At 38.8% G+C, this 72089-nt stretch overlaps 4 protein-coding genes across 7 annotated transcripts; 2 read left to right on the plus strand and 2 right to left on the minus strand.

Moving 5' to 3' along the window:
* Positions 1-1544: 1544 nt before the first annotated feature.
* Positions 1545-11675, minus strand: LOC113092459 (gastrula zinc finger protein XlCGF8.2DB-like). 3 transcript variants are annotated; one of them, XM_026258061.1, is made up of 3 exons: positions 11610-11675; positions 11177-11304; positions 1550-3267 (listed from the first exon to the last, which is right to left on the minus strand). In XM_026258061.1, the coding sequence occupies exons 2-3, from the start codon at positions 11256-11258 to the stop codon at positions 2393-2395; spliced, it is 957 nt and encodes a 318-aa protein (XP_026113846.1). In that variant the 5' UTR covers positions 11259-11304; positions 11610-11675; the 3' UTR covers positions 1550-2392. The 3 variants fall into 3 exon arrangements, with proteins under 3 accessions (XP_026113847.1, XP_026113845.1, XP_026113846.1); XM_026258062.1 differs by lacking the exon at positions 11177-11304 and having other exon boundaries at positions 1545-3267; positions 11610-11660; XM_026258060.1 differs by lacking the exon at positions 11610-11675 and having other exon boundaries at positions 1549-3267; positions 11177-11562.
* Positions 11676-20100: 8425 nt separating this feature from the next.
* On the plus strand, positions 20101-23390 carry LOC113092460 (gastrula zinc finger protein XlCGF57.1-like). The gene is made up of 3 exons (XM_026258064.1): positions 20101-20536; positions 21118-21264; positions 21873-23390. The coding sequence occupies exons 2-3, from the start codon at positions 21180-21182 to the stop codon at positions 23138-23140; spliced, it is 1353 nt and encodes a 450-aa protein (XP_026113849.1). The 5' UTR covers positions 20101-20536; positions 21118-21179; the 3' UTR covers positions 23141-23390.
* Positions 23391-24982: 1592 nt separating this feature from the next.
* On the minus strand, positions 24983-36776 carry LOC113092456 (uncharacterized). The gene is made up of 6 exons (XM_026258056.1): positions 36718-36776; positions 35910-36057; positions 28651-29717; positions 28421-28576; positions 25920-26012; positions 24983-25834 (listed from the first exon to the last, which is right to left on the minus strand). The coding sequence occupies exons 2-6, from the start codon at positions 35992-35994 to the stop codon at positions 25544-25546; spliced, it is 1692 nt and encodes a 563-aa protein (XP_026113841.1). The 5' UTR covers positions 35995-36057; positions 36718-36776; the 3' UTR covers positions 24983-25543.
* A 4936-nt stretch (positions 36777-41712) lies between these two features.
* LOC113092457 (gastrula zinc finger protein XlCGF7.1-like) lies at positions 41713-47551 on the plus strand. 2 transcript variants are annotated; one of them, XM_026258057.1, is made up of 4 exons: positions 41713-41760; positions 41912-41948; positions 42454-42597; positions 45829-47551. In XM_026258057.1, the coding sequence occupies exons 3-4, from the start codon at positions 42513-42515 to the stop codon at positions 46677-46679; spliced, it is 936 nt and encodes a 311-aa protein (XP_026113842.1). In that variant the 5' UTR covers positions 41713-41760; positions 41912-41948; positions 42454-42512; the 3' UTR covers positions 46680-47551. The 2 variants fall into 2 exon arrangements, with proteins under 2 accessions (XP_026113842.1, XP_026113843.1); XM_026258058.1 differs by having other exon boundaries at positions 41723-41760; positions 42469-42597.
* The last annotated feature ends 24538 nt before the right edge of the window (positions 47552-72089 follow it).

The following is a 72089-nucleotide window of genomic DNA, read 5'->3' on the forward strand; positions in this document are numbered from 1 at the left end:
TTACGCTATCTCAAATGCTTTTGAAGAGTGTTTAAATCCAGAGAAATAAAAGTTTTATCTAGTTACACAGACCATGTCCATAGTCTCATTGTGTCACCTGCCAGTGACATCATAACCCTGTGAGTTCCAGTTTTGTTTTGTAGAAAACATGGAAACACCTAAGATGCTTGAATATGTTCTACATTTTAATAGAACGATGATGGCAGCACAGAGTTGCATTATAACAGAACTTTCAAACGTATCTAGTATGATAAAACAGCACTGCTTTTGTATGCCGGCAGCCATATCACCCTGGAGCCCAAGACCGGTTGCCTACTGAAGCTAAGCAGGGCTGAGCCTGGTCAGTACCTGGATGGGAGACCTCCTGAGAAAACTAGGTTGCTGCTGGAAGAGGTGCTAGTGAGGCCAGCAGGGGGTGCTCACCCTGTGGTCTGTGTGGGTCCTAGCGCCCCAGTGTAGTGATGGGGACACGATACTGTCAGCAAGCGCTGTCCTTCAGATTAGACGTTAAACTGAAGTCCTGACACTCTGTGGTCATTAAAAATCCCAGGATTCTTTTGAAAAGAGTAGAGGTGTGACCTCGGCATCCTGGCTAAATTCGCCCATTGGCCTCTGACCATCATGGCCTCCTAACAATCCCCAGATCCACTGATTGGCTTCATCACTCCGTCTCCTCTCCACCAGTAAGCTGGTGTGTGGTGGGCGTTCTGGCGCACTATGGCTGCCGTCGCATCATCCAGGTAGATGCTGCACACTGGTGGTGGATGAGGAGATACCCCCTGACTATGTAAGCGCTTTGAGTGCCTAGAAAAGCGCTATATAAATGTAAAGAAATTATTATTATTATGCAAACATTGATGCCTTGAATTTTATCTGAGCAGCTATTGGTAGCCAGTGTAAACTGATAAACAGAGGTGTGACGTGTATTCTTTTCGGTATTCACGTCTTTCAGGGAAGACCTTGCATTTTCCAACATGACAATGCCAGACCACTTACTGTATGCTGCGTAGAAGGAGGATCCGGGTACAGACATGGCCAGCCTGCAGTCCAGATCTTTCACCAATAGAAAACATTTAGAGGACAAAGAAGACCTAAGACAGTTGAGCAACTAGAAGCCTGTATTAGGCAAGAATGGGACAATGTTCCTATTCCTAAACTTGAGCAACTTGTCTCCTCAGTCCCCAGACGTTTGCAGACTGTTATAAAAAGAAGAGGGGATGCCACACAGTGGTAAACATGGCCTTGTTTCTTTTTTTTTTTAGATGTGTTGATGCCATGAAATTTAAAATCAACTTATTTTTCCCTTAAAATTATTAATTTCCCAGTTTAAACATTTGATATGTCATCTATGTTGTATTCTGAACAAAAAACTGAAAGTTGAAACTTCCACATCATTGCATTTTGTTTTTAATCACAACTAGTACAGTGTCCCAACTTTTTTGGAACCGGGTTTGTACGTACATAATACGTATATATAAATACACAAACATACATGTTTATATATTTTTTTTTAATATTTACGTCAATATCAATATCGTATATATATACACATATATACAATAAAAAAAAGCTTGCAGAACAGAATCTGTCACCCTAACATTTATAACACAACCTAGTTTATTTTTTCCCCACTGTTTAGGGCCTGTCAAATAAGTTTTAGACCGGATCAGCAGTGACTCACTTCTACAACCAGCTTCCAGTTTTCATCAGATGACCCCCAACAATAGCCATATTCAAGGCTAGATGAACCAAGATTTACCTGTGCCTTCTCTGACTAAAATCAAATAACAAGTGCAATGTCCATTATTTCATTCAGTTTAAATTTTTATTTATAACTTTACATTTACATTTGGTATATTTAATGCACAATTTTTTTTTTAAAAATCTTAATGAATCCAGTTTAATTTTATATTTTGAAAGTTCTGATTATGTTCCATACAATTCGATTCCCATTCATTTGTGTGTAATGGTCAGGCATGGCCACAAGTGTTCATATGCAAATAACAAAAGAAAATAAAAAGCTTAAACACTAAATTATAAAAAGGTGGTAAATAAAAGTCATGTTAAAGTAGACATATCACCCATTTAGAATGTATCTGATATTGGCCACATTTAAATATGTCATATACACAGCCTCATCCAAAAAGACCATATCTGAGCAGAAAATCTGATGGTGCATATTCAGCTGTAGTATGAACGCAACCTTGATTTCACATAGATGTATTCTCTTTTGCCATTTCCGAACCATTTAAAAGTACAAAAATAACATTGGTGTTTTAGGTGTATCTGTAAATGGAATAGAAAAATAAATTTATTAAACTGTTCATAATAAATCCACTTGTCAGGTGGAATCCGCAAGTTGTTTTTAAAAATTGGCCTTTTTATGAACCTCTTACCACACTGAGAAACACTGCAATATCTTTCCAGAATGAGTTTGCAAATGACGAATCAAGTCTTTTTGATGTATGAAACTCTCCTTACATCGAAAACATGTGTAAGGCTTCTCTCCAGTGTGAATCCTCATGTGACTTTTAAGGCCTCCTTTAAGTGTGAAACTCTTTCCACAGTGATGGCACAAGAACGGCTTCTCTCCAGTGTGAATTTTCATGTGATAGTTAAGATTTCCTTTTAGTGAGAAGCTCTTCCCACACAGTTCACAGGTGAAAGGGCTCTCTCCGGTATGACTTTTCAGGTGAGTCTTGAGACTGACTTTATGACTGAAGCTCTTTCCACACTGCTGGCATTTAAAAGGCTTCTCTCCAGTGTGAATTAGCATGTGAGTCTTCAGATTTCCTTTTTGTGAGAAGCCCTTCCCACATTGTTGGCAGGTGAAAGGTTTCTCTCCAGTATGAATGAGCATGTGGTAGTTAAGATTTCCTTGATGTGAGAAGCTTTTACCACACTGTTTGCAGGTGTAAGCGTCTTCTTCAGTGTGGATTTTCGTGTGTGTCTTTAAACTTATTTCATGACTGAAGCTCTTTCCACATTGCTGGCACTTGAAAGGCTTCTCTCCGGAGTGAATTATTTTGTGCCTGTCAAGGCGTTTCATGTTAAGAAAACTCCTTCCGCACTCTGGACATTTAAAACACTTCTCTTTTGGATTACCTGTAGTGTGAGAATTGAGGCTTCCTGTCTTTTCAGCTTTTTTTCTTGGGGAAGTCTTTTCAGTCTGTGAGAAGCTTAACGGTTTTTCTTCAGTTATGAAATCATGATCTTTCTCTTCCATTACATTTACTACTTCACTTTCCTCTTTCAGCACTCTCACGTCTGTGGATGAAAGAGACAAACAGAAGTTATTATATGATGATTATATGAAACTATTTATGTGAAAGGGGTTATATGATGCTATTTAAACGTTTTCTTTCTCTTTGAGTGTTACAAGCCCTTGCTGCATGAAGAAGATCTGTAAAGTTGCAAAGACTAAAGTGTCGAATCCAAAGAGATATTCTTTATCAAAGTTAAGACTCTGCCATGCCCCCCACCCCCAAATGGTTCATTGAAACACACCCCCACATGTCTACGTCACTAAGTGGAAATATTTGCATAATGCCGCCCAAATCTTTACACAAAGAAAGAAACCGTGGTTTCAGTAACCATAGTTAGTGTCGAGGCAGCCAAGAGGAGGAGATGCTGTGTATATAGGCGAAAGCACTTTATTTGGCCTTCTGAAAGTAGATGATTTTTAAGATGACTTACAACAGAACAGCAACGCATTTTATATGACCGTTTCATGAACCTAGGTGAGGAGGTAATTCTGACTTTGCTACGACAATCTGGCGCTGTCGAATCAACTGCTGTAAGTATGTTTTATTAGTTTAAGTTTTTATTATTGACTGCTCAAATGCGGAGTTTTGTGTGTCGTGTGTGTGCAGGCGTATGAGAGAGAGAGAGAGAGAGAGAGAGAGAGAGACAGGGCCACACAGTGGTGTTAGCTGTCTTAACCGTCCATAACTTGTGTACTACAAACACATATATGTTTCATCACTGTGTCTGTCACCACTCTGTTCCCCTTTACGACTTGAATTGATAGTAAAACTATGGACATTATTAACATCTTTACATTTATTTTGAAAGATGAAGCTTGCGATTATGGAAAAGGGCGTTACATTGCTGACGGTCAGTTGGCCAATCAGAGCAGACTGCGCTTGTCTGAAGGAGGGACTTTGTAGAAAATTACTCGTTTGAGAAAGGCGGGGTGTAGAGGACCACAATAATGTACAGTATTTAATAATGTTTTATTATCTCGCCTTTAAGAGTATTTCTCAAAGCACTTAACAACAAAAGCAAACACAACAATTAAGAGCAATATACAAAAATAATGAATAACAATCAGTTAAATGGGACGAATAAAAAAAATGTAAAGACTAGATTTGATTTGCTTCCCTGATGTCAGCCGGGAGAGAATTCCACAATTTGTGACAGGCTTAAGATGAAAATGCCTGATCACCCATAGAACGCAGATGCGTTTCAGGAACGCCTAAAAGACCACTTTGAGAAGATTGCAAATTACAACTAGGCACATAGGGAATTAAAAGCTCAGCCAAGTACTGAGGAGCCAGACCATGCAGTGCCTTGAATGTTAACATGAGAACTTAAAAATAAATATGAAATTTAAACGGGAGCCAGTGCAACAATTCCAAAACAAGGGTTGTATGATCAACATACCTGGCCCCTAAAAGATTTCTGCTGAATTTTGTAAATGTTGAAGTTTGTTAATAAAACATTTTCAGACTCCAATAAGAAGGGCATAGATGAGAAAAGATTAGTGATTTAACTAACCTTTCAGCGATAGAGAAAGACAGCACAGGTTGTAGCCGTGCATTCGATCTAAAATGAGAGTTTGAGGTCTTAACAGTGTTCAGCACGAAAGGCTCAAATGACAAACTGGGATCAAAAATAACACCCATATTTTTTTTATTTACTTTGTAACTCCAGAGCAACACCATCAACAGACAAAGCTTAAGATCCAGCATTACGCAGTTTATGGGGCGAGACAAGAAACATAACTTCTGTTTTGGAACTATTCAAACACAAGAAATTTTCAGACATCCACAACTTAATGTCAGATAGGCAGTGTGAGAGATGGGAAATATTCACATTTTGTCCTGTATTAGAGTCGATGTAAATCTGCATTTTGTCATATAAAAATGGTAGTTCAGTTCGAGAGATAACTGCCCAAGAGGAAACAAATAAATGAGGAAAAGCAAGGGACCAAGTAATGAGCCCTGAGGGACACCAGTACAAGACCGACCTCAGATCTGAGTCCATCCATAAAAACAAAATAACTATGATCAGTTAAATAGGATCTGAACCAATCCAGAGCAATCTCAATCACCCCAAAGACAAATTCAAGTTGACAAAGTAATACTTTATGGTCGATGATATCAAAAGCAGTACTTAGGTCAAGAAGGCTAAGAATTGACAGAGATCCAGCATCAGATGCTAATAACAAGTCATTAGTAACTTTGACCAAGGCTGTCTCAGGACTGTGTAGTCTCCGAAAACCCAGACTGGTATGGCTCAAAAAGGTTGTTAACAGCCAGATGATTGTATAATTGAGAAGCAACAACAACCTCTAAATTGTTTTGCCAAAAATTGAAGATTTTATATTGGACAAAATTGTTTAGATTGGTCTACTTAAGTATTTTCCTTTTTTTAGAACAGGGGTGAGAGCAGCAGGTTTAAATGCTGTTGGCACAACACCAGTTGACAAAGAATAATTTATAATTGAAAAGAACAGTAAAACAAAGAACTCCAAAACAAGATTTAAATAAACTAGTTGGGGATCAACAGGGGATCAAGTACGCAAGTGGTAGCTTTAATTCTAGAAACCTGCACACTGAGTGATTCAGGATGAACTGAAGAAAATCTGGACAGAGGAGTACCAGAAAAAACATTTTAAGAAATTGCGGACACAAGCCGTTTTCGCACTAAAATCTGTGAGAAAAACATTACAGAACTGAACTGATGCTGTCTGAGAGTTAGCTTCTTAACTTTAAGACAGTTATTATGGTGAAAGAGCTGTCTGGGATTATTTTGGTTATTTACAACAATCTGAGAAATGAAAGATGATCTTGCTTTTTCAAGTGCTACTTTATATTGACCCAGAGATGATTTCCAAGCCTGATGAAAAACACCCAAGCCAGATTAACACCGCTTATGCTCCAGTTTGCGGCAAGCAACTTTATTTGAACACAGATCATCACTATACCAAGGAGCCAAGTGTACAAAAGAGACCCAGATACATGAGGAGAAGATGATGTTGAATATCTGCGTCCTGTACTCCGGTGAATGTACCACTTCTGGCGCAGCAGTCCGGCATAGTCAAAGCAATCATAGATGTCTTTGGCCAAAGGATAGTTCAGTTTTAAAGATAAAAGCTGGTGTGCAGTGTAACGTTAAAGCATGTTCAGCGAAGCCGCGTCCACTGTGGCAGAAACCTCAGCATAGCATAAATCCTCAGCACATGGGAAAAGCCTCCAGGTCGACCAGAAGCAGAGAAAATCCAGCGAACATAAAAAAATGCCACCACATCACAATGTGAAATGCAAACAATTAAAACAGCAGAGATCATTTAAAACCCACCTGTGAAACGCGCCAGCATAGACATTGAACCGGAGGTTCTAATGTAAATGTAATACACAAAATAATGAAATTTGAAAAATAATGTGGTTATTTTACATTAAAGCATGTATTCTGTTGCACCCAATACACACAATAAAGATCTTTAAAAAAGCATCATATGACCCCATTAATAAAATAATGATCTTTTACACTAATGTGTTATCAATGTATGCTGTTTTATAATGTACTACAATACTCAGGTGCAAATATCTGAAAGAAGTTGCCCTCAGTGTTGCCAACTTTTCAGACCCCCATAGCGACTTTTTTTCAAAAAAGCGACTAGCGACAAATCTAGCAACTTTTTTGACAGACCTTGTTTAATCTCTGAGACTCTCCGGTACTGCTGCACAAGCATGAGCTCTTTCTCTCTCCAAGAGCATGCACACGCATCTGTTCAGTGGGCAGAGAAGAGCAGCACTTTCAGTTAAAAAAAGATATTATGTTGCTTCTAACTCTATTGTACATACAAGTATAGCCAAAATCACAGTACAACCATTGTCTTAATCTTATGTGTATGTGTTTTAATTAGACAATGTCGTGAATAGGATTTTAGTGCAGAAATTAACATCTTTGAGAGCTGTTATGTAGTCTTATTGTACCGCGTTTCAGTCATTATAATATTAATTCCGTTGTCGGACAACAGAAACATTAAAATACAATAATAAAAAAAAGTTTTAATGAGAATTTTGACTGCATTAAAATGCAGTACATGAGCACAGAAAGGGCAAGATAATTTGCTGCATTTACGTCATGAATATTCTAATTAGCATATGACGTCATATAGCGACTTTTCAGGCAGGGTTTAGCTACTTTCCACTGAAAGAAGTTGGTAACACTGGTTGCCCTGTGTATCATTACCTTAACAGAGGCCAGAAACTCTGAAGATGGATACACAGAAGAGAAAATACTGCAGCAGGCAGAGCACTTAAGCTCACTGTTCACTATGGTCGCAATTTAGAAAGCTAATATAAAAGTGGGAATATTTGCATAATGCCATCCAAACATTCACGCAAAGCTTATAACAAAGCAAAAGAACTGACATTCACCAAATTCAAATCACAAATACTACTGATGGGTGGAAAAACGGGTTGAATGTTAACTTTAATTTCCATATAACTATAAATTATGAAATAAATTCATCAGAATGCACTGATAAATAAATATTGTGACTAAATCATGTGCTAGTGCGACCAACTGAGAAAGTAAGTTGCAAAAGAGCGACCAGTGGGAAGAATGAGTCTGAAGCCCTGCACTGTTGATAAATTGTGGATTAATTGTTTTTTACTTAAAGATCCCCTTAAGTGCCTTGAAACAAGCAGCGTTATTCTATGTGGTGATGTAGTTACAAACTGAAACATATCGAGCAGCCCCACCCTTTATTAAAGTAGCCAATAGCTTTTATAATAACCTGCTCCTTAACACCAATAAGACCAAGGAGCTCATTGTGGACTTCAGGAAGAAGAATGGAAGCACGCATGACCCCATCCACATTAACGGGATGGTTGTTGAACGTGTCTCAAGCTTCAAGTTCCTGGGAACCACCATCTCGGAGGATCTGTCCTGGACTACAAACACCTCCAGCCTGGTCAAGAAGGCTCACCAGCGCCTTTTCTTCCTCAGGACACTGAAGAAGAACCAGCTTTCTTCAGCCATCCTAGTGAACTTCTACCTGTGTGCGATCGAGAGCATCCTGACCAGTTGCATCACAGTCTGGTATGGAAACTGCTCAGTGGCTGACCGCAAAGCACTGCAGAGGGTGGTGAAAACTGCCCAACGCATCACAGGGACACCACTTCCTGCTCTTGAGGACATCCAGAGGAAACGCTGTCTACGTCGAGCTCGCAGCATTCTCAAGGACTCCCCTCACCCTGACCATGAACTGTTTAACCTCCTCCCCTCCGGAAGGCGTTTCAGGAGCCTCCGGACAAGGACCAGAAGATTCAGGAACAGCTTTTTCCCAAAAGCTGTTTCCTTGCTGAACTCTGCCCTCTGACACCCCTCAACACCCCCCACACCACACACATAGACTCCTCCCCCTCTTCAACACTCTGATTTATTTATTTACTCACAACAAGCAAAAGTAACTTGTTATTACTTGCAATCCTGTCTGTTCATCCAGGAACACTGTATAATCCATTTGCACATTGAAATATTTTCTATGCACTTTACTGTCCATTGCAATACTGTAAATTATGTTCATAGTTCTGCCTATAGTGTACATACACTTTTACATAGCCCATCTGTATAGTATGTTCATAGTACACCTATCTGTATATTGTGCTTATAGTATTTAATATCTGTAAATTATGTCCATAATACTTACCTGTATAGTTATTGTACATATTATAGACCTTTATTCTGTACTTACTGCTTATTGCACTTCTGGTTAGATGCTAACTGCATTTCGTTGCCTTGTACCTACATGTGCAGTGACAATAAAGTTGAATCTAATCTAATCTAATCTTATATTATGTCTGCTCGGGTCAGAGACATTGAGCACGGTAAAGCCACATTTGACAGCCACAGTCTAATAGATTACCCGCTAGATTCAATATGAAGCTTGTAGTAAAACAAAATAGTGTTCATAACCATGCTGAGACTGTGTAGTTGCTAGGGATTAGGGCTGGGTTAAAAAAAAAATAGATTTTTCAATTAATCGTTTTTTTTAAATGTGGTCTATTCAAAATCGATTCTCAAAGGCCATGAATCGATTTTTTTCCATATTTATTTCCGAAGACATTGAACGCAATATTAGCGTTAATCTAATTACAAATCTTCTCCACTAAATGTCACCCTCTTATGTGCCTTGTGCAATGTTACCAACTAACCTGTCATTCATTCATTCAGTGCTTAAAGCAGTGGTTCTCAACACGCGGCCCGTCACAAATTCAAATGCGGCCCACCATAAGATGAACACACACACAAAACATGCAACTCACTTGAAGAAATTCAGGCTTTCAAAAAGCTGTCAATCAAAATGTACTTGTCGGGCTCAGGCCGAAACCTGTCGGGCTCGGGTCCTGTCGGGTTTTACTTTTAAGGCCCGATTACAGCTCTAACAAAAAATCGAATCGAGAATCAAAATCAAATCGATTTGAAAGCTTGTGAATCGAAATCGAATCGATCTGGAACATCTGAATCGATACCCGGCCCTACTAGGGATGCATGATAAATATTGCCTGATATTTAATGTGCATTTTGACTGACAAGCTGCGCCCAACCACAATCACATTTTGTGCATGTTTTGCACAGCTCGTCAGTGAACAATGGCTCTTTGTAGTAAATGCTGCTCCACATTAAATCACGCATGTGTAGAGATTTACCATTGATTACAGAATTGGCTTTACTGACAAAATGGGCATTAAATATCAGGCATGTTTATCGTGAAACCCTAGTAGTAGCAAAAGTTTTTAATAAATGCTGACTTCTCAAAACATTCCCAGAACGTTAGTTTTTGGTTCCCAGAATGTTATTTTTGATAGTTTGTTTATGGCTAGCCAGGAAAGTTTTCTTAACGTTCCCAGAACGTTAGTCTAACATTGTCATAACGTTATTCTAATGCTAATCTAACGTTCCCAGAATTATAATGTTCCCCTAACATTAGCTTTTGGTTCCCAGAACGTTTTTCTAATGTTTCCCTAACATTAGCTTTTTGTTCCCAGAATGGTTTAATAAACAATTTAAATTCTACGAGCACGCAACTCTCTGTGGAAGACGGGTGAAAACGTGTGCTGGAGACGCTAGTGCAGATCAGAACACTCTATGCTTAACCCTGGCTCAACACTATAATTTAAATTGCGTTTTGATTGATCTAATTTCTGTATTTTAATAAATGCTGCATTAAACGAACTTCAGGGCTCTGTATAGGCCATTACTCATTAACATCTGTGACGTTTTCATTGGAAAGATTGGAAGTTTTATTGGGTTATAAAAATAATCTGAGAATAATCATAAGTCAACGTTTTGTATAAGTAATTTTTATGTTATTTTAAAAAGAACCACCCAGCATATTTTATGTTTACAAAAGAATATAACCTAAAAAGAACATTTCCCTAATGTTTGTATTTTGTTCCCAAAATAAATAAATAAATAACCAAACAGGAACCAAAAACTAACGTTAGGGGAATGTTTTGTGTTTGCTGGATCTGTAGAGCAGTTTGTCTATTTAGGGCTACTGTAGAAACATGTTGACTACTTCCATGTAAGGGGACCCGCGATGTATGTAATTTCATTGGGACTTTAAGAAGAAAGTGGGTTTAACATAACTAAACATTTATCGTTTAAACAACTTCTGTACTATGTTAATAAATTATTCAATTGTGACATGTCATTATAACAGGTGTCCAACAAAAGGCAGCATTAGTGTTTGTCTGGTCGTGTGAACTCAATATCTCTGTCCACATAAGGCGACCTGATCCATGTCAAATAAAACCACTTTAAGACACAATTAAATGATATTCTTGAATAAAATATTGTTAGGCATAATTTATGTAGAAGTCAAAATTTTAATACGGATCAAATGACAGTTCAGTTCTGAGAATGAAAAACCAACCTATTTGTTCCTCGGTATCTTCTTGTTTCACATTGAATTCTTCAATCTTCACTTCTTCACTCTCCTCTTTAATTAATGCCATCTTTATAATTGTGTCTATAATCTCTGCTGCTTCACCGGGAGTTTTTCTGTGTTTGGACGATTTGTCATTTTTAAGATGAGAAAAATTAACAGAAAGAAAAAATAAATCCAAATTAAATCTCTGATTCACGATATAGGGAGCAAAATAAGAAGCACCTTTTCTGTTTACGTTACTCATGAGCGGATGCACATTACTCAAAAAAAAATTATAATATTGCTGAATGTTAAATAAAATGTTACAATGTTATATTGAATAAGAATTTGTACAGCTTTTTAAAACAACATAAATCGTTTGATGGGGTTGTACGGATTTAAAGACAAGTTTAAATGTTTATAAATTAAAAACACAAACCTTGCATCAACCGAATCACAGACGCTGATACAGGACACAGCCTTATGACGTCATATCGACACACCAAAATAAAAGTCAAGTTCATGCGCTATTGGCACATATGTTAAAATTACATGCATAAAAATGTAAATAATAAAAAAATACAAATGACAAACAAAAACAAACAAATCTAATTAAAATATCAATCTGTGCAGTTAGTAGCCAGAAGTTACTGTGAATCAGTTTCACCCACTTAAATAAATAATAATAAACCAGCACACACATATGTGCAAAATAACATGCAGAATGGATTAAAAGGACCAGCAAAGTAGCACTACTCCAAGAGTGGACTCATTCTCAGTGTGAAGAGTATTTTGATGAGGCTTGAAAACCTTGAGGCAATAAAATACAACAGTTCCTCCAATCTGATGAAAAAGGTGATGCTTAAATGTGAAACGCATTTTTTTTTTAAAAAAAAGTGCTTCCTCATGTATACGGAAAACTGAAGAAGAAAAAAAAATCTTTCCTGAGTGACTCCGATGACTCGATCCCACATGCAGAGAACATCAACAAACTCAGAATGAGAAATTGGTACTGAGCTGTCCATGTGAAACCAATCTTTACTATCATTGAAGAAAAAGAACTCATCCGAAATTGTCATCATCTGGTATTTCCTCTGTTCCCCTGGGTATTTCTCCTGTCTTCTCCTCATGTTCTCCTGGTGTCTGTTTTTGGTCACCATTTCTTCTTTTTTTTCAGAAAGGACTATTGTTTTGTACTTACTATCTGTCAATACAACAGCATGTGGTGGACCCTAGCACAGTATAATGACTTTGTTCTGCAGTTGTGTGGATCCCCCTTCATCATGGGTCAAACAGTCCTAAATGCATTCGTTTGTCTGTTAACAGCTGAGTTTGTCTAAGATATTGCATCGCATATAACTGCCACTGGGAATACTTATTTCTCGGAATAATCATGAAATGGATGTATTGTAGATTGCATCAGTTTAAAGGTTTGAAACATAGACTGTATAAAAACATGGACGTAGTGTCCATGATGTCACCTGTAGATTCCTGAAGTACAATGTGGGCGCCATCTTGGCAGCGTGTCAACGCAATTTTCTCCTGGATATTCGGAAATGGGCAAAGAGGCAGGAGCTGACTGCTGAAACCATGCCCATCTAGCTTGATGCCAGTGACAGCAGCGGCTATCCATCTGTCGCTCAAGTGGCCATCCTTCCAGAACTTTATGTCTTAATATAATTTATAAGGATGGGTTATTAAAAATTCAAAAAATTTTTGTTAATTAATTCACATTTATTTTTTTTACCAAGCTGTACAGGCATTTTAACATGGGGAGTCTATGGGGAGTCTAAGGACCCTTTTGGACCCAGCCTTTAGCGGCCATCAATGAATTGCAGTTTTAGTCACTTTCGTGTTAGTCTCAGGCATCACGCCCATGGACCATTGGCTAAATGTCTGATGCATATGGGACACAAAAGTAAAAGTCAACACAAAAGTCATCATTGGATTGTTTGAATTATACAGAATCTCCTGGAGATGTGTGTGTTGCATTCTTTAACGTTCCACCTGTAAACAAAGATGACGTGCCGCCAAACACCCTCACGAAAGAAGAAAACTGTCCGGTTTACAACTGTGACGATGAAAACTTATCAGGATCAACTAAACGCTGGGTTTTCAAAAGTAGGTGAAATATTTAAAGTTCATGGCATAGAATCTTTAAAATGCTTCTGAGAGTTCTATACACCTGTAATTGTGGCAACATTTACATACCCCGAAGCTGAACAAAACGAACTGTCTGAAGGTCTGGCTACACAAGACTACTTCTGTATGGGCTTCACAAAAGAGAGCGGCAGGTTATTGCTCGGTTTGAAATGAATGGAGTTGGAGGAATCTCTTTATGTTTTTTCCACAGCTGTTGCATCCAGAGGTCCTAAAGAATTTTTATGGCAGCCATAGGCCAATATTTTAGAAATTAGTCTCTTGGCAGGTGAAGGGCAAAAACTGGTCTGGTCGAACGGTTTAATCGCACATTAAAAGCCATGATCCTGAAATTCGTACATGAAGACGCGGAAAATTGGGACCGTTGGCTAGAACCCCTCTTATTTGCTGTGCGCGAAGTCCCCCAAGCCTCCACGGGGTTTTCCCCCTTCGAGCTTCTCTATGGACGTCAGCCCAGGGGGGTGCTAGACGTTCTGAGAGAAACTTGGGAGGATGGACACTCGGATAGCAAAAATGAAATTCAATATGTCCTGGACCTGCGCGCAAAACTCCATACACTGGGGCGGCTCTCTATGGAGAATTTGCTTCAGGCCCAGGGCAGACAAAGCCAGCTATATAACCGGGGAACTAAGCTACGAGAATTTGCACCGGGAGATAAAGTGCACGTTTTACTGCCAACCTCTAGCTCCAAATTGTTAGCCAAGTAGCAAGGACCATTTGAGGTCACACGGCGGATAGGAGATCTCAATTATGAGGTAGTACGGACAGATAGAGGCGACTCACGGCAAATCTACCATCTCAACCTCCTTAAAAAATGGAGCGGGGAGGAGTCAGTGTTGTTAGCGACGGTAGTGAGTGGGGAGGAGGATCTCGGGCCAGAGGCGATTATTAAAGGAAAACCCCTCGCACTGGCTCTAGGAGGGGACCACCTCTCGCCCTCGCAGCTCACTGACATCGCGCAGTTGCAGGTAGAATTTGCAGACGTGTTTTCGCCCCTACCCGGCCATACGGACCTGATTCAGCACCACATTGAGACAGAGCCGGGAGTCGTAATTCGCAGCCGGCCATATAGATTGCCTGAACACAAAAAAAAGGTAGTTCAGACCGAATTAGAGGCTATGCTGGGGATGGGAGTAATCGAGGAGTCACACAGCGATTGGGCGAGCCCGATAGTTTTGGTGCCCAAAACGGACGGCTCGGTACGGTTCTGTGTAGACTATCGCAGGGTGAATGCAATTTCCAAATTTGATGCTTATCCAATGCCGCGGATTGACGAGTTGCTCGATCGGTTAGGCACGGCTTGTTTTTATTCGACATTGGACTTAACCAAAGGTTATTGGCAGATCCCCTTATCTCCCATTTCCAAAGAAAAGACCGCCTTCACCACGCCGTTTGGATTACACCAATTTGTTACGCTTCCGTTCGGCTTGTTCGGGGCCCCGGCTACGTTTCAGCGCCTCATGGATCGAGTGCTGCGGCCCCATGCTGCATATGCCGCTGCCTACCTGGATGATATTATCATCTATAGTGGGGACTGGCAGCGGCATATGGAGCATGTGAGGGCGGTCCTCAGGGCGCTGAGACTGGCGGGGCTAACGGCTAACCCGAAGAAGTGCGCAGTTGGGCGGGTGGAGGTAAAGTATCTGGGCTTCCATTTGGGCCACGGGCAGGTGCGTCCCCAAATTGATAAGACGGCAGCAATTGCAACCTGTCCCAGGCCCAAGACCAAAAAGGAGGTGAGGCAGTTCTTGGGGCTGGCGGGATATTACAGGAGGTTTATTCCTCATTATTCGGACCTCACCAGCCCGTTGACTGACCTCACTAAAAAGGAGGTACCAGATACGGTCCAGTGGACGGAGCCGTGCCAACGGGCCTTTACCAGAGTTAAAGCGGCCCTGTGTGGCGGGCCGCTCCTGCACTCTCCTAACTTTGCTCTCCCCTTTTTTTTGCAGACCGACGTGTCGGACAGGGGGCTGGGCGCGGTCCTGTCCCAGGAGGTGGGGGGGGAAGACCGCCCGGTGCTGTACATTAGTCGGAAGCTCTCCAAGAGAGAGACTAAGTACAGCACCATAGAGAAGGAGTGTTTGGCCATCAGGTGGGCGGTTCTCACCCTTCGTTACTACCTCCTGGGATGGGAGTTCACCCTCTGCTCGGACCACGCGCCCCTCCAGTGGCTCCACCGCATGAAGGATACCAACGCGCGAATCACCCGTTGGTATCTAGCTTTACAGCCATTTAAGTTCAAGGTGATTCACAGGCCGGGGGCGCAGATGGCTGTGGCCGATTTCCTCTCCAGGAATGGGGGGGGGGGTAGGGGGGGGCTGCAGGCCAGATGGCTCCCCGGCCTGAGTCGGGCGGTAAGGGTATGTGGCGGAGGCGTGGTTTAGCGAAGTCTGCAACGGGAGAGCGAGTGAAGAGACGAGCGGCGATAAGTGGTTCAGGTGAGAAACAAGTAACACCTGGATCTCGTTTCAGTGATTGGCGTGGGGAACCCGCATTTAAGGAGCGCGACAGCCGGCGAAAGGAGAGAGAGACGGGGACTCGTGAGCGCAGGAAGCTGGAGAGCGATCGAGCAAGTCAGATGCAGTATTCGTGGCCGAAGTGCTGTTAGAGAGTGCGCGCACCTGCCGCGCTTGTTTGTTTATTTGTTTTGTTTTTGTTTTGGAATAAAGCCTCTCACGAGCCCCGTACGCCGACTCTGGTCTCCTTCCTCTACTCTGATTGAACTTTCATTACACAACCAACCAACGCTTTCACAGAACAGCTTTCAACATTTACACCACTAGAACAATTATTGACAATTTTTAATCCGCAGAAGAGACTGTCAAAGTTGTTGTTCGCAAGTGAAATGCAACGCTGGACATCACATGAAAAACCATGAGAGTACTACACAAGTTCCACTGACTTCCCCCACCTAGCAGAACCAGACTGAAATTACTAAAGGGGGGGTGGGACTTGTAACCTTTGGTCTCCACAGAATATTCCTATGTCATAGAATGACAAAGAAACTGTCTTTTGTACATATATATGGACCAAAATGAACTCCAAAATGACTTCTAAATGAATATCATTCCATCGCTTAACTCCATATTAATTTACATGTAACCCACACATTTGACTGTCATGTTATAATCACTTATTGTGTATGTCTTTTGATAACTATGGGAACTTAAGGCTACATAGTCATGCCTAGTATCTATGTAATTGAATCTGCTTGCTTGATATTGTCCTGACAATCAATTATTGGTCAAATCTATCATATTCGTGTTATAGGAATCATGTCCAAAATTAGACCCTGCAAGAGCGTTAAAATTCGGACCCCATGCTTGGTAAGATAAACATATGATTTATGATGCCCCCGAGCCAAGACAATATCTGATTGGTCAAGACAACATTTGAGGTGTGGCCAACAGGCCAGTTTAAATACTTCGGACACCATAAAATCTTGCTTTAGTTGTTAGCTTTGCTTTTGCTACTAGTCATACCTGCTTTTAGTTGTAGCCTTGCTTTTGCTATTAGTCATGCCAGCTTTTAGCTTTGCTTCTTAGCTTTTAGCCATGCTGTTTGTCATCACTGTTCTTTGAGCGCGGCTCTTGCGTGCTTCAGCCTGCACGCCTGCTGCTACTTAGCCACGATGAGAAGAAACACCACCTTGTCAAACTTAATTTCTTTTCTTTTCCGTTTGAGAGTTTCGTGTTCTGAGTTAAGTTTTGTAACGGGTGCCCCTTCAACTTCAAACAGCCACACAACTCCATCTTCAGCCAACGTCCAACCACGGGCTTCCCAAGACGTCACTTCAGCGACTGGACTTCCAGACAATCAGCGACAACAAAGGGACACTTTCAGGCAATGTACCTTCAGACATTTGTGCTGGTGTATCTAATATAATTTTAATCTCATTGAGGAACTCAATGCGAGGGTTAATTAAGTGATTGATGGCTGTTCATGTCTATGCAATTTAACAAATTGCTGTAAACTTAGGATTCCAGATTTCCATTCTCTTAAACTCATCTTTCCCTAACATTCGATCTTCCTGCAACTTGTGTGAATGTGTGACTGCGTGCGTTTGTGTTAGATTAGTTTATATGTCTTAGATTTATCTAAATAAAGCCTTATTCATATTGATGAGATATTAATATCCAGCACAGATTTGATGTTAAACGGCTCGTTCAGTGAATCGCAGGGCGTCTCCGTGACCAGCCGTGAAACAGTGATTCTGTTCAAATTCCATTTAAATTATTAAATTATTCACTTTGAGCTAAATTGACCTGTTTCCCTTACACTGTCAAGAGCGGAATCCAAATCTTCAATACTTCTATTGCTTGATCTGTCTGCTGCTTTTGACATGGTTAACCACCAGATCCTCCAATCAACCCTACTGGCAAAGGGCATCTCATGAACCACACTTCAGTTGTTTGAGACTTACTCATCAGATAGGTCCTTCAAAATATCTTTGATAGTTGAGGTGTCCAAGTCACAGTATCTAACAACTGGGGTGCCTCAGGGCTCAGTTCTTGGACCACTTCTCTTCTCTGTCTACATGGCATCATTAGGTTCTGTCATTAGGCTTTTCATACCACTGCTATGCTGATGACACTCAACTCTACCTCTCATTCCATCCTGATGATCCGACGGTAGCTTCTCGCATCCCAGCTTGTCTAACAGACATTTCTTGCTGGATGATGGACCATCACCTTCAACTCAACCTTGCTAAGACAGAACTGCTTGTGATCCCAGCAAACCCATCATTTCATCACAATTTCACCATCAAGTTAGGCACATCAACCATAACTCCTTCAAAAACAGTCAGAAGCCTTGGAGTTATGATTGATGATCAGCTGACTTTCTCAGATCACATTGCTAAAACTGTCTGGTCCTGCATCTATATCTATCTATCTATCTATCTATATTGCAGTGTGGGGAGCAAACTAGACATGGTGGGTGTGGTGTCAGGCCTTGGAAAGGCTTGGAGCAAGGCATCGAACCCCCAACTGCTCCCTGGGCGCTGCAGCATAAATGGCTGCCCACTGCTCCAGGTGTGTGTTCACAGTGTGTGTGTGTATTCACTGCTCTGTGTGTGTGCACTTTGGATGGGTTAAATGCAGAGCACAAATTCTGAGTATGGGTCACCATACTTGGCTGAATGTCACTTTCAATTTATTTAACAGAAAATCAAATATCAAACATTTCACAAAATGTCCAAAATGGGGAATAACGTGTCCAAATGTAAAGGAGCATTTAAAATAAGGGGGGCAACAGCGTCTTCACAGAACCTCATCTTCCCTGGCCCATGGCGCTTGAGGGAAAACAGCTTGGCATCCTGGTCCATCTACCTCTCTCACACACCCACTCCTGTCTGGAGCCTGGCTAAATATCCCACGACAGTTATCAAACTATGGAAAAGACAGAAAAAAGAGCAGTCCAAGATCACACCAGCACACTGTGAGAAACTAGTCATGTCCTGCGACCACAGATGTACTGAAGTCATTCAAATCAAGGGCCTCTGCACTTCCTACTAATTTCTGACAGCTGTAACCCTAAAAAATCTTAGCTACATTTTTGTAATCTTTTGTGCTACAGTGGTTATTGTTCTCTAATTGAAATTCCTTGGTTATTTTTGCAAACATGTCAGTGGATCAGTGGTATGCCTACAGTTAATATTACTTACAATTTTGATGATGAAGATTAGTGTCTCTCCCTTTCGCAACTCATACTCAGAAAAATTTATCTATTAACGTCTTTTCCATTACGGCACTTTTCAACTAAATGGTATGGATTGGCACGGTTCACTTTAGGTGGGTTTTTCACTGGGTACAGTACCTGGTACCTCATTAGTCCCAAGTGAATTGTAATATTACCAAAACTTGATGTTTAAACTTCGCTGATCACTGATTGGCCAGAGATAACCGAAATTGCAACACAAACACAACAGGACTACTAGATGTAAATCAGTAAATCAGCAAGTTTAATGAGAAAAATAAATGAGAATACAGTTAACTATGAATTAAGTCACGATATTAAATGCAAAATGAGATGCATCTTTTCTGATACTCATACATGGACATGCTTTACTCACAAAAATAACATTTATTATTGCTAGATAAAGCATCACAATGTTATAATTAATTTATTAATTTTACACAACTTGTAAACTCCATAAAATAGACTGAATGTTTTGTTTTGACACAAACACTTTAAAAGCTTAAAATCACTAGCTGAATAAAAGATGCAGGAAGCCGTGCGACATCACATCGCCAGACCAAAATAAAAGTCCTGCCATAATAGACTGAAATCAATATATAATGAAATACAAGACATAAAGTATATATCAATATATAAAAAATGTTTGTTATGCAAATACCAATAAGAATTATTATTGTTGTTATTGTTATTATACACCTCAGAAAAAAGACCATTAATGGGTCAGGCAGAATCAAGCAGAATCACTGAAGCAAAGAGGAACAGCACGAACAAGAAAAAAACAATTAATCTGGGACATGAACATGAAAAGCAACAAACAGCAACCTCAAAAGAAAACTCCCTGTCTGCTTCTTTGTGTCTTGTTGAAAAAATGAAAAAAGTGAAAACAATTAGCAATTTACCTGTACAAATATACAAACAATATCTCATGTCACTTTTCTTACCATTGTCATCTAAAGACTTCAGGTCATGATGCAAAAAGGTGATCACGATCTCTTTATTCATAAGTTATTATTAATTAATAATTTAATTTCAATATTATTTAACTGTGCGTCCTAATTTTGGCTGGACAGTAATGAACCATATGTTCACAAGTTATGAATCTTACCTATGTAAGTTAGCGAAAACTGTTTTGATTCAGATCCAAAAGTATGAATATTTATTAAATATTTACAACAAGCAATATTTGACAGATAAGGTTATAACCCCCTTTTTTTAAGATGTCACTTAAAAAAGTATGTTTGTAACTTTTCCACCCCTGTGGCCTTGCATACAAAAATGTCTCCTAAACAGCATCTCATATTCAGTACATGCTTAAGTATCTGTAATTCAAATATGAATACATCTGACGTGTTTTATTATGTACCTGTGTTTGTATGTGAATTCCTATGCACTTTTGTGTTTTCAGACATCAGCGTGTGGTAAAGACTTTTAATTTGGTCTGACAATGTCACGTCATAATGCTGGGTAGCGCTCCTGTGTTTGTTGTGTTCTGACTGAAGAAAGGTTTGTGCTGCGATTTGACAATTAAAAGAAATAAAAAAATAATCATAATGTAGTGCCTTTAAACATGTGGCTAAAACGTCTATTCAATTTCATAGCGTTTCAAAACTACGTATAATTAATTTATTATGTATAGCAGTGCAATGCTTATAAAGATACTTTTCTTTATTTGAGTAAAGAGCACCAGTATATAATAAATCGGTTAAAATGTGCGTCTCATTTCGCTTCCCATCTCGAAAATCGGTTTACAGTAAACACGAATTGCCACTGGCAAAGTAACGTTACTGATGAGAGAATTAAAGACGTCCGAATGAATCGATTCGCAAAATGATTCACTGATTCACAACAGCGCAAATGCAGAGAACACAAACCAAACACGAGTTAACTTTTTTTTCCACACAAACCAAATGCATATGCTTTTATAAAAATGTAATTAATAAGCATTGATATACACTAAAAGCTTACATACGAAATGTCGGTATAAACCGTTCTTAAATTAATGTGTAGCACTAGGTTTGAGTGTTGAGCTAATCAGAGATTGGATTTTTTTTTCCTGTTAATTATTCCCATCTTATACATAACAGTGTCCAATAAAAAAAACTCCCTGGTGAAGCAGATGAGATCCACGTGACACACTATTATAAAGATGGAGTTTATTAAAGAGGAGAGTGAAGATGTGAAGATTGAAGAAGCATTCAGAGCCAAACAAGAAGATACTGAGGAACAAACAGGTTGGTGTTCATTCTCAAAGTGGAAATCTACAGAAATGAATGATATTGTTGAAGTATGTCAGTGTAATTAGACTGTTCATTGCGTCACTTGATCATATGGTTCATTCAAATCTGCTTTCACACTTGACTGGTTCAGAGACGGACATGCTCAGTTATTATATTCACAACAGTTTAGGGTTTTCAACTAGTGTTCAATATTTGTAAAACTTGTTGGACATTGTTAACATATTTCAAATAAAGGAAAGTAAAACATACATCAGTCATACAGTAAATTCACCACATTGAGGCAAAGAACCAACCAGTTCTCAATATTAACGCTTGACCACTTGTTTAGGGCAAGGAGATTTTTGAAGGGCTGAGTGATAGAGAATATATATATATATATATATATATATATATATATATATATATATATATATATATATATATATATATAAGTGGTTTTATAACTGCCAGCAATGTTTAAAAATGAAAGAAAGCGAAAATTTAATATTGAGAATATGTTCTGAGATTACAGGAAACACTTTTTTGATACATTATGTTGGTTTTGATTTCTGTTGTTTTGTGCCTTTAAACTAGTGTTAACTTCTGACTTTTTTTAACTTTAGACATGATGGCCCTTAAAGAGGAGAGTCAACAACTGAATGAAATGGAAGAGAAATCTCAGATTGAGAAACCTTTTTTAATAACTGTAGAAAAATCCACACGGACTAAAAAGAGTTCTTCACGAAGAAAAGCGAAAAAGACCAAAGCTAAGAGTTATTTCAGTTGCCAACAGTGTGGAAAAAGCTTCAATCAAAAACAAAACCTTACGATCCACATGAGAGTTCACACTGGAGAGAAGCCTTACAGCTGCCAGCAGTGTGGGAAGTGTTTCAGTCAGAAACAAAACCTTACAGTCCATATGAGACTCCATACCGGAGAGAACTCGTTCATCTGCAAACAGTGTGGAAAACGTTTCACTAAAAGACAAAACCTTGATATCCACATGAGAATTCACACTGGAGAGAGCTCGTTCACCTGCCAACAGTGTGGGAGCAGTTTCACTCAAAAAGGAAACCTTAAAGTCCACATGAGGGTTCACACCGGAGAGAAACCTTACACCTGCTCTCAGTGTGGACAGAGATTTTCACATAAAAACACTCTTAATTCCCACACGAGAATTCACACGGGAGAGAAGCTGTTCACCTGTGATCAGTGTGAAAAGAGCTTCACAACAGAACTGAACCTTAGATATCACAAGAACGTTCACACTGGAGAGAAGCCGTTTGTATGTGGCCAGTGTGGAAAGCATTTCAGACGGAAAGTAACCCTTAATTACCACTCAAGGATTCACTCAGGAGAAAACTGTTTTAAATGCAAGCAGTGTGGAAAGCGTTTTTGTTATAAAAAAAGCCTCAGCACTCACATGAGTCTTCACACTGGAGAGAAGCCTTACACCTGCAAACGGTGTGGGAAGAGCTTCTCGCTTAAAGGAAATCTTAAGACTCACATGAGACTTCACACCGGAGAGAAGCCCTTTTCGTGTATGCAGTGTGACGGGAGTTTCACGTATCACAGAGACCTGAAACGTCATTTGCAAACTCATTCTGGACAGAAATTGCAAAGTTCTACATGTAAAAAGAGGTGTAGAAAAAACAGTAATTATGAAAATCAACAGTGCATTCAATCTGGAGGAAGGCCATTTAATTGTAATCAGTGTAACAAAACATTTATTTTGCCATTGCACTTAAAGATACACATGAAAAATCATGAAAACGTGAAGTCCTATGTATGTGCTTTGTGTGGAAAGAGTTTTAAGTGGTTCGGCAAGTTAAAATTGCACCAGAAAATACAGATCTGTGTCAAATTAAGGACACGTTCTCACCACAGCTGAATGTCTCAAACGTGATTTGTCCACATTTTATGGTCGCTTCGTTTATTTGCATTCTTAACTTTTTTTAAACTTTGCTCTTTTTTTTTTTTGCACATGAACACCTGACCATATATTTATGGTTTTAAATTTTGAGGGGTTGTGTTAGACACCCTCCCGTTTATATTGTTATAGAGGCGTCATTACATAAATTGATAAACTGATGTTTCACTAATGTAAATGAGAGATAAATAAAATGACAAACTGAGTGAAATGATGAACATTGGAATGTATTATTTCTAATCTATAGTGAGAGAATGCCCCGTAAACATTTCAGTCTGGACTTGAATTTTACTACTTCTGGGGCTCATCTGTAAGAAAAGTCCTGAAGCCATGGATTATTCATATTTTTTTCTTGTAATAACGACTAAGTATATTGGGATCTTGATATAATAAAAGTTGTTTTCTCATGATCACTACATATTTTTTTCTCATGATGTAGATATGAAAAAAGTTTTTTCTCATTACCAGACCTTAATTTTCCTGTCATCTCAACATAACTTAAGTTGTTTACACATTATCACAATATTTTCTCATGATCTCGACATGAAGTTGTTTTCTCATGATCTGGACATTGCAAAAGTTGTTCTCTTAAGTTACACCACTATGCCAACTGATGGGATTTTGCATATCCACATTTCGCATTTGGGACAGATAAGGACCTTCTTCCTAATATTTACAAATTGTGCAGTATTTTTTATTATTGACATTTAGTTTATTCATAAATGTTAAATGCTTGAATCAATATGAATCATTTTTTATTGTTTACTCCTGAGAGCTGAGGTATACGTTGTGATTTTCTCAAATACATCAAGGTAAGTGCGCAAAGGTCTCTCTCACACATTATCTCTCTCTCTCTCTCTCTCTCTCTCACACACACACACACACAATATAATATGCTGTTATACTCCAAATAGCTTCATATACAAGTCAGAAATTAAGCTTTTTTAGCACAGGCCTATCTAAAGGGTTAACGGTCCCACCTAGTGATCAACTGTAAAAATAACAAATGTTACCTCTTCCGAACAGGGAAAACCACCAACAATCAAGAATCTCACACACACACAAACACTATAATTTGCTGTTATACTCCATATAACTCCATATACAAGCCAGAAACTAAGCCTTTTTTTGCACAGGCCTATCTAAAGGGTTAATGGGCCCACCTAGTGATCAACTGTAAAATTAACAAATTTTGCCTCTTCCCAAAAGGGAAAACCACAAACAATCAAGAATGCATGATTACATGATGTCATGGCTTTGAAATCCAAAAATGTCATTATAATGGAAGTCAATGGGGCAAAAACAGCCACCAACAACAAATAAGGGAGAAACAAATTAAATCTTATGCTGGACAAAAACTAATACTGCATCAAAGCCAATGTTGCTACTAATCTTTGACATGCCCAAGACTGTTATGAAAAGTTTTTTTTTTTTTTTTTAATCCAGCCACAATTAAGTTTATATTGAAAATAAGTCATTTTGTCTGCCACCAAAATACTTTGGTGTGGACACATTATTAAATATATATTGACAGGCATATGGCGTAGACTTTTTTGCATGTATGCTATATACTGGAGACAAAACCTGAGAAAGCAGACCGGAATATTCCAAAAGCATTCCTGGACACGCAAATTGTGTATCTGTAATTCATAGGAGGGGATTATGCTAATTGTGAATGAGTGTGCAGGAGCGCCCTAATTACGAATGACGAATTCATTAGCATACACGTTTAACTATCAAATCGGACATTTACAAAGTGTTTGTGAATCCGGAGTTTTCAGGAAGGTCTGATTTATGCCCAAATTACTCCAAATTTACTTAGTGTTTATTTCACTTTAGCAAGAACAAATAAAACATAGCAATTCCAGTTTAAACAGTTGTTTAATATAAAACTTATGGCAACTTTTGTTTGGTCCAAATAATTTGGTAATCGTGAACATATCTATGCACAAACAAAAAAATATATTTAAAACAATTTCCAGGTTTCCCTTAAACAAAATAAAACAACATGTTCAATTTAAGAACATGGATTTTGATCCTCTGAACTGAATCCAGTGCTTTAAAACATATCTGAATAGGAATATCCATAGATTTAGTGTTGCCAAAAATGAATCAAATGGCACAAACCATGAGAAAAATATGTTTCCCAAGCTCTTTTGTGAGTAAATATGTGGTTTTACTTCCAAAAAAGAACACTGAAAACAATAAATTTCAACAACACTGGTTGTCCACCAAGCTAAAACTAACGCTGTTGATTTTTTTTTTTAAACATTAATTTTATCTAGGTGTTCCAAATAAACCGCTACTTGTCAAGCATACAACTGCTGTAATTGTACTTGAATTTGATGACAGCAACCTAATTCTTTACAGTTTTAATAGTTTGTTTTTTAGAGACATTACCTTCGGGCTAGCTTTCATATCATCCAGCTCAAGGAATATCTTTTGAAATGCCTCAAAAGTGTTTTTTAGTTCTTTTGGGTAGCTGAGGTTGAGTGCGTATATAAGTCCCATTAGCAATGCACAGGCCCTGGCTACGTCCAGGTCTTGCTGGATTTCCATTCCCTCAATCACAATTGTTGCTCTGGCTGGTTCTAACATTGTGGAACCTCTAGTTATAATAATCTTCATCTCTTCATTGCCAATATCCCCATCATCCTAAGAAAAACAAAACCAATGTCAGAGTTTGAAGTTATCATATTGAAAAACGAGATTAATAAAAAGTACATTGTGCCTGACTTACCAAATGTTCTTTAAACAGATCTTCCTCATTTTCTCTGAGAAATACCACCAATGAACGGATAGTAGCTTCTCTCCTTCCTTCCACAGAATAATCCTGTAAAGGAGAAAAATGTGTTAGACTACTCATCCATCAAAATGGGAGAAACAGTGACTTAAAGATTGAGGTTCATTACTACACTTACACTACAATTATTGATCTCAACCCTCATTAAAATCAAATCATCAAATAAATTTGTATTATTCATTTAAAAATAAAATTCTGACCACCCTTCAAATATTCCAATATTCACAGTTTTTCTAGTAGTGTTGATGAAGCTATGATTGTTGGTGAATTCAATCATACTAAGAAAATTATGCATTATGATAAATATTTACTGGCATTCAAATAGTCAACAACAGACAGACGTCCTTAAAGAATTCTGTATGAGCTAATAGAACATATTTATGCCTTATTCTGCATGACATAATATATCATAACTACATGGTTCTATATCCACAGCTATTGAAAAGGTGTTACTTGTAACCTCAGAAGCTCTGAGAGCACAAGTACATGTCAACACATCCCAAAAACTTTGAAGCTGGCTATTATCAAACCCCTTTACATAAAGCCCCAACAAGACCTGATATAACTGGTCAATTAGACTGATTTAAAACCTATTATCTATGGCCAAGATTTTAGAAAAAGTATGTGACGTAAAGCTGATTGCTGATTAGCTGCCTCTAAGGTTTCATTTCAAAGTTTTCTCTTTAGCATGCTACAGAGACAGTAAAGGTATACCTTAACCGAAAGGTATAACTTTTCTAGGAGAGTTCCCAGAAATACACCTTAAGAATCTGCTTAAGGTATACATTCTTACGTGTGAGAATGTACATAACATAATATACATAACCAGGTGCTGTCCATGGCAGTGGTGCTGAACTGGTTGATAACGATGGCTTGAGAATCAATTCACCCTATGCAGGTACTGCTTTAGTGCGTTATGTGAGAAAGCTGTGTTCTTTATAAAACCAGCACTTCAGAATAGTTGGAACTACATTTATCAAAAGGAAAAAAAAAGAGGAGATCCGTCAGCAGCTGAATTACGTGGCTGAGGGGGTAGCTCCTCAATTTGCTGCCATGGAAGGCGAAATGTTTTCAGAACTGCAGCTTCTGACAGGGTAAGCCAGAGTACTTGCGTTTTCACGGATGAAATGTGCACACTAAATTGCTACGCGGACAGTGACATCTTTGATTTAGCACAACTATTCCCTGTATCTGTGCCATAGTTAGACCAAACTCTGAACTAATGTACGAATACCAGTGTAATGATCATTTTATTCTTGGAACGAAAACACTTCAGTTAGCCTAATCAAACACTGGGTGAATTACAGCTTCAGAATTATATTCACATAGACTGAGATGTAAAGAAGCTTTCTGCACAGTGGTGGCCACTAGCGGAGTGAACTGTGATAAGTTAAAGCCAAAAGTGCTTTAGCCCAAACCAACCTTATGAACATATGCCTAAAGGCAGGTTCACACCAATGATGATAACTAGAAAAATAACACTAAAGATAAAGATATAGTTCTAAAAATCGTTCTTAATATTAAAGAATAGCAGAGTCCACACTACAACGATAAAGACACAGAGGTACGATATCGTTGGAATCACTTCCAAAATGATGAACGATACAAACATTGACAGCCAATAAGAATTAATCCTGCTATAATGAGCTCGAGAATTTTAAGTGGTAGATGCACGTGCACTTAGAATAAATAGAGAATATGGTTATTTTTATTGTTCTTAGTGTGAATATAGTTCTCATCTGAAGTTGATAGGGCCCAGAGTATTTATCTTGTGGATACTAGATCCTGGCATATCCAACTCAGACCAAATTTGATGTTGCTTTCCAATGTCTTATAATCCCAACTATAATAAAAATGACAGCTATAATTTAATCCATGCATTTCTATACTTAAAACAAAACCTCACTGATTTCATTATCCACAATATCACAGCAACTTTATTTGACAACTATGATATGCTTCTTCAACTTTATCCACAAACATACTTTTATTATAAGATGTCTCAACTGGATAATTGTTAGGGCTGTGTATCGCCAAGAATCTGGCAATATGATACGCATCACGATACAGTGGTTGCAATACGATATATTGTGATACACTGCGATACTGTAAGCAAGGCGATATATTGGGATATCTTATTTTAGGAATAGGATATATATTTTAGGAAAGCTGTCATTAAGAACACACCACCATATGCAAACCTTACCTTAGCAAAAAATAAATATAGAAATATTGTTTAACCAGAACACACTGGGATCTGCATTTGCAATAATCAGTCCCTGTAACAAAGCTGCCTTGAAACAATGTGCACTCTAAAAAAAAAAACTCTACAAATAAAATTCACTTGAATTGACCCAACACAGCACCCCCCACCCAACCAACCCAATATCACCTACATGAAAAACACTTATGTTTCTATTTGTAACATTTATTCATACCTCTAGCAGCATGTTCTTAATACGATGAATACTCATTTTTGAAGACTGTCCTCTTGACAACACCAAGGACATTATTTTAGGAGAGTATTGGTCCAGTCTTGCCATGAACATTGCCTCCAGATTAACAGTGGTGATCCTTTCGAATTCTTCATTTATCTGTAAAAATTTGTTTGCAAAATTTAATGCAATAAAACACATACTGCAAACTATTTTCTAAAAAATATATTTACCTGAGCTGCATGAAAAAGAGCAGGCCATCTGTATTTTATATCATTGACTGGTATTGCTTGACTGACAATTTCCTGCCTGCGAATAGAGAATGTCTTTGCCATTTTTTCACTGATGATCTGATAGTTCATATTCTTCTTCATTTCATTAAGGAGCTCCACCCTTTGATGTTCCAAGCTTTCCTCGGTTTCTCCTAGAGGGTGAGGGGGCAAAAAGTTCACCTCTGCCTTTCTTGGCTTTTTGATATTTTTTGCAGGTGCTTTTTCATGTGCGCGCTTCTTTTTGACCGAGTTAACATCGAGTTCAAGGCATCCAAGTCCTCTCAGCTTTGCTCTGTAGTTGCCCATTTTATATTTCAGTCTCTGTCGCCATCCATAGCATCCATTATATGAGCCTGGTTCTTTAAGACAAGGATATTTCTGAATCAGCGCCTCTGCAACATCAGACAACTGCGCGCTTGTTGGGTAGGCAACATACTGAAAGATGTTTTCAGCCAGTTTCTCTAGGATGTCTGGAAGGATTGATGTAAAGTTGAGTTGAATTCCATTCTTCTTGAAAGCTTCACTTGCTGTGGCAAGCACAAGTTCTGTATCATAGGCAAAGCGAGGTACTGGGAATTCAGAAGGCCAACGCTGTGAACGCTGAGTCTTGTGTTCAGATAATGAAAGAATCGGTGTATCCTGCGATCCAGAATTGGAACTGCTGATAGAAGGGTAGATGTCGGTCACTGAAGTGTGGACTGAGGTTTGGATGCAGGTCTTTGATGCACTTTTAATGGAACTCTCCACATCAGTAAAAGTCAGCGTAAGTGTGGGAGGTTCAACAATGTGGATCACCTTAACTGTGTCCTTGTCCTTGATGTCACTTGTTGAGGTAAGAGAAAAATATTCCTCTCCGAAATCAGCATCCTTATAATGCAAAGTAAAGTTCCCATTAAGGCCAAATGTCTTCCTCATAACAGACTCAAGTTCACTCACAGTTCCAGGGATTCCATGAGGCAAGTCAAGTTTGCGAATATCATGGTCTTGAAGAATTACGCGAAGTTTGGCTGGACAAGATTTTGGAACATCTGTAAGAGAAACCACATCACTTCAGTTTGAGTAACAGAAAATCAAAGGGGTGGGGATCGTTCCATATAAACTTCCCTTAGCAGGAAAATCTGCAAAAGTGTTGTCTAAAAGAGAAGTGGAAAGCACCTGTTTTGAAACAAGATTAGTGGTAGGACTGCTAGAATGTTTACAAAACTTGGCGATGGAACCAACTTCCAGATGACTAAATGAGCCCCCAAAATTGCCATAAGTACAGGCTGAAACCATATGCTTAGCTGTACATTCTCACACTATAAATCACTTATTTGCACTGAATATTCTATTCACACTATGCAGAATGTAAATTCAAAACACTCAGTTTTTGTATTTTTTAAAGATTTATCTGCAAGTGTTTGTATAGAACATTCGCAAATAAGACATTTCCATCCAATGAGTCTATAGAACAAAAAATTGTCACTTCCACACTAAGAAAAGTAGGAGAAGCCAATGAATATAATCATTTTCATTAATTATTTGTGCCGTAGAGCAAGCAAATGAAACAATAAATATGGTCATTGCTTTCATATGTGGATCCCTACTGTTTGACTTTGACAAGAGACTTTGCACGGGCATTTAGGAATGACCATTACAACATTTGAGATGCTGTGGAACAAGATCGGTCTGCTGGTTATTCAGTTTTTCCATCCCATGGCTCAAAGTCACATGATTTTTTTGATGGGTTATTCTGCAAATGCATTTCAATCTCCCATTATTCGCAATAACCCTTTTTCACACAAGTCAAAAACCACCTCAAGCAAGCATAAAAACTTTTTTGCTAATAATTTTTTTCTTCAACATTTGCCATTTCCATCACTTGTTTCTGATGTGATACTTCAAAATGTGCATAAAAAGAGAACAATGGAAACATAGTTATAGACAGATGTCCTCTTGTGCATAAATTAATTACATCTCCAGTTGATTGGAATTTCTTTATTAGTGCTATGTTGGTTGGAATTAGTATTTCCAATGCTTTAGCTATTTTTTACAGACACTTTCAATTTAATGAAACTCAATCCTTTTGTTTGAAGTGTAATGGATATCCAGCAACAGTGATTGGTTCTGAGCAGGTTTTGCTCATCTTAAATGAGCCTAATCTCTGACTGACATTGTGTCTGCACTATGTTGGTTTTAAAGGGGTCATGAACAGAGAAATCAATATTACCTTGACCTTTTGAAATACAAGTGGCACACTGTAATTACATTGTAGTATAAAAACATCTTAAGTTTTAGAACTCAAAACTCTCTCATTAGTCAAGAAACGGCTAATATTAAAGCCAATCGGTCAAAACGAAAGGTTGGGGAATATGCCAATAATTCACACACATAGTGGGTAACCGCTGGTCTATCCAGAATCCAAACGATAAAGATGCCTCCAAAGACAACAAAACGCTACAGTGCAAAGTTGTTGAAAAATTTGCTTTTGCCTTCCTTTTGATCCTAACATTAAAAGAAGTGGATAAACCTTCTTTTTAATGAAGTTCCAGACCGCGTCAGTAAGAACTTGGTCCTTTAATAATAACAATACCTTTTATTTATAGGCGCCTTTCAAGACACTCAAGGACACTGTACAATAAAACAAAACATAAAATGCAAGCATTATAACAACACATTAAGCGAGAAAAGAATTAAAAGCAATTCTAAACAAATATGTTTTTATCTGAACTTTAAAATGAGAAATAGAATCCAGCTTTCGAATGTGCAAAGGTAAAGAGTTCCATAGCTTCGGCGCTGCACAACTAAAAGCCCTACCACCAAAGGCACTCATCTTGGAGTTTGGAACAGACAATAAATGTGCAGTAGATGATCTCAATGAGCGCAAAGGAGTATACAGATGGAGAAGATCTGAAAGATAATGGGGTGCAAACAGACCTGTGCCGGTATTCGTAATACGATATATTGCGGTGATTAATATGCACGATATTGTTACCGTGGGCACTTCTAAATACAGTGAATAAATATACATTACAAATTATTCAGAATTTGGAATACATTTTAAGAATATTATTCCCATCAGCTGCTTAAAATGCACAACATCGCTGTATGATGCTTGAAAAAGCGCATGCGCTCTGATGTAAACAAGCACGTATGAGAAGCACTTGGAGGAACATGTGAGAGATGCGCTGAATGAAAACACATTCACTCTCTGGCAGCAGATGGCGCTTAACACATTGTTAAAATTGAAAGTTGCCACTGTGTTATTAAATGAACTAACATGAACTAAGACTTTTAAGATTTTTTAACAAATATTAATAACTTCTATAGTAAATGTAGCTATTGCTCATTGTTTAGCTGTGCATTTATTGAATGAGAACTATGCGATGTCCGAACTGATTACACTATATTTTATTTATTGCACTGTATTTTATGTAAAATCATTTTCTATTTTTTAAACTGTCAAATTCATTTTAAGTCAATTTTTAAATCATTTTCATTTTCAAGTTCTTAAATTGCTTGTTTTAGTTTTGTGATTATTTTTCTTTTTGACTTTTTTTTTTACTTTCTTTTTGAATTACCATTGTGTACCAAATGTGCTATAAATAAACTTGCCTTGCCTTGAATCTTAATGCATTAACTAAGGTTAACTAATGAGGTCTTACTGTAAAGTGACATCTATTGGTTTTTATAGTTCTTTTGCACTTTAAAGTGTAAAACATTTAACTTTTAAATATTTTTCTGTATTGCTTTATTTTTTAAAATGTTTAGTTATTTTTGCTATAAGAAAAAAAAAGTTATTAAACCTGTTATACTGTATTAAGACCACTTTTTTTTTAAAATGTAATACCGTGGCAATACCGTATACCTTGATAAAAGCATTATCAATTAACCGCAACAGGAACATTTGATAACGGCATATCCCTAGTGCCAAATCATGAAAAGCTTTGTAGGTAAGAAGTAAAATTTTGTAATGTTCACGATAATAAACAGGAAGTCAATGCAACTTAAAAAGAATAGGAGTTATGTGATCGAAACTACATGAACGGGTAACTATCCTAGCTGCTGAATTCTAAATTAACAATGAATAGGCACTTCATTACTATGTTGAGAGAGTAAAGAACGAAGTCTAGCAATATTGCGTAAATGAAAAAATGCAGAACGTGAAATATTACTGATATGGGAACCAAAAGAAAGCAAACCACCCAGTATAACTCCAAGACTTTTCACCTGGGCAGAAAAATTAACTGAACAATTATCAATGAACAAAGTAAAGGATTGAGTTTTATAAGACAGACCTTGAACTCACAATGAGGGCTTCTGTCTTATTGGTATTTAATTTAAAAAAAATGTTAGTCATCAAAATATTAATATCCTGGAGACATTTAGTAAAGTCAGGAGGGGGATGAGAAACATTAGGTCTTGTAGAAATGTACACTTGTGTGTTATCAGCGTATTTTATACCATAGGAACGAAAAATACGACCAATAGGTAGAATAGAAATGATGAATAAAAGTGAACCCAACACCACTCCCTGTGGTATGCCATGATTAACAGAGACAGGATCTGAACGTGTATTTTTAATCTGCACAAATTGTTTGGGTTGAAAGCCTGACTGAAAATGCTCGTAAATTTCATTACTTTGTAAATGCGATTCAAGTTGTGCTGCTACTGTTCTTTCAAGTATTTCTGAAAAAAAAAGGAGATTAGAAATAGGCCTGTATTTATTTAGATCATTAGGATCAGCGAAGTCTTTTTAAGAATTGGAGTGATAGAAGCTATTTTTAAAGATGAAGGAACAGTAGCAGTTGATAATGACGAACACACAATAGCTATAATAATAGAGGAAACTGAATGGCTACAGGACTTCACTAAAACAGTATGTAAGGGATCGAGTGAACATGTGGAAGTCTAAGACTTCTTGATCTGCTAAGTAATATAATCAACTGAAGGCAGCTCAAAATTAGAGAAAGTACTTGCAGACAAACAAATATAGTTAAGTCCATTTTGATAATCACTAGATATCAACACAGAATTAACCAATTCATAATGTATGCTGTCCATCTTAGAGTTTAAAAAATTAGATTAAGACACACATTGACTGGGAGAAAATAAAACAGTATTGTGAGGTTTCAACAGTACTGAACAAAGTCCTTGTATTAAACTGTCCATTAGCAATAATATTTGCATAAAATGATGATTTAGCTCTTTCCAATGCTGCCTTGTAGTAAACCAGATGCTCAGAATACATCTGCTTATGTACTCCAAGGCCAATTCTTTTGCACAGTCTCTCCACTTGACCAACCCAAGGCCTTCTGAAGGCCGAGTTCAGAAGTATACATAGGAGAAGGGTTAACAAATGATACATTGCGGGTTTTCAGAGGAGCCACAGTGTTAAGTATTTGAGACAGACTGTTGTTATAGGAGTGTTCCAAATCAGATGTAGAAGTAGAAAAACAGCGCTGGTTTACAGCGTAATCAATCATTCCATCCAAAACATTAAGGTCAATATTTTTTATATTACGGAATGAAACAGAGCGTTAAGGTTCAACTCTTGCCAAAGAAAGAGAAATTAAAGAATATAGGCTTCTGATCTGAAATAGGAAATTCAATTGAAGTAAGGTTATGAGGTATAACACCTGAACAGCATACACGATCTAAGATATGTCCCTTATTATGTATTGGAAAGTTAACATACTGCAAAAGCTTTGCACTGTCCAGAACCAATTTAAAGTCATTATATTGAGTGTTAGCAGTATTATCAAAATGAACATTAAAATCTCCCATCAACCTGGTGTTCTTTTTTATTTCACAGTGGATTCATTTAGAAACTAGGCACAATTCGAAATAAGGATTTTCAGAAAAATTTTAACTAAAAGAAGATTCTGTGCCGACTATATTGGATCCGACATTAATGTTGCAACACACAAATGTGAGTAACTTCTTTTATTATGTAGTCACCATTGCTTTGTCTATCACAGATTGTTTGATATGTACGGAGTATTTATTCGTTTTAAACCTAAAATCACAGCAGCGCCCATCTATGAAGTATGTAGGCTGTTGAAAACAAGTCTTTTATTTATAAATTAAATATATATAATATTAATAAATCCCACAATTATTATTTTAGCCCCTTAAGACAAAAAAAAAAAAAAAAAAAAAAGATGCATGACCCCTTTAAATGAAGATATAAAAACAAGGCCAGATCGAGTACAAAACACATGTCAACAGAGAGTGGACTCAGAAAATGTACAGGCCAAAATATTTCTAACCACCATTAAACAGTATTGAATTTATTTTCTTTAAAAGATAATTATAATATAGTTTACAACTGAGGTTTTAGAAGATGTGAAAGTTAAGACAGATGTTTTCTTTAGTGTCAACTTGTGTCTTTGATTTGAACTGTTCGTGTAACTCACTAACAACCAAACAGTTTGGTTCAAACCATCTATTATGTTGCTGGCCACTGGCTTATTTATGGCTTGATTCGATTCGATTGATTAATATTTACCTATATTTATGTCGAGGTATGTTAATATGCCAATATTTTACCTGTAAGCCAAGTGTTTTTTGGTCCTCAGAATTTTATGAAGCTCTGAATATTTTTGCTTCCATGTTGCATAACACAAAAAGCTGAATACTATTTTTCAATTGTATTTATTATGTTTCTTTGTAAAAAGAAGCATTTACAGATGATGCTAACACTGCAACACATAAAAGTTCACTAAAACAGTCAACCTGGAAACAGGTTTGCAAGACACTGGTTTGATACAGTGCTTTAAAAGGATTAGAAGAAAAATAACCACTCATAGACATTTAAAAAATGTAAAGGTAGTCACATTTTACAGATTTGTACAAAAAAAAAAATAAAAAAAAATATTTGCTAGTTGCATAGTTAAAAGAAAGAAATGAATGGTTTTCATTGTTTTTAAGTTGCTATTGGGTAGTTAATAATTCGAAGTTAATAATCATTTTAAACTACTTCTGTCTTATTTTCCCTTAAAGCGTGACAAGTCACAATAACAAATGCCCAATTTGGAAGTAAGATCTTCTCAGGTGCACTTAAAGGTAGTTTTAGTATTTGGCCGCTCATGTGATCTCGACATGTCTGTCCACGAGTCAACCCACTCCAAAACAAACAAAACCGCTTTAATTACAGTGCTAATATGATTCATTACTGTACAGCTCAACAGTTTAGTATGGATCAAATGACTGATTAAGCTTGGAGAAGATAAACCAACCTGTGTGTGCCTGGGCATCTTCATGTCTGACTCTGAATGTTTCTTCAATCCTCAAATCTTCACTCTCCTCTTTAATAAACTCCATCTTTATAAAAGTGTGTCACGTGGATCTCAGCCTCTTCAGCAGGAAAGTTTGTGATTGGACACTCTGTTGTGTTTAACATGAGAATAGTTAACAGAAAGAAATGTAAATCCAAACTTAATCTCCATCTCAGTAAGCTCCCTAGTTTAGTAGTCCATGCACTTCTAACTGCCCGATTAGACAAAAATATATAAATAAATAAAATAAACTCAAAACCAGAACTTAAATGAACAAGAACAGAAACTGTACACACACGCCATGTTTAGTTATTATTTATATTTGTATTTAATGAACTGAAGATAACAACCCAGTACACTTTTAAGAGATTGCACTTTCATGAAAACGTTTGCCATTGGTTTGTAAAAGCTGTAATTACACGTTTACGTGCACGTTTTGACCAGGTGTCGTCAGAGTTCGGTGATTCGAACGCTTCGAAACACTGAATCATTCGAAGCATTTGGTTCAGTTGACTCGAATTCTCGAAAAGCTCCATGTCCCGTCTCTACTCAGCAGCGCTGAATTCATGTTTACTAGAAACCGAGACGCGCGTTTTCTGTTAACTCGTGCATAGATGCGCGTTACTCACACAAACTAACGATCATTAATGTTAGATAAATTATTGCAGTATTATGTTAAATAATAATAACATTGCTTGTGAAATGCTTATAAAAATATACTACAGAGTTTGCACACATTTAAAAACTTTAAATGGTTAAAAACACAAACCTTTCTCCAGCCGAGTGGCAACAGACGCTGCAGCGCGGCGCAGCTCTATGACGTCACACCACTAGCCCAGAATAAATGTCCCGCTCACACGCTGCTGTTTAAAATCACGAAGGTGCATAGTAATATGCGCACATGCATGCTAGTGATAAAACATATGGCAGCGTATATCAGGGTTTATTTCTTAGTGCAAAGCATATTTAAATACACATTGGGCAGTGATGTGCTTTGACATTCAGTCTAAAAGACAGAATTGTAGTAATGTTTGGGTCCTCAATTTACTGCACCAGGGTCTTATTCACTAACAAATTTTTTTATTTGAAAAGAGTATTGTAGAACAAACTAACTAAATATTTTGCAAATAAAATAAATCGTATAAATATTTGGGTCAGATGACTACGCAAAAACTAACAAAAAAAAGTGCAACATTCAACAGGTAATGGTGCTATGTTTTATTATTAATTGTACTCCAGGGTTGATAATGCCATGGTGACAGCAAGAACACAAATGTAAGTGGAGTGTTTATTAATTTTATAGTGCAGAGCTAAATGGCTGAAAACTGGGTTCAATTTCAGTTATTTGATTTTAGTTATTTGCAGCAGTAAAAAAAAAAGGCACACAAACAGACAGATGGTTGGTGTTACAGGACATAAGGTGGTTTGTAAACCAGAGGTGAAACCCTTTATTTTAAATTGAGAGTAGGCACAGGAATCCACCCTATTTAACCAAAGTACACTCAAACTAAAGTACTATACTTTTTACAGTATGTAACATACCAGTAGGGATGCAAATTTCGACAGCTGAAAGGGGCATTTTCAAGTTTTTGGCTGAAAGGGTAAAAGGTCAAGATATAATACAAAAAGAAATCCTATTTATATGTAACTAAATTGAATGTGATTTTGAATGTGATCTGTTGAGCATCATTCATAACAGATCTCAACTACTACAAGCATGGAAAGGTTTAGGACTTTTTGATTAAAACAGTTTCATAACTGTTGATTGTTTTGAAATGTATTTTTATTTATTTGTTTTATGTTTATTTATTCTTCTTTATTTCAGTTCTAGTCCAACATATTCATTGCGTTGCATCACTAATAAAAATAAATTGATGATTAAGACTGGGTACCAAATGTGATTCATTGTCAGTAATAAATTTCATGAAAACAACATCCACTAATAAATAAATATGATATAATCAAAAGCCGTAGAGATTTTGGACTTTTTGATTAAAAGGCTACATTTAAAGGTAGACTGCTGTCCTCAAAGTGTACGACGTTTTTCACAAGGCTTTTTTCTTGTGAAAAAAAAAGAAGAAAAAGCCTGGAGTTCAGGTACGTGTCCCGATTCACTTTCCCTTAACCATTAGCCAGGTGCTAGCAGGTCCACAGATGTCTTGCATGACTGTGCTTTCATTGCTAGCCTGGACCTGCACACTCAGGCATTACTTGAGATGAGAGTAGCAAATACAGCATGAACAAATGAACCCTGCAGGTGTCAATTTCTATGTACAACGGCAGGTGACTAGTACATTTTAGTCTTTGACGGCCATTTCAGTTAATGTTAGGAGGCAAATGTTGTTAGGGAGACCAGTGAACAACTGTTGAGTGAAAATTCATGGCCAAAATTTTTACACATCATGGGGCTCCTAAGCACCTTATTTCTGATAGAGGGGCTCCATTTGTAGGTGCATTGTTCAACGAGGTGGTGAGACACTGCAATTATAGGCTAACAACAGCATACCACTTGTTAACTAATGCTAACGAACGAGTAAACAGCACATTGAAAACTGCCTTCAGAGCCTATGGAGGAGATAAACATAGACCTTAACACAGAGATAAACAAATTTGTTTTACATATGGGGCCTGGGAATGTAATGGTCTGGATGTGCTGTATATCCCTTTAAAAACCTTGTTTTGGATTTTTCCGAGCCCTGTGAGGGTGGATGAGGTGACAGTAGCCTGAATCCTGTTGAGTGCTTATAACGCTATGTAGGTTACATCACATCCCACATGGCAAATGTTTTCTGGCCCAGCTCTGAAATGCTTTGGTAATGTACACACAAACTTTGCCAATAAAGTACACTAAACTGAATTGAAAATCAGCCTTAAAATCCACAAATCATGTAACTGTAATCATGTAACCATGTAAAAAGCGAAGCAGAGAAACATCCAAGATAAGTTTTCCAAAGCATGAAAGGAAAGAGTAAAGATATAAAGTAGCAAGTACCAAATATATGTTTCAAATAAATGTTCTAATTCTAAATATTACTTTTATTGTGTCATTATGTAATTTTAAAAGTATTTCAGGCGAGAACGTAGTTGTTTAAGGGTGTACTCACACTAGCCAGTTTGAACCGTGCCCGGGTGCGTTTGACCACCAAAGCGCGGTTCGTTTGACTAGTGTGAGTGCTCCGAATCGTGCCCGGCGTGGTGTTTCGGTTTTTGATTTCTCAAACAGAAAGCTCTGACGCTGTATCAGACTGAGTACAGAAGCGAAATGAAATTGAGCGGAAGTAGGAAGTCTGACGTAGTCAGGCTAAAGAGCAGCCTCACCTCGGATAGACCTTCTGATATGTGCCGCTGGCTCTGATGTCTCTTTAGTGGTTAAACATAAAATATAATTCATTTTGGGTAAATCTAACAGGTTATCTTTGGACTGGATTCAATTTATCTATATGTTAAATTGAAAACGAAAAGAGGCAATTGATATAATATTTCATTTAATTGTAATGACTGTATATATACACATTTCCCTGAAATAAGTTCATTTCTGCAGCTGTTATTATGCTGAAATGAAAATGAAAGGAGGCAGTGGTATTTGATATCCCATTTTGTTTTATTGTAAATATATAGTGAGGAAAATTGCAGTAGCCATGGCGAGCTGACTGATGTTATCCAGTACGCTGAAGTTTGCAGATTTACCAGATTTGCGTTGTCACGGAAATCACACTTCCGAGTCAAATGTGCAAAAACCGAACTACGGAGGATGCAAGTCCAAAATCAGCGTACTTTGTATTGAGAAACGTGCGAAGTCCTACGTCACCAGACTATTTGCTTAATCTTCACGGTACTTTAGACTGCGGTGGAAACGCATAAAGCAACAGGTCTGGGGGAGAAATAGATCCTGGGGAAAAAATTCCTGGTACAATTGTTGCGGGTAATTTATGTGGAAACGCGGCATAAGTTGGACATCATAGACCTCTAACCACTCACACAAAACTCTCTAAATTTGGGGATTTTCAAAAAACTTAATTCTGTTTAATTTATAAGCTTGTTTCCTCAAAATACTTTGTTATTACACGGTGTTAGATTCATTAGTCATAACAGAACTTTGTGAGAACGCAATGAAAAAAGAGAGACAACTTTTTGGTTATTATGAGAGCTCTTTGCAAGCTTTCTAGGCAATCCATTTAAAATGTAGAACCTTGTTTTTCAGTCACACACATGTTGTAAAGTTTCAGGAATGACATCTGTATATTCATGCAGGATTTACTCTCGAAGTAGCAGTGTTCGACATAGTGATAACCGTTGCAGTAGACGGGACAAAATATGTGAAAATGTGCATTAAGACTAGAGCACCCTCAGTACTTTCAGAAGCACCCTCTGTGATTATTTCTGGAACCTGGTTGATGCACTTTTATTGTATAACTATATACAAAAACAACCAAAATACTAATCCACTAAATAAAATAATTGAATACATTTACAATTCAAGCACTTAACTAAAATAAGTATTAATAAAATAAATAACCACAAAAGGCTGACTGTAATCACTTTTGTGTAAGTGAAGGAAATCTGCTTACAATAGGAGATTAATGCTTGTGCATTACATGGATCACTTAAAATTATGCACACTCGACATTGTCATTAAGATAACGCAATAGAAATCGCCTAAAATTAAGCATAAAGAGAAAAGATAAAGAAAGCGACCCTAGGCAGCCGCCTACACAGGCCAGGATCCACCACTGCCAGATGCAGTTAGAAATTTACTAAAACATATCGCAAGACATCTTGTAGGGGGGCACCTGGGGTGGCCAGCCAAATTTCAGGGGGGCCGGTGCCACCCATGCTTTTCATGGTGATGAAAAGAAATAAATAAAAAATGAGATAGAAAAAAATTTAAATCTAGTTTTGCATTGCATTTACACAATTAACTTGTTTTTTTAAAATCAATGAAAAACAAACAAACAAACCAAAAACTAAAATTAAATTAAATATATTTTTGTTTGATATAGACAGCTGTTTGGGGATTTGGGTATATAATTTTTATCCTGAAATCATCACTTTTTTTTATTTTTTATTTTTTTGAATCAAAAGTATCCCAATTTTACTAAACCAGAAACTGAGGATTTAATCCAGATCAACTGCATGCCCATTCAAATTCAGATTTTTAAATCAAGTGGATTTTGAATGCAGCTTCCAAAAGACATAAATAGTCATATTAATATTTTTTTATATGTAATACAATCACACCAGTGTGATTACAACATTTAATGCATCACATTATCAGCTACTTAATTCAAATCTGCGTTCGCTGGCTGGTGCTGAACAAGAGACAGATGAGTTTTTACAGCACTGTGCATTAACCAATCACACACAATGCAGTTGAGCTTATAGATCTATTGACCAATCAGAGGTGTTTAGAAGAGTCATCGCTAAAATAGCAGGATTTTCTTCATTCTCATTGAATAGGCTACCTCTTTCTGGCCAATTTTCTCTTCAGAAACAACTAAAATCTGACCAGATTCATATTTTTATGTTATGAATATTTCAGACCTAAAAATAAAAATAAATAAATAAATAAACGGAAAGTCTAAAATAGAAACTATTATTATTTTAGGATATTCAAAACTATGACATACGGGTTATTTTTTGGTAAGGTTTATTTGTTTATTATTTATTTATTTTTGACTGCTTTTCTTTACCGCTTTACTGATTTTAGACAGTGCATGCATTCTATTAGGTTGGACTTTTATGTTGATTTGGCTTTGTGACGTCATAAGGCCGCGCCAGGTTTCTGCATCGATTGAGATTCAACTGAAAAAAGGTTTGTTTTATTTTAAAAAAACATTTAAAGTATTTGAATCGATTTAACTCTTTAGCCAATTTTATAGTTTTTACAAGCATTTTAAAATTAATGTATTATTATTTAAAGTAAAATTGTAAGCTTTTATTTATCATTTGTGTTGTTTATTTAGGGGGGAAAAGGACAGTCACACACGAATAACAGAAAAGGTGCGTCTCAAATTCGCTCCCTATATCGTGAATTAGTTTATCGTAAACACAAACTTGGACAGTGGCAAGTAGTGTTGGAAAAGGGGGCCTTTTTTTTTTATTTAAAAAAAATAATAATTTAACAAATTGCTCCGCGAAAACGATGCGCTGTCCCGAAACGCTGGCGACACCTGCTGGTCACAAGCACTGATCTATATATTATGTCATATTATATATTATATCTATATTATACATCACTGGTCACAATGCTACGAATGCAACGTGTACACACAAGAGCAAAGAAAACACAAACATATATGACAAACAATAACAAATGTTTTCATTACATCTTAATCTATTAAAGTAATATTCAAATCATTAAATACCAAATATAAAAAAAAGTAACTAAATATGCAGTGTTCCTTTGCAGTGATAGTAGAACTATGGAGCTGATTGAGACACACCTACAGATTTAGTTTGAATTTATTTTTCTTTCTGTAAAATATTCTCATTCAAAACATGACAGTGTATCCAAATACAGAGAAAAACTCCTGGTGAAGCAGCTGAGGTCACACTTTTATAAAGATGGAGTTTATTAAAGAGGAGAGTGAAGACGTGAAGATTGAAGACACATTCAGAATCAAACAAGAAGACACTGAGGAACAAACAGGTTGTTTTTTATTCTCATTTAGTCATTATAATGTCATCCTCTACAGAAATGTATATCATGAGCTTCTGAACTCAAAATAATGAACACCATTCATCTATATTTAGGGCTGTCACGATTATAAAATTTGGCTGATGATTAATTGTCTAAAATTAGTCATGATTATTTTGATTAATTGTCTGTTCATAACCATTATTTCCTTTTTTTGGCCCAAACGATGCTTTACTTAGAGGGGTCCTATTATGCTCTTTTTCAAAGTTTTGGTGTTGTTTTGGGGTGTACTAGAATATGCACTCATTCTTGGCGGTTCGAAAAACATTATTTTTTAAATTGTTTAAATTATTACAATGCCTTTCTCCCCAGCTTGGCACAAATGGCTCATTTAGTTCTGGGTTTGATGAAGACCTGCCTTTGAAACGAAATGTGATGTGATTTGTTAGCTGTCCCAGTGCAATGTGATTGGCGAGCAGCTTAAATGGTGTTTCAGTACTAGGGCTGTGCAAAAAATCGAATGCGATTTTCATGCACATCTCATCAGTAAAGTCGCTCTTTTTATTAGAAGTATTATCTCCAGCACGTGTGTTCAGATCAGGGTTGCCAGGTTTTCACAACAAATCCTGCCCTGTTGCTTCTCAAAACTAGTCCAAAACTAATTGTGATTCCAGGAGGTTCCCCGATAAAAAAAAATTGCTTCCCGGGGTTAAAATATACTTTTTTTTTTTTGGCATGGTTGTCTTGGTAAAATTCGCATTTTAGGGGCTAAATTTCACATCATTGGTATTGGGGTCGCTTCAAACCGTGCACATGAAAAACAACCGCAGACTTGGCAACACTGGGTCAGGTGGAGCGGCTGCTACTACACAGAGCCGTAGTCTACCGACAACTAACACAAAATCGCTTTCAAAATCGACAAAGAATCGCCACCGATTTTAACATCGATTTTTTGTAGATTGTCAGTGAATTACGGCTCGGTGTAGTAAATGCCAACCAGTGTTGCCAAGTCTGTGGTTGTTTTTCATGTCCGCGGGTCGAAGCGACCCCAATACAAATAACGTGATATTTAGCCGCTAAAATGCGAATTTTACCAAGGGAACCATGCCATAAACTTATATTTTAACCCCAGAAAGCAATTTTTTATTGGGGAACCTCCTGGAAACGCGATTGGGTTAGTTTGGACTAGTTTTGAGAAGCAACAGGGCAGGATTTGTTGTGAAAACCTGGCAACCCTGATCTGAACACATGTGCTGGAGATAATACTTCTAATAAAAGGAGCGACTTTACTGATGAGATGTGCATGAAAATCGCATTCGATTTTTTGCACAGCCCTAACTGTAGGCCTATATAAATTGCAGCCATCAGGGAGCCGCTATTATGCCTTCCATTGAAACTGCTTTTGAGTGTATGATCACTTTGTAGTTTCAGTTCCACTTTCCAGATTTGTGATCACACGTACTCTGTTTATATGGAGCAGCAGTACTTACCACACATTTGATAAGATTAGATGTTTTGTCAGTGGTGCCAAATCTACAAATCATTTGCCATCATCCTCCGTCATCTCTCCTACTGTGTTTATGTGTAAAGTAAAATTTTATGTACTGTAATGTAACAGGCAACCTAGTGTTGTCAGAAGACCCACTACTTGAGTACCAAGTCGGTATGTACTGGTGGTACCGAGTACCCGGTCAAACCGGATCTTGATGCGCTCTCTTCATAAAAGCACTGAGACTTGGCAACATCAAAAGGAGGAAACACACCAAACTAACAAAATACTTTAAAGACAGACACCCAGATAAAATGAAAGTTCTAGCATATATTTGTGGTGCTAGCCACAATATCAAAACTGATTTCATCCCAAACACATTTTCCAAAAGGTTTTGACTTTGTTGAATAAACATGAGTGTCAAAGTTGAATGTTTATATATCACTGTATTTCTGAAGGAATCCGACTGTCTTCAGAAAATTTTGGATGACATTTTCATTTCATCTTTCCTGTAATGCCTGAGCAGCATTTGTGTGTGCAGGCTCGGCGCTTGCTTTATTACAGCCTTTACTGGGGAAACCTCTATCTCTCTCACTCTACAAGCTCCTCCTGATGGCAGAGAAGGAATTTGCCATCTTAAATGCAAGAGCAAGGCTGTGGGAAACTATTTAAGAATAGTATTAAATATTTTAATTTGGATGTCGGATTCAAATTAACGCTGGTATTAGAGTGGTTCATTGTTAGCTAATATAATGAGCATTAGAATGAAGTTTCTTTATTAACTATTTAATGCTCCTATAACTTTTATTAGGGTAAAAATTATGTTACATTTTTAAACACCAGATGCTTTTAAATAAATTTTTTATCTAAAATATGCGTGCTAGAGAATGTACCAATGGTTAACATTGTGTCATATCAGTCAGAAAAGCAGTTCTGGGCTTTTATTTTATTATTATTTTTTTTTTTTACTTGGTTGTTATTCTTGGCTTTAAAATCCAAAAGCCCTTTACAATTAAATATGTACACAGTTTGGATTTAATAAAAGTATAGTAAAAATATATATATATATATATATATATATATATATATATATATATATATATATATATATATATATATATATATATTTGTGTTTCGCTTTGGTTACCGAAATTGGTACCGAGAACTGTGGATTTTCACTGGGATCGGTACCAAATACTGAGTTTTTGGTACCATGACAACAGTAAGCTGACCGTTAGCAAACGTTATTTATTTTCTCTGCTTTTCTGACTACGGTCACGCTTCGGGCACACCCTCCAGCAGCTGAAAATACCTGCATTTACTATGTACAGATCAGTGCAACGGTAATAATGTAATGTTTATTTCAAAAGTTCTGAAATTCCAAAGGTACTTTAAATCTGCATTGCTGTCGATTTTAATAGTTCTTTATAAATTACTTTATGTATGTCAAAACATGAAGCACTGATGCTCTCAACCAAGTGTTCTAACCACGACCTCGCCCCTCCTCACCCCCCAACCATTCAAATTTATGTACGCAGGAATTATTTTAATTATATTCTAATGGGGTGCTTTGTGACATCACAAAACCCTGGAAAACAGCGCTGTAGTCCAAATGAGCTGTTTGTTGTAGTTTTTTTTTTTTTTTTAGAAAATGAAATATCTCCCTTTGGAGTGGACTTTAAGATTTGTAACTTAGTAGATTTTTTTTAATGCCCAATCTGGAGTTAACTTTTATGTGTCTTTTTTTGCCTTAGACTCCATGCTGCCAAAAGTGGAGAGTCAAGAATGGAATGATTCAAAGGAAGAGAAAGATCTGGTTGAGAAACAAAATGATTTCATGAATGGAGAAAGATCTTTTAACTGCTTACAGACTTTCACACAGCAAAGTGCTCAAAAGAATGGAACCAGTGTTTATTTAACCTGCCTTCAATGTGGAAAGAGTTTCACTGAAAAGGGAAACCTTAATGTTCACATGAGAATTCACACTGGAGAAAAGCGTTTCAGCTGCCAACATTGTGGAAAAGGTTTCATTCAAAAAGAAAGTCTTAAAAGCCACATGAGAATTCACACCAGAGAGAAGCCGTACACCTGCCCTCAATGTGGAAAGAGTTTTTCACATAGAGGAACAATTAATGAGCATATGAGGATTCACACTGGAGAGAAGCCGTTCTCATGTGATAAGTGTGATAAGAGCTTCAGGCTTAAAGTAAATCTTTCTGGCCACATGAGGATTCACTCAAGAGAGAACTGTTTTCTATGTCATCAGTGTGGAAGGAGCTTCACAGATGATAAACACCTTCAGAATCATGTAATAACTCACATCGGAGAGCATCCTTTCATGTGCCATCACTGTGGAAAGACTTTATCAAACAATAGAAACCTTAAGATTCACATTAGAGTTCACACTGGGGAGAAACCTTTCACCTGCCTTCAGTGTGGAAAGAATTTCACAGTTAAAGGAAACTTAAAGAGTCACATGAGACTTCACACCGGAGAGAAGCCTTACACCTGTCATCAGTGTGAGAAGAGATTTGCATATCACACCGACTTCAAACGTCATTTGCAAACTCATTCTGGAAAGAAATTGCAGGGTTCCTCAGTGTGACAAGGTTTAGAAAACTGGAAGTCCATTTAATTGTGATCAGTGTTATATTTACATTCACTCATTTAGCAGACACTTTTATCCAAAGCGTCTTACGAATGAGGATAATAGAAGCAGTCAAAACTAACAAAAGAGCAACAATATATAAGTGTAAATTACTAGTCTTGGTTAGCCTAACGCAGTTCACGTAGGAAGGTAGGTATATGCACATGAGCCTCTTTGAGATAGCACAATGATATGTCAATCACTTGCAGAACACAAGCTTCTACAGGGCACATAAGTCTGAAGTAATGAATTTAGGTAAAGGGGTGCAGAGCCAGTGCTGGTTCTGTAGGCGAACATTAATGCTTTGAATTTTATGCGAGCAGCTACTTGAAACCAGTGAAAATTTATAATAAGTAATAAATTAATGAACAGAATTAATGAAGTTTCTTCTGTCATCACACTTAAAGAAACCTAAACCTCAAAAGTCATGCAGATGTGAGACATTAATTTTGTTCTTTGTGTAAAAAGAGTTTAACTGTACACACGATTTAGCCTACTATTTTATTTCCCTGCATGTTATATGTGGGGCTCCTTAGTGTTCTGTGCAGTATTCGTTTTTTCTTTAGTTTCATTTTGATTAGTATACGTAGTTCATGTGTGACACCTTTTGGTGAAAAACGTTATTACAGTACTCAATAGAACGCAACAGGAAGCATGTAAAACAATAGAAGAAGAGTCGTTTTCTGTGATCTCCGTTTTGGATGCTGTCTAAAGGCCGTTTCATAGTCAACGCGAGAAACGCGAGCAAGCATCGCGAGCGACGCGCTCCCTTTCATAGTCTAAACAGTGAATGCAAGCGTCACGGGCGATGCGTGTATGCAATACACCGCTCACGCAACAGGGGATAGTAGAGTCGGGTGATATTAGTAGAGTCGGGTGGCGTGATATTCAGATCACAATAGCAACTGAAGAGGAGTGTATTCTGTTGCTGATGAACTATCGTATAAATGTGGATGAATACGTATAACTCTTCGCCCGCCATTGTATTCAAACCTTCTTCTTCTGTAAACACAATATACTTGAATTAATGTACAATACTTGCAATGTCGCCCCCACCGACAACGCATAGTATTGCGTGAATCGGCGCGTCGCGTATCAAAAACTAGGATGACACATTTGGCTACGCACCGACGCATAATGGCAGCCGAAGCATAACGATGCGTAGCCTCGGGGACGCGTATGCGTAAAGATGCGTTGACTATGAAACGGCCCTAATCCTTGGAGTAGATATGACAGTAAGTTATACATTTCGTATTGAAAATGACTGCAATAATGTTGTTTTAGTTTAATTAAAAGCTGGTCATTATTAAGAGGTTTAGAGATTGATGTTTGAATCTGAAAAATAGCGCGATCTAATGGCTAATAAGGTTGCATAGTCACATTTTTCTTCAAAGACATAATTTGGTTGTTTATTTTGTTGTTTAATTCTGTAAATGGGTGTTTGTGAATGTGAAAATGTCCATGTTATTTTGTAAATCATTTTGTAAATTGTATTTTTGTGTTTCTTTCAGTTTTACGGTAAAGTGTGCATCACATAAGCACAACAAAGAACGTGTGATGGAGCTTTATTTCTGTTAGCTATCTGTCAATCTTCAGAACCTTTTACTCGATCAACAAGAACTTCAAGGAGAGAGGTTCAACTTCAGTGAAGAAGACTTCAGGTCGTCCCAGAGTGTCACATTTTCTCTGATGAAGCTCCCTTCTCAATGTTTATGGCATCTGGAAAATCGGTTGTTCAGAGAAGACAAGGTGAACACTACCATAAGTCCTTTGTTGTGCCAACAGTGAAGCATCCTGAGACCATCCATGTGTAGGGTTGCTTTTCAACCAAAGGAGTGGGCTCTCATATAATAAAGATTTCATATTCTGGACGCCGTTATGCAGGGGCGTAGCCATCTTTTCAGAAGTGAGGGGGACAGAAATCACACACACACACACACACACATATATATATATATATATAAAACATTACGATATAACATTTCTGTAATCTATATAGCCTACTAGTCAACAGTTTTTTAACAGTAAGATTTTTTAAATCTGTTAAAATAGTTTTGAAATAAGTCTCTTCTGCTCACGAAGCCTGCCTTTATTTCGTCCAAAGTACAGCAGAAGCAGTAATATTGTGAAATATATTTACTATTAATAACCGTTTTCTATTTGAATATTTTTTTTTTAAATGTAATGTATTCCTGTGATCAAAAGTGTATTTTCAGCATCATTCGTCCAGTCTTCAGTGTCACATTAATCAGAAATCATTCTTAATTTACTGATTATCAATATTTAAAACAGAGGAGTACATTTTCTTCAGCATTTTTTGATGAATAATTTGAAGGATCCACAGATCAGCATTTTTTTTTTTTTGTTAAATAAATGATTATTTAATTTAATCCTAATGAAATTAATACTTGTATTTAGCAAGGATTTTTTTAATTGATTAAAAGTGATGATAAAGACACAATTTTACAAGAGATTTCTATTTCAGATAAATTGTTCTTCTGAATTGTCTATTCATCAAAGAAACCTGAAAAATTATACTCTGCTGTTTTCAACATTATCATAATATGAGTTTTTTTTTTCTTTTTTTAGCAGCAAATCAGAATATCAGAATTATTTCAGAATTTTTCTCTAATTTCTAGATTTTAATTGGCTTAGAAAATCTGAAGATTTCAGTTTCAGTTTAGTTTCAGTTTTCTTGCAAAACTGCTGGACAATAACAAATAATAATGATTTGTTTAGACTACAAACAATTGTTATCACATAATAAGGCAGAATAGTTTACATACTGCAATATATGCTATGTCAATTAGCACTGCATTGTTCATATACTTTGTCACCTGCTGGAGATTTTTTTGGACTTGGAAAAAAACAAAACCGAAAACAACTGTTTTCTTGCAGCGATAGCTGGACGCTGTTGTCCATGTTAGGAGTTTCCTTTGCGCGAGTGCGCCCTCCGGCTTCGAGTATGAATGAAACACACGCGCTCTGTGATGTTCATCTCGCCTTCTCGGTCTGAAAAACATCAGGTCATGCGCAGGCTATCCTGTCTCTTTAAGTTTAAATCTATATTTATTCACACCATTTATTGAAAACCTCTATACGAACACATTTCCCGAAAAAGTGCGGGGGACGAATTTCTGTAATGATAAAAGTGGGGGGGGGAGGTAAAATACAGTAAAAGTAAAATCATAGAATATAAAATGCATATTCAGAGAATGTGTGTGTTTTGTGTACTGGTATTACAATATATTATGGGGTACAAATGTTCCCAAAAGTATAGTAATACCACTAAATTCTAACCTCATGGGAATTTTTTTTATTGAATTATTAAAGTTTCAAGTAATGGGTAGATTTAGTGATAGGGTTATAGAATATACAGGTATTAGGGATGGGAAGATTCCCCAATTCCCTCAGTGCATCAGCATAAAAAGTGAATGATGCAATGCATCGGTTTAAAAAGTGTGCATCGAATACAGGTTGGCATTTGTATCACGATACAATGTTTCATAATTGCAGCAGTAAAAAAAATATTAATTTATAATTACTAGTGTATGCGCTTCATTGTATTTACCTGTCGTAGTTTGTGATTACTCCGAATCAGATGACGATATTGTGCTACCATCTCCGGCGGCTACCAGGCGTAGCATTCGTTTACAAAACCACGATTCTCCATGGACCCATTGGTCCTCAAAAAGGATTAAAAATACAATCCAGGCTGCCGGCATTCCTATCAACCAAGATCTATCAAGGGATGATCTGGTCATTCTGGCATTTAACACGCTGGGTTCCCCACACGATTCACCTGCAGATACAGCTCAGTCATTTTCAGCAACGTCAGGGCAATCCAAAACAACTGGTAGGAAGAGGCCAGCCCTAAGACTTACAATAGACAAGATACAGACGCTGTCCATGGTCCTGCAGAAGTAAGCAAAATGTCAGATGCTAGAGGGCATCCCATTATGAAATTCAACGGTGAAATTCTACTTTATGCAATAATTTAAATGAATCTGTATGTTCCTTCCCTAACTGTAAATTTGCTCATATATGTAGTTTCTGCAAGGATCCACACCCGAAATCGGTTTGCCACCGGCTGTTCAAGCCTCCTACCAGAGTGAAAGTCTCTACTCTGAAAAAATTCTGAGTGGTCACCCATCCACTCCTATAAATGTCTCAGTACTCTCTTCTTATCTCTTTTCTCAACCTGAGGATTGTGGATTTCTTAATTACTGGCCTTTCTCAAGGGTTTCGGGTAGGAGTTATTTCCCCTCCCTCTACTACGTTCGTAGCAAAGAATTTACATTCTGCTCTCAATGAAAAAAAGAGGTGGTCTCTTTTTTGTTCGAAAAAGAGTTGAATAAAGGTGATGTAATCGGTCCTCTTTCTTCTCCATTTTTTCCCTTTAGGGTTAATTCGCTCGGAATTACTACCCGCAAATATTCAGGGAAAAAACAATTGATTTTCAACATGTCTTCTCCCCATTCTGAATCTATCGCTAGTGTTAACGAATATATTCCCTCCGAACATTTTTCTCTGCATTACGCTTCGGTTGATAACGCTATTCAGTTTATCAAATAAGCCGGCCGAGGTGCTTGCAAGCAGCTTGGTCCCGCAAGCATATAATTATGTTTTGCGATAATGAAGCCACAGTTGCCATTATCAATAAAGGGAGATCTAATTGTCCTCTGATCATGTCAATTCTGAGAAGACAGAGTTGGCAGTCAGTCATTCACAATTTTTTCTTTAAAGCTATTCACATTCCTGGTCACTGCAATATGATAGCTGGTGCACTTTCTCGTTTTCGTTTTCAGATTTTCAGACGTCTATTTCCATCAGCCGAGCAGGATCCTACTCCCTGCCCAAACCTTTCAGAAATTCTGCTAAATTAGATCCCTCCCTTGATGATCTTCTCAATTAGGCCAGACATTATATCACTAAAGGCGTTGCTCCATCTACTCTGAAAGCTTATACATCGGCTTGGTCTCTGTGACTTTTTGTCAGTTTTTCCTATCTTTATTACAACCATCTGCTCGTTTCTATTTTATAACAACGAAACACGAAATTTAAAGATATCCTCTATCAGGAAACTGCTCGCAAGCATTCAGTTTTTTGCCAGATATCATAACCCCGATTATCCAAGTCTTTTTAACGTCCCAGCCGTGCGTTTGCTCCTTAAAGGCATAACAAAATCAATGGTTAAAACCCATGATAAACGCCTACCCATTACTTTTTACAACAGCTAATAACGTCACTACGCAACAGTTTATTTTGTAGTTACATTAACGTCCTTTTAGAAGCTTTGTTCCTAACAGCTTTCTATGGCTTCATGCGTCCAGGGGAATTCACGTCCGAATCTAAGCATTTTGAATCCTCACGAGATCTGTCTCTTTCAGACGTTCGCTTTTCACCTAATTTCTTTACTATTTTCCTTAAGCACTCTAAGAACGACTCTATGGGATCAGGAGTATCTCTGTCGCTATATAAAAATTATATATTATTTCTCCTTATTTCTCCATGATTAAATATCAAAAAATTTGTCTCCGCTCTTCTCTCCAATCTCCTCTATTTATTCTACTTAACGGCACTCCCATAACTAAGGTCTGGTTCAGCTTTCATTAAGCTACGGTTATAAAAACTGCAGCCTGTCTCCACTTCAATACACCGGACATTCCTTTAGGATTGCCGCGGCCACTACTGCTGCTGAGCACGTAATTCCAACATCAACAATCAAGTTACTGGGCAGATGGTCTTCCTCGGCATTTGAGTCCTACATTAGACCCGGAAAGTAATTCATCTCAAAGGCTCAACAAATAATTTCAAGACTTTCTCAAGGTGATCTATTTGCAAATACTGGTAGTGGTGAAATACTATTAGTATCACCTTTCTCAAAAATTGTTATTACCTGAGACTTAACTTAGCCTGTCTTCTGTGACTTCCCCTCCCCTCTAAGTGCCATTTCATTCTGCAGCCTGCTTCTCTGGCCTTCCCCTCGCGGCCCGCAGGGGCCGTTTCCATTTGTGGCCCGCCGGGGCCATTTCCATCTGTGGTACGCCTGGGGCCGTTCCTACTGTGGCCCGCTGGGGATTTTTCTGCGGCCTATCGTGGCCCCTATCACTGTCCGGCCTATTGTTGCCCCTATCACTGTCCGGCTTATCGTGGCCCCTATCACTGTTTGGCCTGTTGCGACCTCTCTCTCTCTGAGGCTCTGCGGTCCATTTTTTTACATATAAGCTAATACTTTAGCTATAATGTGATGTTGTATTTTTATGTCTTTATATCTTTATATCGTTCACAGGATCCTCTAAGAAATACTTCATCAAGGTGCGTATTAAAATTTTTTATTCTTTCTTTTGGGGTAGGCAGGATTAGCTGGTATCTACAATCTTCAGATCCACGCTACAGATTGGGCCTACGCCAAATTAATTCAGTTTTTTTTTTACGTTTTGTAAATAAATACTTCAGTCTTATCTACACCTCCTTTCTTTCTGGTAGAACTTTTTTGACATTTAAGTATAAAGTGTTTTAATTCTGCAATATACAGTGTAAAAATGTTGGAAGCGCGGATTTCGAACGCCGTTGCCTAGCATCCATCTGGCAAATCTCCGCTCTCTACCTAACAAAACAGACGAACTCCTTCTGCTCTCTCGGACAAATAAGGATTTCTCTCACTCTGCTGCTCTGTGTTTCACGGAAACCTGGCTGAATGATGCCATACCGGACAGCGCGCTCCATCTGCCGGGCTTTCAGCTGTTCAGAGCGGATCGCGAATCAGAATCCACGGGGAAATCGCGCGGCGGCGGAACATGCTTTTACATAAATGAGCGGTGGTGTAGAGATGTAACTGTGTTAAAGAAGATGTGCTGTCCTGATCTAGAAATGCAGTTTGTCAACTGCAAGCCGTTCTATTCACCGCGGGAGTTTCACTCGTTCATTCTGGTTAGTGTTTACATCCATCCGCAAGCGCACGTGAGCTCAGCTTTACAGAAACTTGCTGATCAGATCACAGAGACAGAACAACAACACCCGGACTCTGTTTTAATCATTCTGGGGGACTTTAATAAAGCCAATCTCTCCCGTGAACTGCCAAATTACAGACAGCATGTTACATGTCCCACCAGATACAGTAATATATTGGATCACTATTACACCACAATAAAGGATGCATATCACTCTGTTCCACGAGCAGCTTTGGGAAATTCTGATCACTGTCTGATTCATCTTATACCATCCTACAAACAGAAACTTAAATCTGCTAAACCTGTAGTAAGGACTGTGAAGAGATGGACCAGCGAAACAGAGCAGGATTTACAATCTTGTTTTGACCTCACTGATTGGAGTGTTTTTGAAGCTGCTACCACCGATCTGGACGAACTCACAGAGACTGTAACATCCTATATTAGTTTCTGTGAGGATATATGCATTCCTACCAGGACTTATTTAACATTCAACAACGATAAGCCATGGTTTACAGTAAAACTCAGACATCTTCGTCAGGCCAAAGAGGATGCCTACAGAAATGGGGACAGGGTCTTGTACAATCAGGCCAGGAACACACTGAACAAAGAGATCAGAGCGGCTAAAAAGACCTACGCTAAAAAGTTGGAAGACCAGTTTTCTTCCAACGACTCAACTTCGGTTTGGAGAGGACTGAGGGCCATCACAAACTACAAGACACCATCCCCTTGCACTAAGGCTAATCAACGGCTTGCTAACGACCTGAATGATTTTTATTGCAGATTTGAAACCCCCAACACCCATTCTGACCATCTCCCTGCACAACCATTAACACCTCCTGCAATCCCCCGTTCCACACCTACTGTTCTTCAAATCTGTGAAGATGATGTGCGCCAGGTCTTCAAGAAGAACAAAAGAAGAAAAGCACCAGGCCCAGATGGTGTTACACCAGCCTGTCTGAAAATCTGTGCTGACCAGCTGGCCCCCATCTTTTCACAGATCTTCAACAGATCCCTGGAGTTGTGTGAAGTACCTTCCTGCTTCAAACGCTCCATCATCATCCCCATCCCAAAGAAACCCAAGATAACAGGACTTGACGACTACAGACCTGTGGCTCTAACGTCTGTCGTCATGAAGTCGTTTGAAAAACTGGTTCTGGGTTATCTGAAGGACATCACTGGACCCTTACTGGACCCCCTGCAGTTTGCTTACCGAGCAAACATGTCCGTGGATGATGCAATCAACATAGGATTGCACTTCATCCTGCAACATATGGACAAAACAGGGACTTATGTGAGGATCCTGTTTGTGGACTTTAGTTCGGCTTTCAACACCATCATCACAACAGCCCTTCAGACCAAACTGACCCAGCTCTCTGTTCCTAGCTCTATCTGTCAGTGGATCACCAGCTTTCTGACAGATAGGCAACAGTTAGTGAGACTGGGGAAATTCACATCGAACAGCTGCTCCACCAACACTGGTGCCCCTCAGGGATGTGTTCTCTCCCCTCTGCTCTTCTCCCTTTACACCAATGACTGCACCTCTAAAGACCCCTCTGTCAAGCTCCTGAAGTTTGCAGATGACACTACAGTCATCGGCCTCATCCAGGACGGTGATGAGTCTGCTTACAGACAAGAGGTTGAGCAGCTGGCTGTCTGGTGCAGTCTTAACAACCTGGAGCTGAACACGCTCAAAACAGTGGAGATGATCGTGGACTTTAGGAGAAACCCACCTGCACTTTCCCCACTCACCATCATGAACAGCCCTGTGACTGCAGTGGAGTCATTCAGATTCCTGGGAACCACCATCTCTCAGGACCTGAAGTGGGACAATCACATTGACTCCATTGTAAAAAAGGCCCAACAAAGGTTGTATTTCCTTCGCCAGCTGAGGAAGTTTAACTTGCCACAGGAGCTGCTGAAACAGTTCTACTCAGCCGTCATTGAGTCTGTACTGTGTACTTCTATAACTGTCTGGTTTGGCTCAGCAACAAAATCGGACATCAGAAGACTACAGAGAACTGTTCGGACTGCTGAAAGGATTATTGGTGCTCCCCTGCCCACCCTTCAAGAACTGTATACATCCAGAGTGAGGGAAAGGGCTCATAAAATCACTCTGGATCCCTCACATCCAAGTCACCCCATTTTTGAACTTTTGCCATCTGGCCGGCGTCTCAGAGCCGCAAATACCAGAACAGCAAGGCACAAAAACAGTTTCTTCCCCCAGGCAATCTACCTCATGAACAGTTAAATGTTCCCCACTTATGCTTATGCAAACAAAAGTGCAACATCCTTATATTTATTTGTTACCCCTCCATCGTAGTACATCTCTGCATCTTTTTCAATCCTATCCCATTATCATTTATAGCACAATTGTTTATACACTTATTTATTTGACTACATTTTTTTTTTTTTGTCTGTGTGTTGGTGTCTCTGTGTACTGGAAGCTTATGTCACTAAAACAAATTCCTTGTATGCGCAAACATACTTGGCAATAAAGTGCTTTCTGATTCTGATTCTGAAAATGTCTGAGTGCTGCCCTCTTCTGGTTGAATGGCTACTGGCTACTGCAGTTGATTTTTCCGGATGTTTGCAGTGGTACATGACCTAAGCAGTTTCCAGCTCACCATGCCCCTTGGTACCAACCCTCCTTTGTTTTTTTCCGGAAAGTCTCTTATGCTCACCAAGGCTATATTTATTTACTAAAAATACAGTGAAAACTGGAATATTATGAAATATTGTTCAAACTCATCATGTTTCAAAACTGTATACCATTCAATGTTCTCACGATATTGTTTTCATGTTTGCTTCACTGGGACAATGACAAATAAGAATCTTCAAGATGATAAAAATCTATTCAAAAAAATAGTTTTTCAATGTAATCTTTGTATACATTTTAAGATTTCTGAAATAAGTTTACAGGCCTACCATTTTCGTCGGAAATATGATTTAATAAGGGTCATCACTGAATAAAAAGTGCTGAAATACTCAATCTTGAAGTCCATTATTATTGTCAAAAAATTCAATTTTCGCCGTATTTGTTTATTAATGTTTTTAATGTATAATAATATAAATCAATATTTAATTACATTTATTTTTAAATACTTTAATCATATAAATAATAATTAAGAATATTATTAATATTTGAACATGTGGCATTACCACCTTGCAGGAGCCACTGAAATCATTGCTATTTATAAAATCAAAGTAGCGTAAATTATTTAAAACTGTATAGAACCGAAATGAACTCAAATATTACATTTCAGAGAATGCGTTCACGTGTTTTCTACTAGAATGTTAAAAGATTGTTTCTTTTTATCATGTCTTTATTAATCTTGTCATTGACTGACACAGTTGTCTTATAAACACAAAGATATTTGGAAGAATATTTGTAACCAAGCAGATCTCACACCCCATGAACTACCATTGTAAGAAAAATGATTATGATCATAAAAAAAAAACGAGATCTGCTTAGTTACAAACATTCTTCCAAATATCTTTGTGTTTAGCAGAACGTAAAAGGATTACATGTTTGTAACAAGAGGGTGAGAAAATTATGACTATTTGAATTTTTGGGTGAACTATCCCTTAAACACATTACAGTTGTTTGGCTCATTTCTTGTAACCTCCACCCTCAGCTCTTCCTGGAGTGAGCTTCAGGTGTTCTGCCATCGCTGCATCCATCTCAGAGTCTCCACAGCATCTGAGGGAAGAGAATATCTTTATTTTTTAAATAAATAAAATACTTTTTTTTTTTTTTTTTGAAATTACATGCACTTATTTTCAAAATATCTTTATGGTCTACAGCTAAAAAAAAAAACAACAACCTTGAATGAATCATGAATGAAACATTAGAAAAAGGTAATCAACATGCATTAGATTGTATTTTTATTGTATAAAGGATGTTGTGCTTTAATGTGATGCCCTTGAGAAAGACCCTTAACTAGGTGTGTAACTGTGAGAAAGTGAACAGGACATTTATTATAAGACAGGTGGGCTGTGATGTGCCCTGAATAAGTAATTTTTAACTTTTTTTTAACTTTACTTACTGTAAATAAAAATTACATCAATATAAGTAGCTTTTAGCCTTCTAACGTTAGCTAATTTTAGCCATACTCAGTGAAATTCAGTTGACAATGTGGGCATCATTTCTCTCGGTTCCTTCGTGTCAAACAAGTAAAACTCAAGCACATTAATCAAATAATACAAAATTTGCTTACCCAACAGTAGATTTTATATCGATACATCTCCCTCCTCGAGTCCTCTCCTCTCCTCGTGGTTGCTCTTGCTCAATGTTCCGGAAGAATGCAAGAATATATAACTGTTTTGTGTTTACATCTGGGCAGCACCGTTTTGGCAATTACATCCAACTCAGACCGAAATGGTGACCGGATATATATCTGTTTTACCTGTATATGCATAGTTTCCATAAAAATTATAACAACGAATACATAAAACAGGTTGAAATGATGACCAAATTGCAGAGTGGTTATGCAATCACTTATCCACACTGGGCACTTTGTGATTATAATTTATTTTAACAAGATAAAGTAAATATATTTACTTTGTATTCCATTTTTTTTTCCTGCTAGTCTTGCTTGGATGTCTTTTCACAACCATGACGAGGTGTGTAAAAGATTTCAGTGGACGTCTATTCACAACCTCTTTAAAACCTCTTAAAAACTACTTGGTGCACTTTAATTATTGCAGTATTAATCAAGGTGTAAGCACAGCTTTTGCATATTCCACAAGGATTTCACACATATTTCACAAGGAGGGTCATGAAGGACGTGTAATGCATGTGTAAAAGACATCCTCTCACAACCGATTCACAACACTGGTAATTATTGAACTACGCGTAGCTAAAAGTCAAAGTAACAATTATACATGAAACCCCATAGAACTATAGACATGTACAAACGTATCTGAATGCATTAGGAAATGTTCTGTGTTACATATTTCTACCGATTTATGCCATCCTACCGTGACTATTTTTGGCTGGGCACACGACGTCGCCATCGGACCAATGTTTGCTGGGATGGAGTAAAAAAAAAACAAAGTGTGTATTTATGCACTTGCTGCCTTTTGATGGTGAGAAGGACAGAACAAACAAAAACAAGTGGATTTAAACACTTGCATGCCATGGTCATTTGATGGTGAGAAGGACAGAACAAACAAAAACAAGTGGATTTAAACACTTGCATGCCATGGTCATTTGATGGTGAGAAGGACAGAACAAACAAAAACAAGTGGATTTAAACACTTGCATGCCATGGTCATTTGATGGTGAGAAGAGCAGCAAGCAACATGAAGTCATGGCTTGACTTGAGTTTTAGAAATTATTATACAGCCTGACCCCTCCAGCGAGTTTATTTGAAGTTGTTGCATTTTGGTTCATAATAAATTATGTTCAAAGTAGATTTTTTACAGAAAAGATGGAAAAGTCTAAGCTGGCTTTACCATCAAGGAAAGACAAGCATTTAACACATAGGCCAATCCATACTTTTCACCATCAAAAGGCACACGTTTTTGTTTACTCCATGTAGCTCTGAGAGCTGAGGTGCATATTTAGATTTTCTTAAATGCATCAAGGTAAGTGCGCAAAGGTCACTTCTGAACCCTTGCAATGGCATAAGGCTTTATCCCTGGAGTCACACCTCTGGAAGGCTGAAGGAAGTGTTGTCTCAACCACACTTTGCCGTTTCTCCCAATCCACCCAGATACAGGATCCTCTGAATCCTCCTCCCCTTCAGTGGAACCTGGAGAGGATGATGAGGGTGCCACAACAAAATCAGGATCTGACTCTCCTGAGTCTGTGGTGTCAGATGGAGAAGACATTAAACAATCTGCACAATCATTTCTAAAACTTTGGTACACATCACAAGCCCTTTCTCATGTTGCTTGCTGCTCTTCTCACCATCAAATGACCAGCAGGATGGCATGCAGTTCAATCCACTAACCTTATTTTTCGGACTATAAGTCGTACCGGACTATAAGTCGCATTTATTTAGAACCAAGCACCAAGAGAAAACATTACCGTCTACAGCCGCGAGAAGGCGCTCTATGTCTTCAGTGTAGACTACAGGAGCACTGAGACGCATAGAGCGCCCTCTCTCGGCTGGAGACGGTAATGTTTTCTCTTGGTTCATTCCTCTTGGTTCATGTCAAATTAATTTTGATAAATAAGTCGCAGGACCAGCCAAACTATGAAAAAAAGTGTGACTTATAGTCCGGACAATATGGTACCTTGTTTTTGTTGCTGCTTAATATTTTATATGTATAAAATAACACTGTATCTTCACTGTATAAATAGACAGTAGCAGGTTTATTTAGACGGCTGTCTCTTTAAGACCTCATGTACGGATCTAATATAATGTAACCCAGGGCTCTACGCTCACTTTTCTTTTTAGGAGTGCTTGTCCTGTGTTTTTCAATCTGTTCACCCTATTTTCCATGAATTCAATAATGTTCTATGAGTTATTTCTTATAGACATGAAATCTCTTGTTTGGTAAAATGATGTATAGACAACAAATGTAAAACTGAATACTCACTTTAAACTATTTGCTTTCTAGAAAATAAATGTGATTAAAAAAAAACAATTCAAATATTTTGTCTATTGTTTAATCACGGTTTTATTTAGGCAAATTCTGTATTATGATTGCTGATTATTGTGTGACATGTCGTAATAACAAATGCCAAACTTGGAAGTAGGAGCTACTCGGGTGCACTTAAAGACAGTAGTTGTAGTATTTGCCTCGTCATTTGATCTCAACGTGTCTGTCCACGAGACACAGGATGTCTAATAGTGAACTCAATTCAGCTTTGAAAATGGAAACTAACCTGTTCGTGTCTCAGTATCTTCATGTTTGACTCTGAATGTTTCTTCAATCTTCATGTCTTCAGTCTCCTCTTTAACAAATGCCATCTGTGTGTTTTTCTGTGTTTGGACACTGTCATGTTTAAGATGAGAACAAATAACAGTAGAAAAAAGCATGTCAGGCAGAGTAAATATCAGTGGTCCTAAATTGAATAAACATTTGTAAAAAGAAAAAAAAAAAAAAAAAAAAAAATTCAAACCTACTACAAATTCAAAAGGAACACAAATTATAGACACTTAGGAATATATGATTTAGATTTCATATTTAATGATTTGTAGATTAAATGTAATAATTTATACTTACAAACCTTTGTTTGACATTACAAGTTTGTGGTTCATTGTATTCACACCATTTTGACCAGCAGGTGTCGTCAGCGTGTGATGATTCGAGCGCTTCACAAGTGAATTATTTTGTGAAGAAATTGATTCAACTCACTCGCTTTGAAGATCCGTTTCCCCATCACTGCTGGCCAGTGACCAGGGGGCAAGGAACTCGACCGGAAGTTGAAGTCGGGTGGGGGCTGCCATCTTTTAGCAGAACTTCACTTGCGTTAGCATTCCCATTGACTCCCATTCATTTTGGCGTCACTTTGACAGCTAATAACTTTACATCTGAGGCGTTTAACCCCTTTACGTGCGAACATCGCTGACGGCCCCAGTTTATTATTGTTTCACTTTCACAGCACATTAAACATCACTGTCTTACTTCATCTGGACAAACTATGCACCAATTGAAAGTTTAAAGACTCTAGCTTCGATATTTGACCAATATTTTGATAAAACATTGTTGCAGTGACAGATATTTAGTGATTTATGTCAGGAGTGCAAAATAATAAATCCGTATTATGCCACATTTTGAATAAAAATTCACCACTCACTCATATTCAGTCACGTCAAAAGCGGTTTATTTGTGTTCACATAGACTCACTGAACAGCGTCAATAAGGATTTATAGACCAAAGATGCATATCTGCGGAGATATATGGATATATTTACTGATGTTTACTTCATATTTCTTCAGACAGAATCGTCATTTCTATTCATTTTCCACGGATTTACGCGATCAGATGATAAACAGCCTCTCCCAGCGATCTGTGTATGTGTTTGCTGTGCCGGCAGCTCGTGCTGTGTGGCTCAGACTCTGATTGGGCCTTCCCAAAAGTCAATCTGAGAGTGTAATATCTGGACACCGCCCCATCGTGTCACATGCTTCCTGCACACTTCCTGGTAGTTATCTGGCCAAAACAACACTGAAACACCTCTGTACACACAAAATATCCGAACAATAAACCCGCGATTACGATAGTAAAGCTTGGTATGAGAATTTCTTGAGATCTGGGGCGTTTTTATAAAAAAAATCGAAAATGTACATCGGAAATGCTAACTTGTGTAGCGATGAAAAAGGCTACAAATAACATATTTTTACAACAGTAAACGACCAAATTCCACCCCTGATCGCTAAAGGAAGTTATTATAAACACTCGATCGGGGTTTAAAGTGAGTTTTTAGTAAAAGTGTACTAATAATTTCATAAATTGTCAGATGTAGCTTGATGCTAACGTTAGCACCAATGCTACTAATAGCAGGTGCTTTTCTTCTTCATCATGCATTTTTGTCACAATAATTCACGTAAGGTCGTAAGAAAATGTTTTGTTGTATTTTTATAGTAAGACTTTTGTTAAATAAGGGCTTAATGCAAACAGAGACTGAAGTGAGATTGCTGCTTTGTGTCTTTGTAAAGCCTGAAAAACCACAATCAAGGCTAATAAAGGTGGAATAAAAACAAAAGAATAATGATAAAAGAATAATGCGGATAATGTGTCATACCTGGCGGAGGTGTGAAAGACTCGTTTGGTGAGAACAATGGAATAACAGATAGGGATTAATCGGGCAGTTTTCACAGCCAAACAAACACAAAATACACAGGAGAGTTTACATGTGAGATCTCACAGAGATGACAAGGGCCATAAATCAATCTTATTAGCCTTCTCTAAAAACACACATGACATGGCCTTAGAAAATATTTCATAAAATTCACCGTTTTACAGATTCGATTATGAAATTTTTTATGAAGGTTTGGAAGACTTGTGGCCTTAGCTACACTGTGTTTTCAAACTCATTTCCTACATCAACATTTTTTTAAATACATTTAAAACATATGTTTTTTATATTTTTATTTTTGTTTTTATGTTTGAGCTTATATATCTCTATTATCATAACAGTCTGAGTGATTCTGATTCCTGAACAGTAAACTTTAAAGTGTCAGCTTTGTGAACAAAGGTTGATTATGTATCTAGTCAGAAAGAATCATGAGCAGAAACCTTTTTATTTTGGGTATGTAATTTCGGTCTCCATGCCAAAAAAGGGGGGTTACTAGTAAGGGGTTAAAGACTCAGTTTGTCCATTATTTATTTCTAAAGATAAACGACAATGTATAAAGGGCTCCATTACCTTCTATGTTAAATTATGGCTCCGTATAGTTTTTGTAAAAAATAGGCTAACGATTGCGTCATAACCACTCGTCTCTCTGTCGCATTACCGTACAGACAGGAGGAGAAGCTCGCTGGCAATTAACTTAATATGGCGTACTGGCGTTACATTTTAAAATACTATACAAAATAATTAATCAGAATACTTACTCCTGCTCACTCACGACAAAGAACTCCCCACTCAAGCTCACAGTCTCTGCAAGATTAACGATGGCAGTTTGCACGCACAGCCACTTAGAAGATTTACATCTGGCAGACAGGTTGCTGACGTCGTCAAGCTTCGTTTGAGTCTGCGCGTCAGAAACGGAAGTGCTAAAAAATGCTAAAAATGGGCTTCACTTGTCTCAATTGAGTTCCAATGGGGTCGCTGTGTCCATTTCTTTTACGGTCTATGCCAGTGACCGAAGGTGTATTTATAATAAAACAGATTCACGAAATTAAAAGCTAAATGAAACACACATTTTATGTTGATCATGTCTAAATGTGCTTCAAAAAAATAAAAATAAAATATTGAAAAATAAAAAATAAAATAAAAATCTATAACACTGACTTAACTGTTTTGATCGATTTAAACAGCTTAAATGCTTAAGATACAAACTTTTCTTCAGCCGAATCACAAAAGATGCAGGAGCAGGACACCGTCTTATGTGTCACAGCCACACCTTCTACACTCCCGGAATCGGACACTTACGCCACACCCACTCGTCCCCAATCACCCGAATTCTGAACTCCTGTGCATCATCACCAGAACCACATATAAAGCCGTCAGTCACCATCACTCATCGTCTGGTCTTGCACCGATCTCCTCACTTGCCTGAACGCCATTATTAAACCTACCTGAACTCTTGAACCCTCTTCATCCTCGTCAGTCTTCCTGTCCCCATCGTCTTCATCTGAGCACCATCTGGATCACCGTTCACCATAAGGGAAGTTGTGTTGTCACCGTTCTATCCACGTGTCAAGATTCACCTGTGTCTGAAACCTCTGGTTCACATTAAACTACCTTATCACTGAATCCTCTGTGTCCTCGTCTGTGTCTGACAGAAGACCAGACCGCATGCAGAGCTCTTCGGACACGGGCGAGGACCGCACCGCGGATCCCTTCACGCAACTGGTTCACGCTGTACGGTCCTCACTGATGCAACAAACTCCCCCTTCTTCACCGGCTGTCAACAACTCAAACACCGCTACAACTCCGGTCACTTCTTCAGTTGCCCCTGCGAGTCCCATGGCCAAACCAGCGACATACAGCGGCACGGCGGAGGATTGCAGCGGGTTCCTGCTACAGTGTTCCCTCTATATGGAATCCAACTCTCATTTATTCACCTCCGAACGCAGTCGAGTAGCCTTCATCATCAACCTACTCTCAGGTAAGGCCCTCCAATGGGCTGAATCTCTCTGGGACTCGAACTCACCTGCCCTTGGATCCGTCACTAACTTCTGTTCCCAGTTAAAATCCGTCTTTGGCCATCAAACTTCTGCATTGTCTGTCCATGACCAATTATTTACCATTCACCAACAGAGAGATGAATCTGTGAGTGATTATGCCATACGCTTCCGTACTCTCGCTTACATAAGCGGCTGGAATGAAACTGCCTTAATTACAGCATATCGCCACGGATTGAATGACAAGATACAAAGTTTGATAGTTGTGTACGAAGACTCACTAGGACTAGAGAATCTCATTCAGAAATCCATTCGAGTTGCCCAGAGACTCACTGCCTGTCATCCGCTCACTCCCGCTGTACTTCCTCCGCCCGCTATACCATCTGTTGCTCCTCCAGCACCTGAACCCATGCAAGTGGACTCTCACCATCTGTCCACATCGGAACGTCAGCGGAGGATCAATGCCGGGCTATGTCTCTATTGTGGGGGAGATGGACACCTCTTACCATCCTGTCCAGTTCGACCTCCATGCCCAGCGGTGAGTACCATCCATATACCTCCTCAAACTGCTCATCTAACTAAGACCTGGGTTACTCTAAGACACCTTTGCTCTTCTGTTTCAGTACAAGCCCTCATCGACTCCGGTTCGGCGGGGAACTTCATCAACCGGCAAACCTTAACTCGTCTCAACGCCAAACATCACCGAAGCCCTGTCGAACTCAAAGTAACCACCATACAGGGAAAGCCGCTGGGCAAGGGTCGTGTCCACTATTTCTCCCCCACAATCATCCTCCGCGTGGGACTCCTGCACGAAGACGACATCACGTTCATGGTGCTGGAGGAATCCACCGCAGACATCATCCTGGGACGCCCCTGGCTTAACCTCCACCAACCTCACATCCATTGGCCCACTGGCGAGATCCTGAAATGGGGAATGTCCTGCCATCATACCTGCATCACTCCTCCAGCTAAAATCCCCAAGGTCAGTCCTCCCTTAAGGAAGTCTTCCCTACCGGTCCAGTCCACATCAGTGGAGAGCCCCGACACGAAGATGGATCATATCATCCCTCCTGAATATCGGGCGCTCCAGGATGTGTTCAGTAAGCGGTTGGCAACGAAGCTACCACCTCATAGGCCATGGGACTGCGCCATTGACCTCCTGCCTGGAGCAACCCTTCCTAAAGGACGAATCTATCCCCTGTCCATCCCGGAGCAGAAGGCCATGGAGGAGTATATACAGGAAGCCCTCGCTCAGGAGTTCATCCGACCATCTACTTCCCCTGCCGCTTCCAGCTTCTTCTTCGTGGCCAAGAAAGACGGAGGCTTGAGGCCGTGCATCGATTATCGCCACCTCAATTCACAAACCGTCAAATTCAGTTATCCTCTTCCCCTGGTCCCAGTGGCGTTGGAACAACTACGCGGAGCCAGGATCTTCACGAAACTGGACTTGAGGAGCGCCTACAACCTAATCCGCATCCGGAAGGGGGACGAATGGAAGACCGCTTTCATCACTCCTTCCGGGCACTATGAATACCGGGTCATGCCGTATGGGTTATCCAACAGTCCATCCGTCTTCCAAAACTACATGAATGAAGTCTTCAAAGATTACCTTAACAAGTTCGTAATTGTCTACATCGACGACATCCTCATCTACTCCACATCCAAGCAAGAACATATCCATCATGTCATCCTCGTACTCCGAAAACTCCGGGAACACCACCTTTACCTCAAATCCGAAAAATGTAAGTTCCATACGCCCTAAGTCCAGTTCCTAGGTTACATCATCGACCCATGTGGCGTGAAGATGGACCAGGGGAAGGTGGATGCCATCACACACTGGCCTCAACCCGGCTCCATAAAAGAACTTCAACGCTTCCTGGGCTTTGCCAACTTTTATCGAAGATTCATCAAGGACTACAGTTTACTCAGCTCCCCTCTAACTTCTCTCCTCCGGAACCGGCCCAAGTCTCTGTCCTGGAACCCCAAGGCCACTGAAGCTTTCCACCTGCTCAAACAAGCCTTCAAGACCACTCCAATCCTCATCCACCCTGATCCCAGCCACCAGTTCATCGTGGAAGTGGACGCCTCATCCACCGGGGTCGGAGCAGTCCTCTCCCAGCGGCAGGGGAATCCACCACGACTCCATCCATGTGCCTTCTTCTCGAAGAAGCTATCCCCGGCGGAGCAGAATTATGACATCGGTAACCGTGAACTACTGGCCATTAAGCTGGCTCTGGAAGAATGGCGTCACTGGCTGGAGGGAGCCCAGTTCCCTTTCGAGGTGGTAACCGACCACCGGAACCTGGAATACCTCCGTGAAGCCAAAAGACTGAATCATCGCCAAGCTAGATGGGCCTTGTTCTTCACGAGATTCAACTTCAAGGTCACCTATCGCCCTGGCTCCCAGAACAATAGAGCCGACGCCCTCTCCCATCTTCATCAAGCAGATCCCGAACCCGAATCTCCAGAACCAATCCTCCCTCCAGCCATGATAGTTAGTCCTATCCAGTGGAGTATTGATCATCTGATTGCACAGGAAAACCTTCAACACCCTGCTCCGCCGGGAGGTCCAGAAGGGAAACTCTTCGTCCCCCCTCAACATCGGATTACCCTCCTGGACTTAGCTCACACCTCTCCGGGCTCTGGACACCCAGGCAGGAGGCGGACCCTCTCGCTCCTACAACAGCGTTACTGGTGGCCATCGATGGCTCTGGATACGGTCCGCTACCTCAAAGGATGCTCCGTCTGCGCCATAGCAGACACCCCTAGAAGACTCCCGGAAGGTAAACTGGTGCCTCTGCCCATTCCTGAACGTCCATGGACCCATATCGGCATTGATTTCATAACTGACCTCCCTCTCTCTCAAGGCTACACCTGTGTACTGGTAGTGGTCGACAGGTTTTCAAAATCATGTAAACTCATCCCTCTCAAAGGACTCCCCACTGCGTTCGAAGCTGCAGAGGCACTATTCCACAACGTTTTCCGTCACTTTGGCATCCCAGAAGATATCGTCTCCGACAGAGGCCCCCAATTCATCTCTAGAGTCTGGTCAGCTTTCTTCCGTCTTCTAGGGGTGTCCGTCAGTCTCTCCTCGGGATACCATCCTCAGACCAACGGCCAGACGGAGCGTAAGATTCAGGAGCTGGGGAGGTTCCTGAGGATTTACTGCCACCGTAACCAGGACTGTTGGAGCCAGTACCTACCCTGGGCCGAATACGCTCAGAACTCCCTCCAGCAATCTACCACCGGGCTCACCCCCTTCCAATGTGTCCTTGGATACCAACCTCCGCTCTTCCCATGGTCAGGTGAGCCCTCGCAGGTCCCAGCGGTAGATCACTGGTTCCGACAGAGCGAGAGGGTCTGGGACTCGGCTCACGTGCATCTCCAGCGGGCAGTGCGGAGGCATAAGGAGCAAGCGGACGCTCGTCGAGGACCCACGCCGCAATACCAACCTGGACAACAAGTCTGGCTCTCGACGAGGGACATCCGCCTCCGACTGCCCTGCCGTAAGCTGAGTCCCCCATACATCGGACCATTCACTATTGAACGGCAACTGAACGAAGTGACCTATAGACTCCAACTCCCTGCACAGTACCGTATCTCACCTTCATTCCATGTCTCACTCCTTAAACCCTTCACTGAACCTTTGTCTCCTCCATCCACAGAACCTGGTGATGATGCCGTACCTCCTCCTCCGGCCATCGAAGACGACAGCGACATCTTCCGGGTGAGAGCTATCCTCGACTCTCGATGACGGGGTCCTCAACTGGAGTACCTTGTGGACTGGGAAAACTACGGCCCGGAGGAACGTTGCTGGGTTAATCGTAACGACATCCTGGACCCCAGCCTTCTCACTGACTTTCATCAAGACCATCCAGACCGCCCCGCTCCCCGTGGCCGAGGTAGACCCCGTCGTCGCACAAGATCTCAGCCGTCAGGAGCCGCCCGTGGAGGAGGGGGTACTGTCACAGCCACACCTTCTACACTCCCGGAATCGGACACTTACGCCACACCCACTCGTCCCCAATCACCCGAATTCTGAACTCCTGTGCATCATCACCAGAACCACATATAAAGCCGTCAGTCACCATCACTCATCGTCTGGTCTTGCACCGATCTCCTCACTTGCCTGAACGCCATTATTAAACCTACCTGAACTCTTGAACCCTCTTCATCCTCGTCAGTCTTCCTGTCCCCATCGTCTTCATCTGAGCACCATCTGGATCACCGTTCACCATAAGGGAAGTTGTGTTGTCACCGTTCTATCCACGTGTCAAGATTCACCTGTGTCTGAAACCTCTGGTTCACATTAAACTACCTTATCACTGAATCCTCTGTGTCCTCGTCTGTGTCTGACATTATGACGTCATATCTCCAGAAAAAAATAAAAGTCCAATTCACGCGTTGCTATATGTATAAATGTAAATTGGGTCAGAGGAAATCAAAAGAATTTAAATACATGTTTTCCAATGATGTGCAGAAAATATTTGTATTGTAAAAATTAATAATGAAACCCAGATAGCATCTGCAAGATGCATGAAATAAATGTTAAAGCAGAATTAAGAATGCTGTAAACTGCATCTCTTATTCAAATTTACTAGCTCCTGCCCTCTCTTCTATGGAAGCATATGGGTAGCAAAATTCATTTTGAAATGTCATTTGCAAAAGGGAAATGCAATATGTAAAATGGCAATGCATTTCTTTATTTAAATTGAAATTTTTCCATACATATGTGCAACATTTAGTGCAAAATGAAAATTAAATTATATAATTTACATTTGCCATGTCCTACACAAGTTTTAATATGTAAATTACAAAGCATATTGTAACTCTTTATAAATTAGCAAAATTAAAATTTTATTATTTAAATTGATTGAATACGTTTAACATGTCCAAGCAGAAAACTGTAGCAAAATTATAATTTAAAGGCCATTTTTCTTAAATCCGTTTAGAATTACAGACTTGAGATTGCATTTTCATCATGTTACTGCAAGATAATTGTAGCAAAATGCAGTGTGACTTTAAAATGTCATTCTAAGTCAAAAGAGCAGCAAAATGGTTGAAGATGCTGAAGATGGCGCCAGTGTGTGTGGCCAGCCGTCTGTTGCAGCCAGTTGCATGGATGTTTGTCTTGTTTTTATAGAAATACTGACTCTCTATTGGTGTATGACACTTCTTGGCATTAGATCAGCTATGGAAAATACGGCGAGCTATGTTAATCGGGGTGGAAAAACGATTTACTCCCTTCTCCGCTCCTCCATGGATTACCTGCTTATGCTCTCTCGGGAGAAAGAAGCGATCCAGACGTAGCAGTAAACGAGGTGGTCTGTTGGTGAAAGTGAAGACTTTAATGGCTTTGTTTCCAATTGCGATCCTCGCTGGACTTTAGCAGATATTGACGTGGATTGTCCCTGATACAGCTCCTAGGAATTGTGTACAGATCAATGCAACATGGGGCCATGCATTATCATTCTGCAACCTGAGGTGATGGTTGTGGATGAATAGCACAACAATGGGCCTCAGAATCTTGTCACGGTATCTCTGTGCATTCAAAATGCCATCAATCAAATGCACCTGTGTTCATTGTCCATAACATATGTCTGCCCATACCATAACCCCACCACCACCATGGTCCACTCGAATCACAACGCCGACATAAGGAAATCGCTCACCCACACGACACCATACACGCTGTCTGCCATCTGCCCTGTACAGTGAAAACCGTGATTTATCCGTGAAGAGAACACATCTCCAGAGTACCAGATACCATTGATTATGAGCATTTTCCCACTCAAGTAGCTAAGACAATGAACTGCAGTCAGGTCGAGACCCTGATGAGGACGACGAGCATGCAGATGAGTTTCCCTGAGACGGTTTCTGACAGTTTGTGCAGAAATACTTTGGTTATGCAAACTGATTGTTGCAGTAGTTGTCCGGGTGGCTGGTCTCAGACGGTCTTGGATTGAAGAAGCTATAGTGGAGGTCCTGGGCATGTGTGATTCTACGTGGTCTGCGGTTGTGAGGCCGGTTGGATGTACTGCCAAATTCTCTGGTAGAGAAATGAACATTCAATTCAAGGGGACCAGCTCTGATGCACATTCCTGCAGTCAGCATGCCAATAACATGCTCCCTAAAACTTGTGACATCTGTGTTTATAATTTATCATTATTTTTCAGTGCATCTTTACTGTTTTAAAGATCATTATTTTGTGTAAAAGATTATGTTGACTAGAATTGTGCCGATAGACGATAGTATCGTGTATTGACGATAGTCAGAGATCTCGACCATAAGCAGATTTCTCTGTCCATAATCAAGACGGTATTAGGCAAATTTTCCTATTAATGTATTAGATTATAATAATAATAATTAAAAAGTTTAATTATTACGGGCAGAATCAAAAGCTATTTCACACACACACACACACACACAGCACGCGAGCACAGGAGGATTACCCTGTAGTCGCTGAAGTTGTCCGCTGTGACTCGGATAACGCGTTAAATCCATGAAATTAAAGAGATAGTAAATGAGGAGTTGGTGTCCCACACATTTAATGGCTGGTACACGACAATGCGCTTTTCTAAATCATGAGAGATTAATTCTTTCTTGGCTTACAAATAAAGTAAAGACAAAACAATAAGAAGGTGGCAGAGTGAATTTATCATCCATACTGGTCCTCACGTAGTCTCTTAGTTCTCTTAAAGACTGATCACTTAAATTATAACACTCACTATGTGGTGATGACGTAGAAGGACTACGTGGGAACCACTATGGATGATGAATTCACTTTGCCGCCTTGTTATTATTTTCATGCACACCGCACTATAATGTGATGTATGCAAAAAACATAGTTTTGGCCGTTACAAAGTTTCCATCGACAAACAGACTTGCATCATCTGCAGATATAAGGTATTGCACTTTAACAAGTAATCTGAACGGTCTATATATGTGTGCAATATTTTAAACGAGCCCTCACTGACTGAGTTAGTGATTACGGAGTATGTTTTAAAGTATATTTTTTTGGATTATTGGTGATTCCATAGGCTCTCTCTCTCGGGCACCTGTGTGGTTTAAAACACCAAATAGTTATGCTATGACAAGAACAAAGAGTCTCTCTCTTGCTCCACCCATGCAGGATAATATCGTGTATCGTCGATCTCACAGGCTGATGATTTGACGATTTGAAAAATGGCCATATCGCCCAATACTAATGTTGACATGCTCTAATGTTCAAAAACATATTATTTTTCAAATACTGTACATTATTGGAGGTCCTCTATACCACACCTCTCTCAAACTGTCACTGATTGGCAGAGTGACACAGTGATTGCATTGTGATTGGCCGATCACTGCAAGCACTTCTTTGAAAATAACACCCCTTTCCATAATTGTGAGCTTCTTCTTTCAAAATAAATGTAAAGGCAGTTAATAATGTCCTTAGTTTTACCAGTGGTGATTGGTGTGTGATTGGAGTAATAATTGAAATTGCATCATACGACCTCTTTAAACTGTTGATGTCTGCCATCTTAATCTTATTCCAGTTTTGAAGTCAGTATTTTTGAACTAAGTCTGGATATTCGGTGTTGTGCACTGTTGTTTATCGCCCACCCAAATACAACAAGTACTTTATCTATGATTTTTCTGATTTTCTGGCTTGAATCATGGCAAA

The sequence above is a fragment of the Carassius auratus genome, unplaced genomic scaffold (assembly GCF_003368295.1).
Source record: "Carassius auratus strain Wakin unplaced genomic scaffold, ASM336829v1 scaf_tig00214598, whole genome shotgun sequence".
NCBI lineage: Eukaryota > Metazoa > Chordata > Actinopteri > Cypriniformes > Cyprinidae > Carassius > Carassius auratus.

Coding starts and splice junctions, on each gene's coding strand:
- LOC113092459 (XM_026258060.1), bottom strand. CDS start 11,435: ATGAGTAACGTAAACAGAAAAGGTGCTTCTTATTTTGCTCCCTATATC. Junction 3,268..11,176: donor AGATACCGAGGAACAAATAG/GTTGGTTTTTCA, acceptor TTTCATCCACAG/ACGTGAGAGTGCTGAAAGAG.
- LOC113092460 (XM_026258064.1), top strand. CDS start 21,180: ATGGAGTTTATTAAAGAGGAGAGTGAAGATGTGAAGATTGAAGAAGCA. Junction 21,265..21,872: donor AGATACTGAGGAACAAACAG/GTTGGTGTTCAT, acceptor TTTTAACTTTAG/ACATGATGGCCCTTAAAGAG.
- LOC113092456 (XM_026258056.1), bottom strand. CDS start 35,994: ATGGAGTTTATTAAAGAGGAGAGTGAAGATTTGAGGATTGAAGAAACA. Junction 26,013..28,420: donor TTAAGAACATGCTGCTAGAG/GTATGAATAAAT, acceptor TCTCCTTTACAG/GATTATTCTGTGGAAGGAAG. Junction 25,835..25,919: donor ATCTGTTTAAAGAACATTTG/GTAAGTCAGGCA, acceptor TGTTTTTCTTAG/GATGATGGGGATATTGGCAA.
- LOC113092457 (XM_026258057.1), top strand. CDS start 42,513: ATGGAGTTTATTAAAGAGGAGAGTGAAGACGTGAAGATTGAAGACACA. Junction 42,598..45,828: donor AGACACTGAGGAACAAACAG/GTTGTTTTTTAT, acceptor TTTTTGCCTTAG/ACTCCATGCTGCCAAAAGTG.